Source organism: Hevea brasiliensis, chromosome 5, assembly GCF_030052815.1.
Source record: "Hevea brasiliensis isolate MT/VB/25A 57/8 chromosome 5, ASM3005281v1, whole genome shotgun sequence".
In the NCBI taxonomy this organism is placed as follows: Eukaryota; Viridiplantae; Streptophyta; class Magnoliopsida; order Malpighiales; family Euphorbiaceae; genus Hevea; species Hevea brasiliensis.
The window spans coordinates 8355727-8416674 of record NC_079497.1 but is presented as its reverse complement, the minus strand read 5'-3'; the positions used below and the strand labels follow the sequence as shown (position 1 = coordinate 8416674).

At 38.2% G+C, this 60948-nt stretch overlaps 2 protein-coding genes and 1 non-coding gene across 3 annotated transcripts; 1 reads left to right on the top strand and 2 right to left on the bottom strand.

Annotated features, from left to right (window-relative positions):
• Nucleotides 1-2909: 2909 nt before the first annotated feature.
• LOC110659754 (acyl-CoA-binding domain-containing protein 4) lies at nt 2910-11534 on the bottom strand. The gene is made up of 18 exons (XM_021817792.2): nt 11251-11534; nt 10499-10569; nt 9927-9990; nt 9762-9833; nt 9348-9542; nt 9108-9185; nt 8673-8783; nt 8449-8515; nt 8312-8373; nt 7718-7857; nt 7110-7236; nt 6917-7031; nt 5750-5838; nt 5132-5215; nt 4861-5049; nt 4593-4748; nt 4337-4396; nt 2910-3387 (listed from the first exon to the last, which is right to left on the bottom strand). The coding sequence occupies exons 1-18, from the start codon at nt 11407-11409 to the stop codon at nt 3199-3201; spliced, it is 2028 nt and encodes a 675-aa protein (XP_021673484.2). The 5' UTR covers nt 11410-11534; the 3' UTR covers nt 2910-3198.
• Nucleotides 11535-17057: 5523 nt separating this feature from the next.
• Nucleotides 17058-34749, bottom strand: LOC131180061 (uncharacterized mitochondrial protein AtMg00810-like). The gene is made up of 2 exons (XM_058147661.1): nt 34572-34749; nt 17058-17809 (listed from the first exon to the last, which is right to left on the bottom strand). The coding sequence occupies exons 1-2, from the start codon at nt 34747-34749 to the stop codon at nt 17058-17060; spliced, it is 930 nt and encodes a 309-aa protein (XP_058003644.1).
• A 12900-nt stretch (nt 34750-47649) lies between these two features.
• Nucleotides 47650-47756, top strand: LOC131180409 (small nucleolar RNA R71). Its single transcript, XR_009149184.1, has one exon. It is a non-coding gene; the product is annotated as a small nucleolar RNA R71 (small nucleolar RNA).
• The last annotated feature ends 13192 nt before the right edge of the window (nt 47757-60948 follow it).

Below are 60948 nucleotides of genomic sequence, written 5' to 3'. Positions count from 1 at the left end.
ATGGTCATTTAAGTGGACCATGGTCAGGCTATTCAGATTTGACCATTACCACACCCAACTCCATTCCAATTTCAATCATGCAATCACACTCCATTTCACACTAATTGACTAATTTAAGCATCAATTAGGTCAAATTGCATCAATTCCCCAAATTCTCAATTTTCCCCCCAATTTCCCATTATGATCAATCCCTACTCAATTCACTATACTAATCACTTCTACCTATTTAGTTAAGCTTAATTATATACTTAATTCCATTCAATTCACTTCAATCACCCTTCCCCCATGGCTGGCCAAAATTCATGGAACTCCATCCATGCAAGATTTTTCAAATTTCTTAATGTAAACTCATCCACATGAATTCAACCTCAAGCACTTATATTAAAGAAAGAGATTTGATTAACTTGCCTTTTTCTTGAATTTCCTAAGCTCCAATTTCTTCAAGTTTTCCTTCAAATTCTTGTTCTAATCTTCTTACCAAGCTTGAATTACAAGATTTATTTAGGAAATTTGTGGGATTTATGGGGTTAATTCAAGCTTTGAAAGCTTGAAAATTTATGGCCATGGAGGAATTTAGAGAGAGAGAAAAGAGAGAGGAGAGGGATGGCATGGATGGAAAAGAAGAAGTAATTTTTATTTTCTTTTAATTTTGACTTTATTTATGCATAATTATCTTAAATTTTCTAATATTATAAATTATAATATTAATTGCATAAGAAGTGATGTCATAAAAGAATTAACATTTGAAAATTTCTTTTCTTTCTCTACACACCTCTTCACATTTTAATTCTTTTTCACAAATTTAATTTCTTATATTTTATTGGACATTTAAGCCCAGAATCACCTCTAAGGAGAATTGACCAAATTGCCCCTTACCGGTCTGATCTGATTTACCATTAGCATTAAATTACTTCATGAATCCTGATTCAATTATTTGACCTTGTTCTCAATTTTTTTCTGTGGTTCTCTCATTTTCACTAGCTTCCCAATTATTCCTAGGCCTACGGTGTCATAATGTCCCATACGAAATAAGGGTTACGGCTGACCTTGTAGTCACTTCCTGGTTCGGTCACCCATCGTTGTGGCCTTGGCTCATTTAACCCTTTATACTTTATTTTTCTTATTTCAATTTCACCTTCATATATTGGCTATTAAATTTTATTCAGTGCTTTTCTAGATGATATAGACATACGTCTAGACATCCCGATTATCCGAACAGACACTGGTCATCGAAATAGTGAAATGTATTGACCTAATAAACATAGGGGTGTTACAAATACTATTAAAATTTAATTAAAGATAACTTCATAAATATTAAAATTTTAATTTGAAATAATTAAAGTTTAACTGAATTATTTAGATAAACTTAATCAAAATTTTAAATTACAGTAATTCGGTTTGATAATTCAATAGAAATTAAATAAATGCTCACTCCTAACTTTTTTTTTTCCTTCTTTTTTTTAATCATTGTAAACCATTCATTTATTAAAGAAAAAAGTTAAAATATTAAGACCCCAGACCCAAGGCCCCTCAGTCAAAACCTTAACAGCTCTATTATGTATAGGGATGACAACGAGTAAGATATTCAAGAAAATTATCTTAAAATTTTCAAAATCAGAACTCGTTTCAAATCAGATTAAAATTTATTCTTAACCTGAATTTATCTCAAATCGATTATTATTATCCGAAAAAAGACTCAAACTCATTTAATTTTATATATTTTAATTAATACTCTACCTAAAAAATTATTTTAATTTATAATTTATATTTTAAAAATTTAATAATTCTATAAAATATTTAAATTTTATTTTATATAAAATAATATTTATAAATATTATTATAAAAATATATATTTTATATTTAATTAAATATTTATATAAATAAATTTAAATAATAAATATTTAATATTTAAAATTTAAACTCATCTTAATTATATATTACCTAAATTTATCTTATTAAAATTTAACCAAATCAGTGCTTACAAAAAATACGACCCGATGTTATCCTTAGCTACGAAGTCTAAACAAAGGAAGCCGAAGACCTCACTCTATTAATCAGAACAAGCCATGCAAAAAGAAAAGAGGCCAAAAGTCAAACATCCAGAAACCTAGCACAAGCCCGACTTCCAGAGCCGTCTTCCCCACCCAACACGTATGGACAGAGCAAAACCCCCGACGCCTTAGAGAAGAGCGCTGGCTAGCAAAGAGCGAAACATAGATCACGCGGCACTGCTGGGATCTCGACCACACATAAACCACGTGCAGCCACCCAACTTGAAGAACAGGGAACCCAAAGCATGAAATTACAGAGAACCCAAAGAATGAAATTACATTCCCATGCAACATTTTTAGGTATAGCACTTGTTAACTTTACTGTGAATCAACTTTTATATCAAGCTATTTCTCTCTCAAGAAAAAAAAAAAAAAAAAACTATTTATATGAAACTACAGGCAATAGTTTTCAACTCTTTTAAGTGCAATGATTCACTCTCAAACAAAGGCAAAACAGTTTTATAATTCACGCAGAAAATGCTTTAACTAAAATCATTATTTCAATTTTTTATATGTGCATAATTAGTTGTGATTGACTCAAGCTCAAACTCCTTGAAGCTTCGAAAATAATTATAATATCATTAAACTAAAACTCATTTATACAAAAATGATTTCTATAAACAACTACAAGCGTGATTGAGAATTTACCGTCACGAAAAAACCCTTTTCTCGTAAAGATGAAATCAACCTAAATCAGAAATAATTCTTTTTTTTTTTTTTTTTGGCAGCAAAATCAGAAATAATTCTCTCCCTAAGAAAGCCTACATTAGCATTAGATCAGAAAATTTTGACATAACATCTATACTTCCATGCCCATAACAAAGTAATTCTCCCAATTCGTCAAATTTGAATAGCGAATAAAGAAAACCTATACTTAATTCAAATAATATATTATCTTCAAATACAAACTCTTTGAAAATTGGAGTCGCAAAAAATATTGCTGCAATGGCCATATGAACTACATAAACTAACAGTACATATTTTCCTGCAAAACCCCCCATGGGGGTTCATTCTGGCCAACAAAAGCTTGATATCTTTATTCTCATCACAGAAAGAAATGGGCTAAGTAAAAGAAAAATATTTGGTAGAAAAATTGATTAATGAGAACCAATCTAACGATCGCTACTTAAAAAGGCTTTGACAAAATTTAGGCTTCATCTTCTCTTTGGCCACCGGGGGTTCCAGCAAGCCAACCCCACATGCCACCAGAGGCCTGCCCATGTTTTGCATTTAAGGCGGCTTGTTCGGAAGCTGCCTTTTGCCGCTGAAGGAGTTCTAGTTCTTTTTGTAATGTCTCCATTGTTTGAAGCTTTTGTCTTTGTTCTGCCACATCAACCTGTCCATTCAAGGAGCAATTAGCATGTAGAGATTCAATCTAACATGCAACAAGAAGGGCAACAATTTTAAAGCTGGTCCTATTTTAAACAACAGCAAGTAAATGAAAATCATTCTAAATGGATCATCATGAGGCAGCCTCAAACTACAAAGATATCTAAGAAAGTTGCTAGAGGTTCTCAGTTAACTGAATTCACTCTTTATTACAAGAAAGAAGGCCTTCCATTCCTTATAAACACATCAACAATTCAGTGGGATATTTTTTCCATTATGAAAAAAGGGAGGGCCGACACTTTTATTTTCTTATTGTTGTAATTTACATGGTGATTCTTTATGTTGGTCTCATTTATTGAGATTCATAGGAAATTAGGTAACATAACAATACTTCGAGTGAATAGTTATTATAAAAGGTTATTCTTCCTAGAAGTGCTGAACTTACTCGTCTATTCTTATTTAGTCCTATCACAAGAAATAGATTTTAAGGGTGACTCAATGCACGAAACATCTCATAGTTGCGAGCTCTGGAGAGAGTTGACGTACACAGCCTTACCCTTGCTTTGCAAAGAGGCTGTTTCCGTGGCTTGAGCCCATGACCTCTAAGTCACAAATAAAGTAACTTTATCATTACACCAAAGCCACCCTCAACAAATGGAATTTACCAAGACTAAAAATGGGCCTTCTCTTTCCAATTCCCTTTGCTATAAAAGAATATTTTTCAACATTTATGACTTGTCTCCAAACAAGAGAAAAAAAAAAAAGAAAAAAGAAAAAACACACACACACACACATAAAGTTATTCATAGACATTCATGATATGTTTCCAAGGTGACTGAGTTCTTGAATTATGGGCTACAAACCATACAAGACAAAAGGTAGCATTGTCAAATAGTTGCCCATAATCAAACTGCAGGAAGTAAGAAAAGAGAATGTGCTTAATAGCTAGGACATACCTCTAATTTGAAACATCTAGACTGCTCAGCTGCAAGCTGACCACGCACAGATTGGAGTTCCTAAAATGCCAAGAAAACAGAATTTGGTCATTTAAAAAGTTGCTCCAGGGTAAGAGAAAGAACCTCTTATGTGCCATGATCCACAGAATTTTTAATTAGTGAAAAGCAGATGCTAGATAATTGAATTGTAAGTACAAGGCACAGAAGAAGAGCTTTAGGAACTACTAACTAATCAAAATATGTCTGGTGATTTTACCTTGTAAAGATCAGTGTTACGATTCTCAGCTTCAACTAATTCTTGCTTTAATTGGACAGTTTGCAATTTCTCCTTGCTAAGAGAGGATTCCAGTTCTTCTTTTTCTGCCTTTAAAGTTGCTATAAGATGTTCACTGGATACTTCACTCTTAGATTTCTGAAGTGAATCCAAAATTTTAAGTACAGAGGAAGTGGATGATGATACACATGATAGAAGTGTTAATTTGTCAGCAGTGAAAAAAAAGAACACATTTTTCAATTTGGCATACCATGGGCTCTGGATCAACATTATCCATAACAATTTCTCTTATTTTGCCTTCTTGGCCTGCTTCAAACTCCGATTCCAAATCTCTGGTAGCATTTGTAACATTATGCACAGCAGAAACACTATCAGGCACTGAAGTCTCCACAATCTTTGATTGCAAGGTAGACTTGTGGCTGGGTTTAATAACATTCACCTAACAGAAACATTAAAATCAGAAAGAGGAAAAGTGTGAGGAGAAAGGAGCTATACTAAAAGAAGTTAAAATCACAGCTAACCTCATTGCTGTAACGCCCATTGTATCCCCCAAATGATACAAGAATATCCTCACCATTGTAGGAACTCACAGCCAAACTCAACCCCTGTAATAAAAGACAGTCAGATTGATTCCACTACTCCAATTCCTGGGAGTGAAAAACAATTTAACAGTTGGAAAAGGCTAGCTACCATTCTATTTGCCATCAGTTTCCTACATTTCACCTTAATGAACCTTCAAATAATTCATCACAAAATTGATAGGAGCAAAAATTTCTTAGGGAAAATAACATGAAATACTAGTATTGACAAGTAATGGCGGACTATACTCAAATTAGCATAGGCAAATGAAAACTGAAGAATGCTTCTGAATTACATTGCAGCATTTCCATTTATACTAAATTCAAGCAAATATAATTTGACTATTGCCAATAATGAATAGCTGAGAATTTAGCACAGCATGAAATAAAGTTCAATTCGGGTTTGATATCCTTCACAAAAAAGCTTAGATATTCAAGATGCAAGATTAAACTCAAGCATTCATGCACACTTTCATCTATCCCACAATTGACATGCAACTGAATAGTGTACAAATTTCCAGTACTACAGCAAGCAAATAGTATAGCCTTCTCATAAAATACCTCACTGGCAATGGGAACGCGCCCTTTAACAGAAGTTACAACAGACCAAACAAGTGTTGACATGTTGAGGACAACAGTTTCAGAGACCCCTGTAAAATGTTAACCAAAAGAAATGTAGAACACTTTAATGATATTATATAGTTTTGATCATTGAAACACAAAAGTATAAAACCAGGACCAATACCCATTTTATTCTGCTACATGTTTTCACCAATAACTATTAAAATGCCCAGAAATATGAAGCTTCTTCTGAAAAATCACTCAGATATCATCCTTGGAGCCATGGAACTGAAAATATTACTGTTGGACACAACCAGAACATGTAAACTGACGTGCTGACACAAGGGCGATAGGAATAAAATCAGTTTAGTTTTCAGTTAAGAAATGGCCTTGCCCCTTTGCCATATAAAACCTTTTTTTTTTTTTTTGAAACAGAAGCAAATATACCATTCTTTCCCAAGCTGCTGACACTCTCCTTCTCCTCAAATGACCCTTTGAGCTGCTGCTTTTAATTTATTTAACCCACTTTAAAATGATTCCATAAAGAATATTGATCATGATCCTCGTAGATGTCCTTTTTGGTGGTCATAATGTTAGAGTTCTATCCTCTACTCTATTTCACGCTAGTTAGTTAAGTTAATTGTCAACAAATAATATAAATCATGGATCAAGGTCTTTATTATATGTATTTATGCTTATTAGTTAGTTGGATCTCTTAATTTTAGTTGATTCTATTAATATCTATCAGTTTTCTAACAAATAGGCCATTACCATAACCATTACATTATGGCTGCGAAAGCCCCATTTCTGTTACACAATCGTGACTGTTGTTGTGGCCATGACCAAGATTTAAATCCATGGTCTCAAAAGGTTTTGTAAACACAAGATCCACAAATTAGGCTAATTTTGGAAATACATTCCAAGAAATTGTGTTAATTCAGTGAGCACCACTAGATCATTTATAGAAAAATTAGTTCAACAGTCAACACTGTGACCAACACAGGTTTGAGTTGGGTTAGGATCAGCATTTAGCAATTCTCAAGAAGATATTCTTCAAGTGAATTACTGTTTCTTTTCTAGTTTTTTGTTTTTCATTTTTCTTTTTCTTAGTAAACATGCCAAGCATTAAAAAAATGCAGTTAAATGCTTAAGATAGAATATTCATACCACTCTTGTTGTTGCCACCACCAACAATAAACCAATTCTCCCCAACTGTCACACCTGCATGTCCAGCCCGTGGACTTGGTATTTCCCCTTGTTGTGTTGGTCTTGTCCATTCCATCTGGAAAGCCATTACATGACAGGTATTAATAACAATCCTATGACACAAGAACAAGAACATTGAGATAATTTATCTTACAGCTTGTAAATCCAGCACATGCAGATCACTGAAACAAGTAGCATGTGAACCACCGCCAAAAATAAGAAGGTAGCGCTCTGCATGAACTGCAGCAGCATGATCAGACCTTGGAGAAGGAGGCACGCCACTACAAAATAATAGGAGGAAAAATTAATCTCTAAAGTGTTATTCAACAACACCTATTGAAAATCACTATCGTTCAACATAAATTCACATGATCTATTTACAATCAAATCTTAAGAATCAGGCTTGAATTTGAAATATGAGATATGATGCAGTACAACAATGAAATCATATTTGGTTGTGACTTCTGAGTTCATTCAAAATGAATCCTACTTATGTGGAGACATGGAACTTGAATCGACATGGTACAAGAAATTTACAGGACCACCACCCAGCAGAAGAATCCAAACATCTCCTATTATCATAAAAAGGGTGAAACAGTGCACTGAGCATCCCACACTTGTGGTCTCTAATTCATGACATACTAGCTACCTGCCTATCAAAAGACTCCATAAAACCTTAATCATTCCTCAACCATAAAAAACAAGAAGGTATTAAACGGAAAAAACAGAGGCTAGCATCCAAAAACGCCAGAATCATCTTACACAGCATCAATTTCATCCCAAGTCATAGTTTCTAGGTCAAGAATATGCAAATCATTCAACAGAGATCTCTTTCCATCTTGTCCGCCAAAAATCACTAAGCTTGTCCCAACAAGTGTAACAGATTGACCCCCCCGTGAGACCTGCAATGCAATAAAAGCAATAATTCCTATATTTTTTTCATAAGCAATCAATATCATAAAGAATCTTTCGGAGTCCAAGTATTCCTGTGTCACTCAAAATTATGTTTTTACAATTCTAATACAAAATTTCATTTCAAGTTTCACCATTTCCAAATGTTTGACCACCTTCAGCTCAAAATCTTGCCACAAAATCTACGAAGTTAGCAAAATAATAATTATAAATTTGGTTTTTCAGTTTCTTTAGCGTCACAAAAACATCAGAAAACCAGAAGCAGCCATCTCAGAATCAAAGGTTAAGAGCACAGGGTACACCAGTATGGTAACTTATTTCCTTCATTCTGATTTGTAGAAGATGTTTTAGTTAATATAGTGAGAAGAAGATATAGCAGAGAAAGAAACATGTTTCAGTTAATTTCCTCCATTTTGGCTTGTCAAAGGTGTTTAAGTGATGTACCGGTGCTTTCCCATACGTCTTCAAGGTCAACCAAATACGTGTTTGTGGATCAAATGCCTTCACTGTCATGGAAATGGAATAAAGCATTAGACTGGTTGGAAATCACAGCAAAACAAATTAATAATCCTTTATTGTACCTTGAATGCTTTCAGAATGATCTTTAGTATGTCCAGCAATTGATAGAAGCTTATTCTCCCAAGCTATCTGTGAAAACAGAAAAGAAATTATCATATTACATCACTTGATTGGCATAATCCAATATCAGGACAATGCTCGCTTTCAGTGCAAAAGCTACATATATTTGTGAGGATCATGCTACCACAAGTTCACAGTAAAACAAAATATTCAGTTACATACTAACCAAGGAATGACCAGCACAGGAAGTTACTGTAGCTAGAGATTTTGATTCATCTGACTCAGCCCCAGCCTTAGCATCAACCTTAGACCAAGTCCAGCTTCTCAAATCCAGAACCTGCATTGTTGCTCCAAAATTTGAGATAAGTTCTTTAAGAAGTAATGTTGATACATAAAGAAAAAACTTTTCAACAGTAAACAGCTTAGCAAAAAAAAAATGTAATGCTTAAAAGAGACTGGAGTATAAAATATATTGCTTAGAAAATTCCAACATCAGTTCAATAAACAGAAAAAGAATTCCAGAAGCAGTTAAAATTCTGCAGGATTCCATTTAAATTCAACAAGTTAGTATTTGAAGCTTAATCCCACATACAGCAATAAAACTCCAGTCTGTGAGGCAGCCCACAAGCATACATGCATAAGTGAAAGATAACATGCTTACATGAAGATCATTAAGATAACGACCATTGTGGTTTCCTCCATATATATACATCTTATCTTGAATAACTGCTGCTCCATGCTGACAAGTGCCAAACATGAAAAGACTTTGTTCAGAGGAGAGGATGGATGGTAACAAAGTGGGAACAGAAATAATAATAATAATAATAAGAAGAAGAAGAAGAAGAAGAAGACCCAGACCAGTTCAAATTTTAAAAAGACAAAAGTGATAATCACGCTATACCTCATATCGGGCTTTTGGGCGTTGGCCAGATATTGGAGGGGCAATCCATTGATCATAAACAATGACTGAACCAAAGCCTTCCGAGACAACATCTTTATCCTGAGGTTCTATAACACTCCCATTCTCACTGGAAATAGTCTTTGTCTCTGGGGAAGAGTTTCCATTCTCGACAACATGCTCAACTTTTGGGTTATGCTATGGCAAGCAAAATTTGAAAATATCTATGAGCATAAGGTCATTGAAATTCTCAACATATATTCACAGATATATATTTCAATATTCTTCACATTCTATCAAGTAGCACAAATATCAATCAAGAAAAACATTTGGAAGAAAAGAATGAAGATGGTAAAAATTGTGCACCACCAAAAGAAATGAAGATAAACCACACTAAATAATTCCCACTGTACTCACATTCGTTTGGATGTCTAAAACAGGCTCAGAAACAAAGTTAGATGCTCTAGAATACCAACCTGGGTCTTCTTCCTACCCAAGAAGAAAAGAATAATGACAATAATAATTAGACCATATTCCAAGTAATTCATGAAAACATGAACCTAAAAATCCAGTGCTATGAACCTCCAATATCTTCACAAAGAGACGCATTGCTTCAGTGGGAGGCATGTTGGCAAGCCCATTCCAGCTGCATAAACATTAACACTTTTAGAAAAGCACTGTCAACAAGGTAGAGAAAGACTTAGGAAAATCAAAAAAAAATGTACACCATAGTCATAAAATGCTTGTGATGCACTACCTAAATCATTGTGTAACTTATCACTTCAGAAATTTATAAAGAACTCAGACTATGCTACTCGCCTACTACAAGCACACACAAATGCAAATCAATTTGTACAACTGCCATTCTCCACAACATTACCCAAATCTCTGCTATAAATATTTATCATCTTTTCACATATTACTTTATCCTAACAATTTTTGTTTCCATTTCCTTCAAATTATTTGTGCCAAGTTTCCAGAACATGCATTCCGTAACTGACGTTCTATAAGGAGTTACAGACCACTCATTCACATGGACAAAACAACTGAGAAATCATTGAGGTATATGGCTAAGAAAGATATGTGTGTGCATGTCTAACCTATGAAATGTGATTAAGCACAAAATATAAATACATATGCATAAGCACACACACCTCTTCCATTTGCTTTGTTCTACAGCATTCCAAGTGCTGGGTTTTGGTGTATTACAAGGTCCCACAGTTGCCTGCAACACATGTAATTAGCACGATTAGTTTTCGTAAAAATCCTCAAGAAGAAACAATCCCTGATTGAGGTCTCCAGATCTGGCAACCCATTCAAAAAACTAACTACCATCTCCATGCACGCAAACCGATCAGCAAGCAAATACCAAAACAACAATGCAAAAAAATTATCAACTTAATCCAACCAGTGTTTATTTAATTGGAAAAAAAAGACAGGAAATAACAACAAAACCATATAATTCATTTGAATTAGCCTCAATACATCAAGAATCGTGTTCCAGTCTAGGAATAAGCACTCTCAATATCCCATTGTCATTCCCTAATATTAGATCCACTCAACGTCCGCGCTCAAACAGTCTCAGAACAAGCAGCAATTCCCAACATAGATGAGTAGACGATAACCAAAGCAAAGAACTGAACAAACAATTGCACTAAAACAATAAACCTGTAGCAAATGACTCAAAGCACCTTCATGGATTTGAAATATCAAATTCTTCGCTAATTTTGCAATAAAGCACCTAAATTATCAAAATCTCAGCTCAAAATTATCAGGAATAACGAAACAAGAGCACCATTGCATAGAGAAAAAGGATTCAATAAAGCGAAATCACGAAGCACAGAAAGTCATTGGATCGGCGAAAGTAAAACAATACTGAAAAATTCAGGACCGAGGAGTAGGGCACCTGCTGGTACAAAGCATAGAGGAGCAAGGCAGTGTCGTTTTGGAACTTAGAGGAGACGCTGTTGGCTGAGTTAGGGGATCCGTCAAATCCAGCGTATGCGGCAGCTGCATAGAATCGGTCCGGGTACGCGAGGCCAGAGCTTGCCCTCGCCATGGCCATTTCCTCTTCCCTCCCTTTCTCTCTATATGCTTTCTTAAGATTTGATTTGTAAGTTTTTTAGTGCGGTTTATGCGTTCGTTCGAAACGCAATGAGTTGTAAAAACTAATGGCACGTCCGAAACGAAATCAGCTTTGCGTTTGCGACTATGATATAATATTATAATGGCACGTTTGGCTTGCGTTTGCGACTATGATATAATTTTACTATAATGGCACGTTTGGCGCTGTTCGTCTGAATTGGTGTAATTGGATTTTGGAATGCGATCTGTTTGTTTTTGTAAAAATCTGATAACTGGAAGTGGATCTCCATCCAATACATTGCGTGCTCCTAATTTTTATACTATTTCTTATACTTGTATTATAGCATTCAAAAAAATTTAGCACTTATCATTGTGCAATCTTCACGTGTAAGGTAAAAAAAAATTATTCATACTAATAAATCATATTTTACAGTTGAAAATTATAATTTTATAAGAATTTAATTTAGTTATTTTTATTAATTTTTATATTTATAATAAAAATTTTAATTTTTTTAATTATAAAAAAATAATTTATTAAAAATATAAAATTCATGCATGATTGTATAATATTTTTTTAGATTATTTTCTTGTAAATGATTATTTTAAAGGAATAACATTATGTTTGAAAATGCAACGGAGGAGGAAGGAAAATAATAGAAAGAGAATATTTTTATTTTTTATTATTTATTTTCTCTCTTTTTATTTGGAATATGAGAAAAATAGTAAAGGAAAGGAAAATAAAATTTATTTTCTCATGTTTGATGTCACGACCTAACCTATGGGCCGGACCAGCACTAGGACCTGGGCCAGCCTAAAGCCCCCGAGGCCCGTAGTAAGCCTAACTATTCCTTAACCCAACTCTAAGGCCCATTTGGGCCCAATTTCAAGAAAACAACCGGACATAGTCTGGCCATAAAATAGACCTTTCAACGGGGAGTTTTTGACTCACCCGACCTGTAAACACAATAAATACTCAATTAGGGAGCTCAGCTTACCCTCCACATACTCATATCATCATAAAAATAAATGAAAGCTCAGCTCCCTCATCCAGTCCATCAAACATGCATGTGATAATAATTTTACATATCCAAAATAAGAATTCACATTACAGACTTAATTTAAATAAATATTTCTAACATACGCGGAAATTTTAAGAGTTAACAGGTTTACACAAAAATAAATAAACGATCTACGAGAGAGAAAAGCAGGTTAACCTCCAAAAATATCCTCCTGTGGCCTGGAAAAATATTGAACAGGGTGAGCGTTCGACTCAGAGAGTAAAATCAATTTTAACCATAATCTCTATAACTATCTAAAGCTAATGCATCCTGTAGAGTGAAATGCAACATCAGCAACAAATTCACATCATAACAGCAAAAAGGTAATTTGGAGCACTCACACACCCAGTAATATCAATAATAATATATGAGAGCTGATCCCCTATACAGCTCTCTTAAATCCAACCTGTGCCAGCAAAGAACTCAAGCCAGATTTTCGCTTAATAAACCAAATCGGGGTCCCAGCGAAGAACTCAAGCCGTGTCTACCCGTCTTATCCATAGTCCACACCACATCACACGCACGTCAACGCACGCACACTGCTCCAAATTACCACAACAACATCCATGGCACTTTAACAGTTATGAATGCAACATAAATCGTGCCTAGAGTTTAACTACATAGATATATACATATAAGTGATGCATGGGCATGCTTGAACATATAATAATATCGAAATTACAATTAAAATTAATATTTTACTCACAGACTTGACAGCAATCACTGTGGCGGCTGGGCGGAGGAAGAAGGCTGTCCCGGCTCACCTGACAATTACATTATAATTATTTAATACAATTGACTCAATACAAATCAAAAAAAGACCAAATACGTCCTAAGTCGTGCCGAAAATCCTGCAGAGTCTCCCCTATACCTAGGACCTACCCAACCTGAAAAAAGGGTTCAAAACGCATTTCTATATTCACAATCCATATATCCACAACTCAATCACATCACACAGCCCCTCCTGGGCCCATCAAATCAGTCATCCATCACAATATGTAAAATATCAATTTAGTCCTTATAATTGATTATTTTTGCAAAAACTACACAAATAAGCTCTAAAAATTCCAAAACTTTGCCCCGCGGTCCTTAGCAATATTACTAGGCTATTGCAAAAAGAACCATAATTTTTTGAACTACAACGAATATTTTATGGATTTTTAATCCTATTTAAGCACTAGAAAATTACGAAAAAGCAAGGTTCAAGTTTACCTTTGCCGATTCCGACTCCAGGGACGCTCTCGGGACATCTGACAATGGTGGGGTAGCCAAAACCTCGATTCAATTCGGAGACTTTTTCTGGTAGCCGGTCTGTCTGGCTGGAAATTCACAGACCCGGACAACTGTCGAATTTCCACGAATTAAAGATACCTACACGAAGCCCACAACACGGGGGTTAGTACATAAATTTTACGGAATTTTCTAAGCTCATTAAATGCTCAGAAAAACACTGCGAAGTTCCGTGGGACCTACCGAAAAACGGTGTCGGAAAAATTTGAAATTTATATCGTCGCGAAACTCTCAACGAGTGGAGCGCTCTGGTACTCTCGGTTTTCTTGTGGGATTCACGGTTTACGAGAAATCTAGCCCAAAAGTCAAAATGGGCTAAAACTTCCCGAGCAAAAATTGGACAAACCGCTAGATGGATTTCGGTGTTCTTGGTGTCTATGGAAAGCTCTGGACGAGTAGATGAATTTAGACATAAGACCCAATCCGATTGGTGGCCGGATCGGCCGGGAAGATGAAGCGGTGCGCTTGCGCGTCGCGTCGCTTCGGGCGTCTTTTTCCGGTGTTCCAGGCGGCGGCAAGCGAGCTGGGGCGGCTGGGGACGGGCGCTGGCGGGCAGGGGTGGCAGGGGAGGCTGCGGCGGGCTGGGGTGGCAGCGGAGGCGGCGGCCCGGCAAGGGGAGGAGGGAGGAGAGAGAAAACGGGAGAGAAGGAGAGGGAGGTCGGGACGCGCGCCAGGAGGAAGAAAAAAGGAAGAAGCCGGTCCGATTCGATCCGGTTCGATTCGGTCCGTTCAATTCAGAATACAAAATTTTAAATTTTTACTCTGCCTTGGGACTGAAAACGAGGTCCAAAAATTCCGAAAAAAATTCCAGAAAACTCATAAAAATTCGAAGACTCCAAATATATTTTTAGTTTTGCCACGTGGTCTTTAAATTAATTTTTAAAAATAATCAAAGTTTATATTTTCGAGAAATCAAATCCGATTTCGAAAATCTAAAAAATTTCAAATAATTTCCTAAAATTTAAATAAAATTAAAACATCAATATTTGCCCAAAAATAATAAATTTAAAAATTAGGGGTGTTACATTTGAAAAGAGATAAAAGAAAATAAAGTAATACTTTTTCTTTTAAATTATTATTTTACTCTTAAATTTTTAAATTATTTAAAAAGTTAAAATAAAAAAAAATAAAGATATATATATAATCTCATCAATTAAAGTATAAATTTTCCCTTTAGTTATTTTATTTTCTCTCTAATTTGAAGAGAAAATAACAAGAATAAAATATTCTTTATTTTCCCTTCATTTCTAAACAATAGAAAATGACAACTCCAATTTATTTTTTCTTATTTATTTTTCTATACCCTCCCTTTTCCCTACATCTAAACAAAATGTAAAGAAACCCATTAAATTCTTTTAATAGATAAAGTGAGTGTATAGATAGGTTGATAATACATCTGACAAGAACATTATACCTTTTCACATAAAAATGTAATATTGAATGTGTCATATTTTTCACATTTTTTTTTTGCTAAATACATAGTTGACTCATAAACTTTATAAAAAAAAAAATCTACATTAAACTTTCAAACTATTCCATCTCACACTTTAATTTATTAAAAAATAAACTAAGTGAACTTTACATTATTTCTAACAGATAGCACGTTGTATAATTGAGCTAACGTGTCAAAATGACCTTTGCATGGATAATTGCTCAATTATTACCTTAAATGTGTATTTTTTTTTTTTAAAAAAAAATTACTTAGGATAAACCCCACTTCCCATTTTCCCTTTGCCGTCACTCCTCTCTCCCGCACCATACACCTCCTCCCACCAAGACGCACAAACCAATAATTCCAAGTGAGGCAATGAGCTCTAACAACTCTAGAGCACCTGTAATGGTGACGAATGACGAGTAGTAGCAAAGACAAATGTGAAGAGAGAGTAGTAACTATTAAACCACATGAGTAAAGAAGTAGTCAGTGGCGCCAATATTACTTAGAACTTCATGCCATGTGTATTTCATACTCATTCTCTTAAGGAAGCAGTTACTAAACTTCTGTATTATTTATGTATCTATGTTGAACTGTTGCTCATTCAGTTAATGAGAATTCCATTTTTCCTTAAAGTTTCTACATGGCATCAAAGCATTTCTTTTCTCTCTGAAAATTTTCCTTTCTTTTCTTGAGAAATTCTTGTTTTTATGGCTGCTAATCAAGCTGCAAATCAGTCTAATGATCCAGCTGCAAATCCTTCAAGTCCATACTTTCCGCATCCAAATGAAAATCATGCTTTAGTCTTGGTTTCACCTGTTTTCACAGGGTCAAACTATCATTAATGCGTATAACTCTTATTTCCAAGAATAAATTGAAATTTGTTGATGGTAATTTGAGAGCTCCTCCTCAAGTCACCGATCCCCTATATTCTATTTAGGAGCGTTACAATACCATGGTGCTTTCTTAAATAATTCGTTCTCTCTTAGTCTATCACACAAAGCCTGCGGTGGATAGACAAAGCAATTAATGTGTGGAATGATTTGGAGGAAAGATTCTCTCAAGGAAATGTTTTGCGGATCTCAGATCTACTGGAAGAGATTTATGCTTTGAAGCAAAGAGAAAAGTCGGTTAACTAATTATTTTACAAAATTAAAGATTTTATGAGATGAGCTATTGAATTTTATGCCAATTCCGTCTTGTTCTTGCAAAATGCAATATTCTTGTGGTGTTTTAACAAAAATGAAAGATTACTTGGTGCATGATTATGTGATTCGTTTTCTTAAGGGTCTTAATGATTATTTGGAAAACCATATTGATTGTTCCCAATATCAGTTAGGCGCAATTACGATGGTAGTTGACTCTCCTTCTTCCTAGCTTGCTACGTATGGACTCTAATGGTTACTAGAATAGATGAGAGAGAAAGGAGTTTTTAGTTGAAATGAGAAGAAAAAGTTTTTTTTCTTATATTTTGAATCAATGTGTACAATTAGTATATATGGTATACAAAAGAGCTACAATTTAGGAGACTAATTAGCTCCAAATCAGGGAAAAGAATATATCAGTCCTAAAATAAGAAACTAAGAATATATCACAGCTGTACAATCTCTAGGTACAAGGAGATTTATAGGATAGATTTGTGAAAGAAAATCTTAACACTCTCCCTCAAATTGGTGCATAGATATCATACATACTCAACTTGCCAAGACATTTGGAGAACACTTGATTTGAGACTGCTTTAATAAGGATATCAACCAATTGATCCTCATATTGAATCTTTGGTAACTGCACAACTTTCCCATCTAATTTTTCCTTAATGAAGAATTTGTCTACCTCCACATGTTTTGTTTAATCATGTTGAACCGGATTATGGGCAATATCACATGTAGCTTTATTATCACAATACAATTGAATTGGTTGTTCAGATGGATAACCCAAATCTTCCAAAAGGAATCTCAGCCATAACGCTTCACAAAGTCTAAGTGCCATACCTCTAAATTCAGCTTCTGCGCTTGAGCGGGCAACAACGTTTTCTTTCTTACTCCTCCATGTAACAAGATTACCACCCACAAATGTAAAGTAACCATACGTCAAGCGCCGATCATCTCTTGCTCTAGCCCAATAAGCATCTGTGTACACATCTATGCCTTGATAATCTGTATTCTTAGTGAACAATATTCCTTTTCCAGGAGCAGACTTAAAACATCTCAAGATGCGCATAATAGCATTCATATGTTGTTCTCCAGGATTATGCATAAACTGACTAACGCCACTTAATGCATATGTAAGATCTGGTCTTGTGTGTGCTAAGTACATAAGCCTTCCTACAAGCCTTTGATATCTCCCTTTGTCAACTGGTACCTGATCTGATTCAATACCTAACTTCAAGCCTTCCTCCACTGGTGTATCAGCTAGTTTGCACGCTGACATGCTAGTCTCTTGTAGTAAATCTAATGCATACTTTCTTTGAGAGAGAAAAATTCCCTTTTTTGATCTAGATACCTCAATCTCGATAAAATATTTTAATGAACCAAGGTCTTTCATTTCGAATTCTCTAAACAAGTACTCTTGCAGTGCTTTTCTTTCCTCTGGATCATTCCCTATTGAAGGAGTGGAAGTGTGAATAAAGGGCATTAGAACCTTGAATTTCAAAAATTATTTCTAAGGTTACATGCATCATACCAAGTGTCTTATGATCCTAATCAATTTCCAATGCCCAATTGCATACTAAAACACATTTTTGCATGCATTAAAATTTTATTTGCCATTAAAGATTATGAATTAATATTTAATTCAATTAAACCCTAACTAAAAGAGAAATTTTTAGGTACTAACCTCTTGATGCACAATTGAAGCCTTTTAGGATGTTCTTAGGACCCCAAATGTTGTCCCTCTAGTTTGTCCACCACAAGCACACACCAAAGATGCAATGGCAGCCCCTAGGTTGGTTCTCAAGCCTTGTCAACCAATTTTGAGATGGAGTTTATGCTTTGTGAAGGTTGTATGAATGTATTGGGTGTTAGAAACACTTTCTAATAATTTTAATTCAACAGAAAATCATAGTTTTTCCCTTGAATCAATTGAGAAATTGAAGAGAAGAGGAGAGGGAGAGATAAAGTTGTCGTCCAACTTGAGAGAAAAGAGAGAGGAGTGTATTTTTTCTTTGTAACTTTTTTTACATGCTTAAGTTAAACCCTAACCTACTCCTTTGCCACATATCATCACAAGATCCCATCTTGTTATTATTTGATTTAATCCTATGAAGTTAAGTGTCAAGTTCCATTTAAATCATGACATATGGTCTTCCATCATAGGAAGAAAAGTGGCAAGATCATATGGTGCCATGTGTCACCATCTCATGGTGCCACATGTCACCATGTGAAAAGACCAATTTGCCCTTACTTTTTATGTAACACCCCTATTTGTATAGCCTGGTATATTTTACTGTTCCAGTGACCGGGGTCGGTCCGGACAAGTAAGGGGATTAGAACCACACTTAAGACAACTAGATAAGCCATAAACACAAATAATTAGTAATTGTTAATTAGTTAAGTATAAATAAGAAAAACAGAACATAAGAAGTTAAATGAGCCGAGAGTCACAGCGATGGGTGACCTTCTCGGGAATGACTGCGAAGTCGATTGAAACTCAAATTTCGAACCGTAAAATGTGACACTGCTGTCCTTAGGACCATTATGAACACAGTGGAAAAGAGAAAATCACAGAAAAAGGTTGTTAAGCCAGTCAAATAATTAGGTCAGGGAGCCGGAAGAAATATTGAATTATTTGTAAACCGGGTTGAACCGGCGAGGGGCAATTTAGTCAATTGACCCCGAGAGCTAACTCCTGACCTAACTGTCAAATAAAATCAGAGAAAAGAAAATTTTGGAATCGAGAATTAAATTAAAGAACTAATAGAAAAAGAAATTAAAAAAAAGAAAGAAAAAAAAAAGAAAAAGTAAAAAGTGATGACATCATGAATGACCTCATACAAAGAAAGAAAAAAAAAGAAAAAGTAAAAAGTGATGACATCATGAATGACCTCATACATGATGCAATAAATAGATAATTAATAAATTTAATTAATTTGAATTTTTGGTCTTCCATAAGACAAAAGACATAAAAAAAAGAGAGAAAAGAAAATAAGGATTAATGACATCATAAAGCTATAATTAAAATTTAGGAAATTATGGATAAATACAATACAAAAGGGACCAATTAAAATTAAAGGATAAAAAAAAAAGTAAAAACTCAAATTTTTTCTTCTTCACCCGTCACTCTCTCTCTCCCATTTCTCTCTCTCATTTTCTCTTCATTTCCACCATTTTTGAACTAAGAAAACTTGCTTTTCTCTAGTTTCTTCCCATAAATTTCTTAAACTCCAACACAAAATCACACTCTTAGATCTAGATACATCACTTGGGAGTAAAAAGGAGAAGAAAAACTTGAAGAAAAGAAAAGGAAAAAGGGAGTGAAATTGAAGAATTGGAATTCAAGTGAAGGTAAGTAATTTACTTTGAAATTTTAGTTTTGATACACATGTATTAAGTTAATTTAACTTAGATTTTAATCTAAAAATCAAAGGAAACAATTGTTGGGGGACTTTTAGTGAATTTCAGCCAGCCAAGGATGTATGAGAATATGATGTATTTTTAATGAATTAAATGTGTTAGGAAGCTTGTATGAAAGTGGTAGTAAGATTGAAATGCTTAAATGTGATAAAATGCAACAATTAGTGTGAGTTAGGGTTTTGGACATTAGGGTTTAGAGACAAAAATGTGAGAAACTTGTAAATAGTGTCTTTGACCTAATTTGAAGTGAGAAATGGTCATTTGTGACCAAATGAAGTGTGTTGGAATGGTTAGAGTTGAAATCAAATTCGGACTCAATGTGGTCATGCTACAAGTCTACTTTGAAGGACCAAAAATAAAATTTTACAAGTCCAATTGGTATGAGACCAATTGGGAATGAAAATAGACACTAAATGACACAATTTTCATTTAGGAAGCATGCCCAAAAAGTGACCAAAACCTAGTGAACAAATTGACTCAATTCTGAAAATCTCAGTCTGTCCCTGTACAAACTGACCAAATGAACAGTGTTTGTTCATTTGGCCATAACTTGAGCTAGGCAGGTCAAAATGACCTGAAATTTTACCAGTGGTTAGATGAGATATAGACCTAAAACTTTCATGAAGAATACAAACCCAAATTATGCCATTAACCAAGTCGTTTGGCCACCCAAAGTTGGTGACCCAAAACTGCCAGAACCAAAAATTGTCCAGAATTCTGGGTTGTGTCTAATCCGGTAGCCATGGTTCAAATGGCTATAACTTGAGCTACAAAACTCCAATTGGAGGTCAAAAAGGAGAATAAACTTAAGATAATAGGGAACATTTCCTATGAAGAAAGTTTTGCCAAATTCTAACAGTAAAGTGACCAATGAAACAGTGCAACTTAGGACACAAAAACTGAAAAATTTCAAATTTGCCTAAAAGACTTAGAATTTGAGAAAATGACCAAAACTAACAAGTTTGGTAATCAAAATATGGTATGTGGGTGAAGTTGAAGTTCCCATACCTATTAAGCCTTAGAAAGTCAACAAATTGACTTGAATAGTATCATGAATAGTAACTCCAAAATAAAAATTTCTAAGAATGCTAATTTAAGCATATTTGGGCTAGAATTAAGTATTTATGAATTAATTATTAGATTTACTGTGAAATAAGGTACTGAAACACTATAAATTTTGTGTTTCATCTGAAAAAGACCTGGAAGGCCTAGAGGCGATTAAGTCCAGGTTTGTGCACAATAACTTTAAATTATTGTTTTCCCACTGAAAACTTGATTTGTATGCATTGTGTTAATTATGGGTTTTGAGAACTATGGTGTTGTCACTTGTTAATGGAAATTTGATTTTGAAAATTGATTGTGTTTATGCACAAAAAATTTTAAATTATAGTTTTCATAATGGAAATTGATTTGTTATACATTGTGAATGTGTTTGTTCATTATGAATTTCGAGAATGTTGTGTTGCCTACTTTGTAAATGAAAAGTTTAGAGTGAAATATGATTTGTGAATTGTATAAAATATTTGAATAATTTGATTTAAATTATTTTTGGTTCACACTTGGCATGACAATATTAATATGTTCCTCCTCCACTTGTGGGGTGAGTATGATATTTGATCAGTTTCCTCCCTCTCGGCTTCGATCGAGGGTGAGTGTGGATGAGTACTCATTAGCTAGCTAGCCACCTCTCTCATTGATTTCGATTAGTGGGGGTGTTTGCCTTGTCGTGATGTACACATGATGTCGCAAGGTGTTTTGCGGTCGCTTGAACGAACCCTCACCGAAGTGGAAAAGAATGAGGAGTCGCCACTTTAGTTTTGAGGGAAACTAAAGAAAACCATTTGTGAAAATAAATTGAAATGAAACCACTTCAAGACAGAGATTCTAGGTTCGGGGTCCGTAAACGGGTGGGGAAGGTGTTAGGCACCCCACCTCGCCCCTTAATTAGGGTAAGTAGATTTAACTTCGCGTTCTTTGTAAATTGGTTAGGAGGGCTTGAATGAAAATGTTAATCCTTTTGACAGAAGGAATATTTGATTCTTCACTAATTCGGATTACCCAGATACATAAGTAAATGAGACAATCTTAGTGAGTTACTGTTGCATGTTAGTTTTGTTTGAAGGGCTATTTTATTAGAATTCAATTTTTGAGATTGGATAAGAACTCTTCTCCGATTTCTTTTGAATATTTACTTAAATTTTAAGTTGAGAACCGGATAAGAACTCTCTTCCGATCCCTTTGAATATTTATTAAAATTTTTAAGCTTGAGAACCGGATAAGAACTCTCTTCCGATCTTCTTAAAATATTTGTTAAAATTTTTGGATTGAGGACCGGATAAGAACTCTCCTCCGATCTCCTTTAAAATATTTGTTAAAATTTTGGATTGAGAATCGGATAAGAACTCTCCTCCGATCTCCTTTAAAATATTTGTTAAAATTTTGGATTGAGAATCGGATAAGAATTTTTTTTGATCTCTCTAAATTTTACCTATCGAGAGGACCTAAGGCTAAGGGTTCTGACGTCTAAAGGTGTCAGGGGATCTGCGCAAGACTTCTTTAGCTTATTGGTACCTTAGGACTGGGCAATGGATGCCAAACCGAATCCTCCGACCTTCCTATATGGTCACCTCACTAGCATTTTTTGGTAGCCGATCTATTCCATTTAATTATCCAAGGTTTGGTTTTACTCTGTCTTATGACGTCTTGCCCTATGGCCTATTGAGTTATTCTAGTGACTCGGCTTTACCATTTTCCTGGCTTATTATTCGGACCTTTCATTATTTCGAAGGGGCTTTTAAGTTGCCATTATCTACATCTCATCCAACCACTTATGTATCGCTCAGAACTAGATGACTTACGCTCAAAAATAATAAAAATTAACAAAAGTATCGACACGGAAATAAACTAGAGCACAACCTTTCTCTGTATCTTTCTAGCGTGATATGAACTTAAAGAAAATAACATGCATAAAGAAAGAAGAATGGAAATGCGTAAGACAATAACTAAACTTAATAAAATGGCAACATGAATACTGACCTGTAAGGAGTCGATTCTAGTGAACTAACCGAGAATCACAAAACGCAATAAGATTGCAAGTTGATAGCCGGGAGACTAAGGTTCGCCTTGGAACAAAGTGCTTCACTAAATGCAATCGAGTCAGAATTATACCCGAGTTTAAATGAGATTGAGCATGGACGATGGAAGTGAAAGTAAAAATAACAAGGAACTGAAAAACGTGAACGCTACGGGATAATGAACGAGCTGAAAATGGAGAGTTTCAGCGTTCAAAATCTTTTAAGAAAACACTTCAGAAAACTGGTTCCAAAAGTTCTTCTTATGAAAGCAGAGTAACGATCTGAATTAAATTTCAGAGTTCTTCCGCTATAGTAACTTCCTCCTTTTTCTTCTTCGTCCCTTGAACAGTTTTTCATGCAGGTATTTATAGAGACCAGGTGCTTCCCGCGAAGGGTCAGGATCTATCTTGAGGGAGATGGAGGGTCAAGGTTTCAAAGGACATGATCGGATGCTTGAGAATTAAAGAGAATTAAAATGAACGGCTGAGATCCTCTCCAGAATATTTGTCCTTTTCTTTTTCTAATCTGACGGTCCCAAACTTTGCTGACCTGGGCGATCCAAGGACTGGGAATGAAAGGCGCTGGCCTTGTCGTCTTCCTCTTTGATCCAAGGGCTCCTAGCTCGTCCTTACAAGTGGGATCAACGGTGGTGATTGAGATGTACAGGACTGTCATGACATACTCTGGCACCTGTCAGCATTGCGGGCGATTCTCAGGCGTGCAGTGGAGATCTTTTCTGCAACGCTTTAACTACCTCGGCTCTGATTCTGGCGACAGTTATTGGGATTTGTCTTATTCTCTTTGCCTTCCGATCTCTCCTCTTTTCTGATCCTCTTAACACGCTCATTTTTCGATCTTTCATACTGGTCTCCCATCTTCCGATCTCTATTATTCCAATCCTTCCCTTAATCAGGCCCGGTCCGATCAAAGCATTAATTCCCCTCGATTCCCGAAGTGTTCGCTTCGTTTTCTGCTTAGCAATAAATGCCCGATTTTCCCCTATATATACCCCTGACAGAAGAGACTTTCCTTATTTGATTTTCCTCTCTTCCTTCTTACTTTCCTGTTCTAACTGCTCCGGCAGTAGTTCCGGCCATGATTGTGGCTGTTGATCCCTTTCCGATAAACCTCTTTATTCCCCGACTGAAAATTTACGATCCCGGTGATCGAATAATCGTGATAACCTTATCTGATGATGGTGAGAGAACTGGACCAATTAACCGATCTGGATCGCGGACCTCGATCGTGCCGATCTCGAGTCGTTCGACCGGTATAATCGGCGAACCGATTTCGACCGAGAAAACTGCTAATGTTCCGCCGACCCTTGGCGGTTGCTCTTCCAAGTTTATTCGGCTTCTCACCACATTGGGTGTTTCGACAGCGGCTTTCCTCCACATTGGGTGTTCCGACAGCGGCTTGGTTCTGGTCGATGACACCCTTTGGATCAGTCATAATCTAGGCTTTGACATAGGCCCTTTAGATAGGATGTTCCGCTGATCTTTAGAGATCGACCTTTTGATGTAATCAGATCTTTAATGTAATCCGATCTTAAGATCGCCCAAATGATGTAATCTGACTTTTTAGAAATGTAATCCGATCTCTTGAGATCGCCCAAATGATGTGATCCGATCTTTTGGAAATAAAATTTTATTTTGACAAGTATCATTCTAATGTTATTGCTTCCGATCTCTAAAGTGTTTGTTCGATCTGGTTCCCAACTGAACAGCCTTTATCCGATCCATACTTCCAAACATCATTTTTAATTAGCCGATCCCTAACTACCCGGTCCCTCCTTATGGAATTTTGGAATATTCGTGAGGCGTGTCAGAATAGCTGGCGAGTCCCGTTAACCGATGCAGTGCCTGGAACATCGTGAGCATTAAATGCTCGAACGAGTATAAATAGGGGTGGGGTTAGCCAGTTGCTCCCGTATGTCATTTTCAGTTTCTCGCTCACAACTTCAAAATTCTCTCGTTTTCTCAAGTTCTTCCGACGCCGATCAGATTTCGGTAAGGGCTTTGATCTTTCTTTTAGTTTAAGTTCTTTATTTCCTTTGAAAATGATCGGCGCCGAGGGTCAGAGAGCGGCAAGGCCCCCTTCCGTTCAGGTCTCGTGGTCATCCGATGAGGTAGAGGTGGTCGGACCAGGCGTTGACTGAACTCGCTAGGGCCTGCCCGATTCGAGGGCACGCGACATCTTCAAGGCATGTACATTCTTCAGGGAGGGAAAGTCTTCCTATGGACGAGCTACCGTCGATCCTTCAGGAAACCGACCTACAATCGTTTAGCCAAGAATACAACATTCGGCCTGATTCGTACGAGCTAATTAAGTGCCACGGCGATCTTCGTGCCGATCACTTCTTCTAAGAGAATGATATGATCATGGTCTACGAAGAACAATTAAAAGCTGGTCTGCGGTTCCCTCTAGACGATTTCTTCAAGGAGGTCTTAAAATTTCACCAAGTGTGCATCGCCCAAGTTCACTCGAACTCGTGGCGGATCCTGGTGGCTTTCAGGGGGCTCTGCCTTGCCAAGGGACTCCATCCTACAGCTAAAGTATTTGCCGAAATACATAAGCTGACCCACCAAAAGGATGACGAGTACTGGTTCTTCCAGGCGAAGCCTCGTTGCGGGCTCTTTACCTATATGCCTTCCTCCCTGAAGAATTGGAAGAATCGCTTCTTTATTCTGAGGAGCAAAATTCCGAACGGCTTCGAGGGCTTCCCTCGAAGCTGGCTACATTTGGGCCCTTCTCATCCGAAGCATCTCGCCCTGAATAGGGAAGAGGGAGCCATGGTGATGGAATTGAAAGATCAAGCGGCTAGGGAGAAGTTTTCTTGTTTGGATGCAGTGACAGCCGAACTGCATCATTGGACGATGCAGCTGATCACCAGCGAAGATCGCGGGCTCCAATTCTCTGACTTCGGCCTGGGTATTTTCTGTAATCTCTGATCTTAGGCCTTAGCGATCTCACTGACCTATTCTCTGTGCAGGTATGGCAAGCGGCGAAGCTTCTAAGGAGAATCGGAAGTGAAAGAGGGAGATCTCCCGGAAGGTGCGGGAGATGAAGCGATCCGAGCTACTTCAAACGCCCGGTCATGAGCCTAGGGAAATACAAGAAGGCTCGTCTCAACTTTCGGGGCAGCCGATCCCCGAGGTAGAAGTGATCCGATCTCCTCCTCGTTAAGAAGAGCCGCCTCCACCTCCTCCAGTTACTTCGGGCGCGGAAGGGGGTCCTTCCCAACAACAGGCGATGCCCCTTTCTCGTGGTGCTCAAGTACTGCTCAATTCACTAGAGAAGAGTCGAACGGTCCGAGAGAATCCAGGCTTTGCTAAAGTGCTGGCGTCCTCTATATTCCTTCGAGAAGATCGGGATAGGCTGTCTCCGGATAGCCTTGATGATATCTTGACCAGATCTATGAGCTTGAACGTTGAGTGTTTGGTGAATCAGCACATGATTCGGGAGAAGGCGCATCGGTTGGGTAAAGAGGTCGAGAGGATAGGTCATGAAGCAGCTTCCCTCCGATCCCAACTATCATCCGCTCGGGACTACATATCTGAACTTGAGGGGCGATCGAAGTATTATGAGGACAAGCTGGTCGAGCAAGCTCATGTTCTGGCTGAGCAGGATCATGCTCTTAAAGAAGTACAAGCGCTCTGGGCCGATGAAGCTGCTCAACTTGCTCACCTTGCTGAGGAGCTCAAGGCGAAAGAGGAAGAGATGGTGACTAGAGTGGCCGGCGCTTATGTGAATGCCCACAGAGATCTCCTGGCTGAGCTCAAGAAGCGTTACCCTGAGGAGGACTTCTCCTGGATGGCCAACCTGGCTCCCGAGGATGAAGGTGAGGAGAGTGAAGAGGAGGCTGAGGGTGAGAGGGGAGACGGACAAAATGTAGATCAGGCTGGGGGTGATCCTCCAGCTGAATAACTTGTACAAATTCTTGAAATGAAATGAAATGGAATGCCTCTTTTGTTCTATGAATGGTTGTGATCGGAAAATTTCTAAATTATTTGAACACTTGATTGTCTGAGTATGTTGAAATAACTCAAAGTGATTATTAACCTAAGTGTGAGAGATCGGAAAACACAATGAGCATGAGATCGGTAGGGAACCAACGCTAAACGGGACTTGATTAAAATTGGAAATTTGGCTTAAACATTTAAGATCGGAATCATCGTTAAACCGGAACGGAACCTTTGATTATTCTTAAACTTTTGAAAGGGAGATCGGCAATAAAACTGGTAACAAAGATCTAGTGTCAGTTCAATTTCTTTTATGAAAAGAGATCAGGAATATACTTGACTGGTCAGGAGATTCGACAATGGGTTTGAGGGATCGGTAAGTGACTTAATAGACCGGTAAGGTTTTGACTGATGTGAGGACTTAGCATTGATTCAATTCCTTCTGAGGAGAGATCGGAAATGTGGTTATCTAGCAAAGAGAGATCGGAAATGTGCTTGGTTGGCAAAGGGAGACTTAGTGCTGGGGAAGTTTATTGATTCTGGGGATCGGTTTCAAAGTTTATTGATTCTGGGGATCGGCCAAAATATGGTGTCGACAGCTGCCCCTCTTTACATAATTTCTATTAAAGGAAAAATTTTCCCGTGTAGGAATTATGTAAAGATTCAGACCCATATTTTGGACGATTAGGTGTTCAAAGTTAGGGAACTAAAGCATACCTAAGTTAGTGACCTAGAAATCGGCAACAGAAGTTAAATCAAAATCAACTTGGATCAAGGAACCAGAGGTTGATAACAGGAAATGTAAATTGCAGGAAATTAAAATCAACTTAGATCAAGGAACCAGAGGTTGATAACAGGAAATGTAAATTGCATGAAATTAAAATCAACTTAGATCAAGGAACCAGAGGTTGATAACATGAAATGTAAATTGCAGGAAATTAAAATCAACTTAGATCAAGGAACCAGAGGTTGATAACAGGAAATGTAAAGGCATGAAATTGAAATCAACTTAGATCAAGGAACAAGATGTTGATAATAGGAAATGTAAAGGCATGAAATTAAAATCAACTTAGATCAAGGAACCAGAGGTTGATAACAGGAAATGTAGAGGCATGAAATTAAAATCAACTTAGATCAAGGAACCAGAGGTTGATAACAGGAAATGTAAAGGCATGAAATTAAAATCAACTTAGATCAAGGAACTAGAGGTTGATAACAGGAAATGTAAATTGCAGGAAATTAAAATCAACTTAGATCAAGGAACCAGAGGTTGATAACAGGAAATGTAAATTGCATGAAATTAAAATCAACTTAGATCAAGGAACCAGAGGTTGATAATAGGAAATGTAAATTGCAGGAAATTAAAATCAACTTAGATCAAGGAACCAAAGGTTGATAACAGGAAATGTAAAGGCATGAAATTAAAATCAACTTAGATCAAGGAACCAGAGGTTGATAACAGGAAATGTAAATTGCACTTACAAAGCAAGCCTAATCCGGACACAAGAAGTTCTTCCCCAATGAAGTGTACTTAACAAAATCCCGAAGGCCAATGGTGAATGGAGGACGAGTTGCAAGACTTGACCTATGACCTCATTTCTTCAAATGCCCCATTTCTGTTTTTTGACTTTCTCCCGAAAAGCGCCCTTGCGGGTTTTCACTTCCCCTTCGACTAGAAGCGTCCTTCCGGGTTTTCACCTCTAGTCTTTTTTTTTTTTTTTTTTTTTGCTCGCTCTTTCAGGACGCCCTTTCGGGTTTTCATCCTTCACTCATTTTACAGAAAGCGCCCCTTCGGAGTTTTCGCCTTCTTTCACACATTTTGCTAGGAGCGCCCTTTAGGGTTTTCACTCCTACCCCTTTTTTTTTTTTCTAGGTCATTCCCTGCAAATCTCATAGTAAAGTACGTGAGGTTATCAATTATCAAATCTTAATCTTATGGCAAAAATTTTAACAGATTAATAGCGCATTAAATAACGAGATTGCAGAAAGATAATATTAAAGGGTGAGTATAAAGGGAAGATAAAAACATAGGAAACGAAGTATGACTTTATTATAGCTTTAATAAAAACAAAAGATAGAATTTCAAAGGAAAAGGGTACAAGGATAGATCTCACATATTCCTTGTGGCTGGCTTTGAAATCCCTTAACTGCCATTATTTCAAGTTCTCTGAAGCCTCATGCCGTGACGGTTTCCTCTCCATCCTCGGTTTCGTGCCCCATTCCTTATTTCTCCATTTTGGTTCTTGGGACGCCCTTTCGGGTTTTCACCCCTAACCACCCCTTCTCTTTTTTTTTTTTGCTCTTTCAGGACGCCCTTTCGGGTTTTCATCCTTCACTCATTTTATAGAAAGCGCCCCTTCGGGGTTTTCGCCTCCTTTCATACATTTTGCTAGGAGCGCCCTTTCGGGTTTTCACTTCCTACCCTTTTTTTAGGAATAGTATCTCTTGACGGTGTCAGCATTCACAAGTCTTGGAAATTCTTCACCATCCATGGGGGTCAAGATCAAGGCTCCTCCAGAAAATGCCTTTTTAACCACATAGGGTCCCTCGTAGGTTGGTGACCATTTGCCCCGGGGATCGTTTTGATTCGGCGATTACTTTCTTGTAATCAGTCCCGGGTTGGAATTCGCGTGGGCGAACGCTTTTGTCAAATGCCCTAGCCATTCTCCTCTGGTATAATTGCCCATGACATGCTACTGTTAACCTTTTCTCATCCAGCAAGTTTAACTGATCCAACCTTGACTGGATCCATTCTGACTCATCAATCCCTGATTCCTTCAGAATCCTTAGGGAAGGAATTTCAACCTTAATAGGTAATACTGCTTCCATCGTGTAAACCAGTGAGTATGGAGTTGCCCCGGTTGAGGTTCTTATAGAAGTCCGGTATGCGTTAAGAGCGTAGGGAAGCATATTATGCCAATCCTTATATGTGACTGTCATTTTCCGAATTATCCTCTTTAGATTTTTGTTTGCGGCTTCCACAGCTCCATTCATCTGGGGACGGTATGGGGAGGAATTGAGATGTCGGATTTTGTATTGATCACACAATCTCTGAATCTTTGGACCATTCAGATTCTTAGCGTTGTCAGTGACGATTTCAATGGGGAGACCATGCCGGCAGATGATATTGTTTCTGAGGAATTTGAGAAACGTGTTCTGTGTAATATGAGCGTATGACGTGGCTTCGACCCATTTAGAAAAGTAGTCGATTGCTACCAGGATAAACCTGTGCCCATTGGATGCCTTAGGGTTGATGGGACCAATCACATCGATGCCCCACATTGCGAAAGGCCACGGTGAGACGAGGTTGAACAACTTGTGAGGTGGCACATTTATTGGATCCGCATAAATCTGACACTTATGGCACTTTCGGAAATACTCGATGCAATCCTTTTCCATTGTAGCCCAAAAATACCCACGTCGCATGATTTGCTTAGCCATCATGTGCCTATTGGCATGGGTTGCACAATTTCCCTCATGAGTCTCAAAAAGGATTCTCTTCGCCTCTTTTGCATCCACACATCTCAACAATTCGCCGTTGGAGCTCCTCTTGTATAGGGTCTCTCCACTGGGGAAGTATCCCAATGCTAATCTCCGAATCATCCTCTTTTCATTTTTGCTTGCCCCCGAAGGAAATTCTCTGGTTCTGCAGTAGACCAGGATATCGTGATACCAAGGTTTACCATCGGGTTCTCCTTCAATCATGAAGCAATAAGCTGGTTCATTCCTTGCCTTAATCTTCAATATCTGAGTCATCTGCCTTTCTTCGATTTGAGCCATAACAGCTAGAGTAGCTAAGGCATCAGCAAATTGATTCTTGTCTCTACTAAGATGAGTGAAAGAGATTTCTTCGAATTTCTTAATCAGCTCCAGTAAGTACTTCTGATAAGGGATCAGCTTCGGATCCTTAGTTTGCCATTCTCCCTTGACTTGATAAATAATCAGGGCTGAGTCTCCATATACCTCAAACTTCCTGATTTTCATTTCGATGGCAGCCTGTAGACCCATCACACAAGCTTCGTATTCCGTGACGTTGTTGGTGCAGTCAAATCTCAACTTGACAGCTATCGGAAAGTGTTTTCCATCCGGGGATATCAATACAGCTCCAACCCCATTACCGGACAAATTGACAGCTCCGTCGAAATACATTTCCCATACATCGGTTGGCCCCTCTTCTTCGTAGTCTACTTCATTAATATGCTCATCAGGGAACTCAAAATCCAGAGCTTCATAATCCTGGATAGGATTTTCTGCTAGGAGGTCAGCGATCACGCTACCTTTCACCACCTTCCGGGTCATATAGACTATGTCATATTGGGAGAGTATGACCTGCCACTTGGCTATCCTGCCTGGCACGAATGGGCTTTCGAATACATATTTGATAGGATCTATCCTGGAGATGAGCCATGTCTTGTGATTCAACATGTAGTGTTTGAGGCGATTTGCTGTCCAAGCTAACGCGCAGCAAGTCTTTTCTAAGAAAGAGTACCTTGACTCACAATCATTGAACTTTTTTCTTAGATAATAGATAGCCTTCTCCTTTCGGCCAGTATCATCATGTTGTCCCAAAACACATCCCATCGAGTTCTGTTGGACTGCCATATACAGGATCAGAGGCCTCCCCGCCACGGGTGGAACCAATACTGGTGGGCTTGACAGATACCGCTTGATTGTCTCGAAAGCCTCTTGACAAACTGAATCCCATTGAGTGGTGTTGTTCTTTCGGAGCAGTCTAAAAATAGGCTCGGCCTTAGCGGTGAGATTGGAAATAAATCTCGATATGTAGTTCAACTTTCCCAGAAAACTGCGCACCTCCCTTTCTGTTTTCGGGGATGGCATCTCTTGAATAGCTCGGACTTTGTCTGGATCAACCTCTATTCCCTTCTCGCTCACTATGAATCCCAACAATTTTCCTGACCTAGCTCCGAATATGCATTTGGCAGGGTTCAGTTTCAACTGATATTTCCTGAGTCTCTCAAATACTTTCCTCATCACCTGCACGTGGCTTTCTTCTCCTCTAGACTTGATGATCATATCATCCACATACACTTCCACCTCTTTATGCATCATATCGTGGAATAATGTGACCATAGCGCGTTGATAGGTGGCGCCAGCATTTTTCAACCCAAAAGGCATGACCCGATAACAAAATACTCCCCACTGGGTGATAAAAGCGATTTTTTCTTTGTCTTCCTCATCCATTGGGATTTGATTGTACCCAGATGCCCCATCAATGCATGAACACCTGCCCAATCCCACAGCATTGTCTACTAACACATCAATGTGAGGGAGAGGGAAATCATCTTTTAAACTTGCTTTATTAAGATCCCTGTAATCAACGCACACCCGAACTCTCCCATCCTTCTTCATTACCGAGACCACATTAGCTACCCATTGGGGATATTTGACTACTTCCAGGAACCCAGCATCATACTGTTTCTTGACTTCATCCTGAACTTTGAGCAGTGTGTCAGGATTCATTCTTCTTAGTTTCTGTTTCACCGGGATTGTCCCCGGAATAAGGGGAATTTTGTGTGCCACTATCTGGGGGTCCAAGCCAACCATATCATCATAGCTCCAGGAAAATACGTCCAGGAATTCTCTAAGCAAACTGATCATATCTCCCAATTCTTCACTCTCCACTACCTTAAGTTCCCTTTTTACTTCTTCAGTGCCTAAGTTTATGGTGCGTGTTTTGTCTCCGCAAGGCACTAGGGAGGGTTCATCCTTTTCATTGCTTTTTTCTGTAAGATCTTCCTCAGATTCTCTTGAAGTAATGGCAGTTATGGGGATTTCAAAATTAACCAGAGGAATTTCTGAGTCTATTGAATTATTAGGTGTTAATTGACGAATGGTCCTGAATGAATGAAAATAGAACATATTATAAGGATGGAATTCAAAAGGAAAGAAAGAGAGAATTGGATTTAAAATGCGCTATTAATTCATTAATATTTATGCCATAAGAAAAAGGTCCATTTACACTTGCCACCATGGACAAAATGATCAAGTGTAGATAACCAAAGGTACTTTACTCGAAATTGAGTACAGGGATGTCCTTTGCTGTCCAGTTGTCCAGCTCTTGCCCCTCAGCTATTGGCGAGACCAGAGCCTCATACAAGAAATCCAGGTGGATGACATCAATGGATGGTTCATCAAGTGATTCTTCCACGTCTGCCGGATTTTCAATGACCGGTTTAGTGAAGATCTCCGTGATTCTAGGGACCACCTTCCCTTTCCCCATTTTCTGGTCAAACCTTTGATCCCGAAGCATTTTCCTCATCTAGAATCGCCCATCCATAAGGGCATCTTCCTCATAACCCAAACCGTGGCGGCCTATCTTCTGGATAGCCGGTATGGGTTCAATGATTCCCTGTAATGTGGCGCCTAGGCCTTTGCCTTCTTCGTACCCACTCCTCGACATTATCTTGGCTACCATATCCATAGCCCCTTCATTTCTGGTTTCTTGTAACTCAAGGGCCTGGAAGGAGCTTTCCAACAACTCCTTGGCTGTTTCCACATAAGGGAGTGATTGTGGCTTGGTGACCAAAATGGCTTCTTCTCCTCTTACAGTGATGATTTTGCCGTCCATAATGTATTTTATCTTTTGGTGCAGAGTTGAGGGAACGGCGTTCGCAGAATGGATCCAAGGCCTCCCCAGCAACATAGTGTAGGCTGGCTCAATATTCATCACTTGGAATGTGACATTGAAGGTGCATGCGCCAATTTGGAGTGGTAAGTCAATATCTCCCAACACTTCTCTTCTGGTACCGTCAAAGGCTCTTACCACCATAGCACTTTGACGTATGTCTGATTGGTCAACTGGCAACCTAGCCAAGGTAGCACTAGGGAGTACATTGAGAGCTGATCCGTTATCAATAAGTACCTTGGCTACTATACAACCCTTACATTTCATTGTTACATGCAGAGCTTTAGTGTGCCTTAAACCCGCTGGGTCTATCTCGTCTTCCGAGAAAGTAACAAAACTGGATGCCTGGATTTGTCCTACTATCTTCTCAAACTGCCCTGGAGTGATGTCGGGGTTTACAAAGGCCTGATCCAGGATTCTCTACAAGGCTTGTCGGTGCACTTCTGAGCTCAAGATCAGCGATAACAGTGAAATTCGGGCAGGTGTCTTTCTCAACTGCTCCACCACATCATACTCACTTTATTTCATTATTTGGAGCAGCAGCTCCTCCTCTTCTTTATGTCCGGTAGGCTCTACTTCCTCTGTCTTCTCAACCTCCTCTTCTGTATTCTTCAGTGACTTTCCCATCTTTACTTTCTCTTTTCTTCGTTCCCGTAACACCTCCCACTTCGAGTTATGAACTCGACTTCTTGTTCAAGCGAGGAGGATTTTGTGGCGAACGGTGAAAGATTAACACAGGGAGTAATCGGTGGTAGGTCCAGCATAAGTCATTTTAAAATGTTCATGAGGAGTAAAACATGGTTTTGGTGGTGCCGGAGGTGAGGCAAGATTAGGAGCTGATGTACTGCTTGACGCTCCTTGAGTGAAAACTTGAAAATTATAGTTCCAAGGGACAGCGTGAGTATTGGTGATAGGGAGCTGAGGCGGAGTTCGAATAACCGTTATTGGCGGTGAGGCTACTGGGGGTGAGAAGGTGATTCTGGGTTTAGGGGTAGAAGCATTCCGGCTGTATCTAGTTGTGTTCACTCCCCCTTCCGTCTTCGACCTTGTCTGGCATCTCAGAACTTTGAGGAATAACAAGTTCTGAACCTCTTGCTTGAATCCCTCACAGTCCTGTAGCTCATGATCAGTTGCCCCTCCATGGTAAGGACACCCCGTATCCTCTACTGACCTTGATACCTGAGGGCAAAGGTAGCCTTCCTTCCTTGCTACGGCAAAAATTTCCTCAAAGTGAGGAATCAGCTCGTCTACCTCCGGTGTCGACCTTTCTCTATCAGGCTCTATCATATTTATACCATTGCCCGCATTATGGTTGGGCAATGGGTTTGAGGTAACATTGGGGAGGGAACCATTTCCCTCAATTTTCAGCCACCCGTTCCGGATTAAAGCGTGCACTCTCCCCCTGAGTGCTCCGCAGTTGTCAGTTGAATGCCCTTGTGCCCCTCCATGATACTCACAACGGGCAGTGGCATCATACCACCTGGGATATGGAGGCTGAATTGGGTCTAGGGGAATTGGTGCAATCTGGTTTATACCGACAAGGTATCAGTATATTTCACTGAGCGGGAGGGGAAGAGGTGGATCAGGGTTTCTTGGGGGTCTTGGGTTGTTTTGTGGTGGCCTCGGTTGAGCAGGAGGAGGAGGTGGTCTAGGTTGGTAATTTGTAGGTGGGGGATACTGTGGGCGCGGGTGTGGATAATTCAGGAAATGAGGCGGAATGTTTGCGATGGTTTGGCCATGAGGGGAAGGATATGGCCGGTAGTTATTTTGGGGAAGTGGGGAGTAATTATTCTGCCGGGTGATGGAATGCACATCACCCTCCTTTTTCTTGCCAAAATTGGCAGTCTTCTTTGCAGGGTTCTCAGCCAACTCCTGCAGTCGTCCCATTCTTAAGTTGGCCTCTATTCTTTCACCGGCCTGGATGATGTCAGAGAAGCTGTTGGAAGTGTTTCCAATCATCAAGTTGAAGTAAGGAGCCTTCAAAGTCTCGATGAATAGAGAACATAGCTCATTATCGGTCCAGGGGTGTATACACGCCTTTTCTCTCCATCTCTGGGCATACTCCTTGAAGCTTTCCTGTCTTTGCACTGAGTTCGGAGGTCCCTCCTTGTGGGGCCACATCGCAATTAAATTTGTCTTGTTTGAAAGCATCGCCAAATCTTTCGAGGCGCTTGATTTGCTCTTGTCCAGCCAATGCACCACCTCAGGGCTGCCCCGGAGAGGCTCTCATGAAAGAAGTGGACTAGCAGTCTGTCATCATCTATCAGAGCGGACATCTTGGCGATATAGGTGGCCAAGTGAATGCGAGTGCAATTCAGTGTACTTGTCGAAATCAGGGACCTTGAACTTGGGCGGCACCACCACATCAGGAACCAATCTAAGCGATGTCACATCGACTGAACCATACATATTCAGTCCTTCGATCACTCTTAATCTCTCTTCTAGAGCAAATAGTTTCTCATTTTCTCTCGTCTTATTTGCTCCTCCCACTGCATGAAATGCTCCCCCCAGTTGGGAGATGAGGAGTGGAGTGAACTGGAGGGATTAGAATTGAAGGGTATGGGTCGGTGTTTGAAACGGTTGGGTAATGAGAGTAAGGTAGGTCATTATTCATGGTAGCCGGATTGACAGTGATTGTCGGGTCCGGAATAGGTGACTGAAAGGTAAAAGAAGTTGAAGCTTGGTGAGGATCCATTGTTGTAGGAGGTGGTGGAGGAGGTAGTGGTAGGCTAGGCTCTGCTGTGGGTTTATTCTGGGATATTTCCCTCATTAGTCTCATAAGTTCTGAGACCTAATCCTTCAATTCGGAAACCTGCCCTTGTAGGTTCTGTACTTGTTCCTGATCTTCCATTATCTTCTTTGTTCGAGATCTTGTTAAGTACACTCGCTTGGGTTGAACCGTGTGCTTGGTCAGACTTACCTTGTTTGGAGCAATGTTGATTTTCTGTAAGGAGTAAAAAAAGATTTTTAATGAATTTCGAATTTTGTAAAAAACTAAAAGTCCTGGTCCTGACGAAGGATACAGTGGCATTTGGGAGCCAGAATGAAATCTGCGAAAGGATGATTGCATCCACTTTATCATGGCATCGTTCGATAGTCTGACTGTGAATGACTGGATTGAATGCACATTTATGATACCTGTCCATATAGCGCATTCAATTTTTCACATAACCCTAGCGAGGGAGTTCCTACGGGAGTCATATTATTCATTCACAAATTTACTAAACAATGGTCCAAAAATCATTTCATTAACTGAATAATTTGTACACCGTATTCTTTACATCGGCCTAGGCTCTGGGAGATTCTTTATAAGGAGATGACATTTTCTGATATACTCATATAACCTTTTGATATGGTGTTGTCCGCAAGTGCACGGGCCACAGTAGTTTAGTTTTAAAAAATGATATCGATCCCACAGGGAATTGTGTTTAAATTGGAAATAAAAGTATAAGCTAATTAGAGTGATAAAATTTAAAGATGTAAAATGAAACTTGGAATTAAAATTGGTATTTAAGGAATTAATGCTAAATCAAACAATTAATAATTAATTAAACTAGATTACCAAACTTTAAATTGAAATTGCTATTTATGAGATTTGGAGGATTTAAATCTAAATTCAATGAAAATTAAAGTGATTCTAGAGATTGGATTTTTCAATATTGTTTGCATGTGGTTTATCCCTAATTTAGCCAAACACATGAGAATTGCAATTTTGAGGGAAATCAATTCTTAAATTTTTTGAAACCTTTTTCAAGCATCTCAAAGTTGGTTTTCATTAAATCAAACAATGTTTTCACGGTATTTCAAACCTAACAAAAACCCATTTAAAGCTCTAATTGATTTTTGGAAAGTTCCCCTTAATCCTCTTAGCTTATCTCTAATACCAAGAAAATAAAGTTTATTGCAAGATTATCTATCCCTAATATTCACTTTTCAGTCCATCTATTAAGGATTAAAGCTTAACTTAATGAGGGCCCATTCATCAAGCAAGGCAACAAGCTCACAAGCAATAAATCAAAATGTAACAAATCCCATTTAAATGGCTAAATCAGTTCAAAACCACAATACAAATCAATATTTACAAACCCATCTCTAGAATCTCAATCAACTACTCACTATTCATAGTTTTAAGACAAACCCAAATGTATAAATGAAGAAATAATGGAAATGTAAGCTAAGGGGTAGAAAAACCCAGAAAAATGCAGAAGGATTTGCTGCAGAAAAGTGCAGAAACGTGATCCTTGCTGCTGCTGGAAAAATGCAGAACGTGCTCCCTCCTTCTCTCTTTCTAATCTTGCCAAAAATGCCTCCCTTGCTCTCTATGGAAAGAAAATGATAAAATGAGACTTTATATAGGTGAGGGGACTGCCCTAGAATGGGTAAAAGGGGGAAGGTTCCAGAGAAAGTGAGGTAAAAAAGCTGGAGTAACGGAAATGCCACGTCAACCATTTCCAGTAAAAATGACATAAGCCGAGTCAGTTGTGTCGTTGGTTGTGTCGCGGGTTGTGTAGCTCTCGGCGTGAATATCAAAACGATCGAGACAACTTGCGACATAAGCTAATTCGGTTGTGCTGCAGGTTGTGTCGCTCTCGGCCATTTTTTACTCAACTTCAAAATTTTTGCAATTCGACTTTAATATCCTCCAAATGGCTACTCTGATCAAAATACATCAAATTTCTTCAAATTTACCCTACAAAACAAATAAATTCCAAAAATTAAACTAAAAAAAGTGAAAATTGCAAAATTGACTAAATATATACTAATATCTATATAATAATGGCTATGAACAAGGGTAAATTATGTGCAAAAATTACACCTAAATGATGATCTAAAATGCATGCATCAAGTTCCCCCATACTCAAACTCTTGCTTGTCTTCAAGCAAAATTTCATTACAACTCATTTGGAAGGGAATAGAATCAGTCTTTGAAAACTCAAAAATCACTAATCCAAACCACCAACTTACCTCTAGCCACCAACATTCCAAATTCCCACCAGCAAAAGCACAAAGAATGAAGCAAGCACTCTCAACAATTACAGAATAGCTAAGAATTAACCAATCAACCCAAGCAACAAATACCAACCAGCTACAAGAGTCAATTGTGCAAACCTAAATGAAATAGATAGCCAATGTGTCTCAAATAGATGGTGAGTAATGTATGGAAGATTATATTGCCAAACTCATATGCAAGCATAAAAGATCTAACTCTACTAATATAACAAGCATTTTTCAAAGAATCATTAGGTCTTTTTAAGGGTTGTAATGGGGTCTAATAGGGTAAAATTGTGGTTAACAAAGAAAGGGAATAAGGTAAACAAAATATGAGAATAATATTAATCATGAAACTCAAAGTGCATCCATTTTTTTTTTATAAAGAGGAAAGAAATTCACAATGAATCTCAAGTGCTATCACAATAAAGGGACTACTTTTATAATATTTTTTTTATCAACTTTTCACAATTACTCTAGCACTATTCAAGATGTTTCAATCCTCCAAGTTTTTTTTTTATATAATTATTTATTTTATTTTTTTATGCACTTAATTGCTAAAATATTATTCTCATAATAGGTGGTAGTGTTTAGGTTTAATGGCTAGGTAAATGATTTGGGTTCCAAAGAAATTAGGGAATTAAGGTTCAAGGGGGGTTTGCAAGGGTTGAAATGAAATTAAGGGAGGTTAAGGCTAAATGTGAGGTTTAAAATATGAAGGAATGCCTAAATCATCTTCTTATCAAATGCAAGTTAAAAATTTCGCTTTGAAAGATCTAAGATGCTTGTTCTAGGAATGGTGAGACGACAAGGACCATTTTCTTCCTTAAAGGCTTATCCAGACACTCAAAACTCAAAATAACTAATCAGAATCTGCATACCTAGATGAATGTATTAATTTTCAGCTATTAAGTAAGAGAAAGAATAATGCTTAAGACTTTGTACACAGCTGGAACTTTCATTCCACTAACCATCTAAAGGCAAGTTGAATTGCTTGAATAAGTGGCTTATGGAATTCAAAGACTGGTTTAAAAATTCAAAAATTTTAAATGAATGAATAAAATGCATGAGTGTATAAATGTATAGTCAACCTATATGCAACTAAGTATGCATAACTAAGTATATGAAGCTATATGCAGTGTATATACGTGAATATGTACAAGTATGAAGTAATGAATGAGTATGTCACTATATGCAAATGAAAAAGGAAAAAAATAATTTTTGCAAAAAATTTACCCTCTCCCCCATACTCAGAATGAACATTGTCCTCAATGTTAAAAGAGTGCAAGGAATGGGATAATTTGGCTATATGTGCATAGAGAATTATTACCCTGTTGCATAAGCGATAGCACAACTTGTGTTGAAAGTGACACAAGCTGAGATAAGAAGTGTTACCTCATTGAAGTGCAGCCAATTTAATTAGATAAAATTTGGACAGCTGCTGCACTCATTGCAAAAGAAACAGTGCGATGGAATCCATTAAATCAATTAAACTCAAAAAGTTGAAATAGGAAGTTAAGCTCAAAAATGTAACCATCAAGTGTAAATCCGAAGTAGCACATAAAAGCAAGTGAGCAATGTACTAGAAACATAAAAGAAAATTGTATTTTATGAGGAACTAAAAAAAAAAAACAACACAAGCAAAATATTAACTAAACAAGTTCAAAATACTAATTAATTAAGCAACGAAATTAAAGACATGAAATGTAAATGGAGAATAAAAGCTGGTCAGTCAGGTATGAGAAGTCCTTTGCCCTTGCCATCTTGTGGAGGTGGTGGTGCTTGTGGTGGTTGCTGTGGAGAGATGATGCTCAAAACCAGTGCCTGGTTTGTTTCGATCTTCTCCAGCTTAGCTCGCATGACTTTCAACTCGTCTTGCATTTCAGCACTTCTATCCAAATATATGTTAGCTAAATCTCGTAGTGTTTGAAAAGAGACATTCGTCATTTGCCGAAAAGAATAGATTTCATCACTGAGATTCTCCATGAATGTCAAAAGAGTTGCTATGGATGGTCCAGAAGCTGTTGATGAAGCAGGTTGAGCAGCTGGTGGAGCTCGGCTTGCAGGTTGTGTAAAAGGCTGCTCAAATGGTCGCTCAGATGCTGAGGAGGAGCTAATTGCAGTGGGAGAACCAGGTGGTGGTTCTGTTAGTGCAGGAATCTCATACAGCTTGGTAGCCTCATTTTTGATACAAAATTTTTGGTTGGCCAAATGAGGTCCATCCAAAAATAACAAACCCGTTGGAAGAGCAGGACACTTGTGCATTTGAGGATTAAAGCCAAAATAATGGGCAATGGGTGTGACCAATCCTCCAAAGACAATGTTACCAGTACCCCTAGTGGTCTGGCGGATCACATGGCGGCAGAAATAATAACCAGGGGAAGCTTTTTTGCCAGTTTTTGCACACCACAAAAAGAATAGATCATACTGTGACATTGTGCCAACACTAGATCCTCTGCCTAAAATTGTATTTGCAATTAGTCGCTGAAGCAATCTCAAGGCATGATTCTCAATCTTGGAGGCCTTACTGTGTCCCGGTTTGAAGGTACCTGCTGAAGGTGCAATTCGCTCCCAAAATTCATACGCATTATAGTCCCATTGGCTAGTAGGTATTTTGAACAGACCATCAGATGGAAAGCCAAATATATGGTGAAAATTATCCATAGACAGCACCCTATCTTGACCAAGGCATCTAAATTTGATTGTCAAGTCATTATCCAATGCAATTTTATGCTCATTAGTGGACAGGGAGGCCATAAATTCCTGCACTAAAATGGGGTAAACCAGTTCCTGTTTATGTGCAAATCGCACCCAACCTAAAGCATCTAACAGAGTCTGCATTTCATCATATATCTTCAAGGATTTAAGTGTAGACACATCCAAATACCGAGTTTGAACCATTTGTCAGGCTACAACTCTTGCCTTATTTTTCTTCATGTCGGCAGTAAGTAATATCCAGTGTGTAGCAGTAGGCAAAGAGGAGGGGAATGCAAGGTTACCTTTAGATGTACCGGGGCGCTTAACCGCCGACTTCGGGATGCCTCGTCGGACAGCAGGTGCGGCAGGCATTGGAGGCGGGATTGGAGGTTGTTGTGTGGCCGGTTCGGGTCGCTTCCTCTTGACGCCGCCCATTGATTTGTGTCGTTTAATGCTTTTCACCTTTTTCTTCTTGAATGTGGCGATCGGAGCGTCACCAAAATGGGCCAGCGATGGGTCGGCGTGCATGGGCGGGGTGCCTTGGGGCTGCGGCGGCTGGGAGGAGTGGGGAGGTGAGTTTTCGAAGGATAATGGGGAGTCGGACATGGCGAAATGGAGGGTCTTGATCGGAGAAAGAGAAATATGGGAAGAATGATGGGTGGTGGAGGCGACGGTGAAGATGAAGGTTACGGCGGGAGGCGAGGGTTGTGTCGGGGGTGATGTCGAGAGGAAGAAGGATTTAGTGGGTTATCGGGTTAGGGGCTTTAGGTATGGGTTGTGGGTTTTGGGTTTTAGTTGGTTGGGTTTTAGGTTTAGTTTCGGGCTTGGGCTTATGGGGTACGGTTTTTAGGACTTTGGGTTCGCTGCTGGCCCATTCTGGTGAAGGAAGATTTTATCCTGCAAAACAAACAAACGACATAAGTTAGAACATAAGGATAGGGGGGTTGTGTCGCAGGTTGTGCAATAATCTGCCAAAAGGGTGCCCAGCGAATACAAGCGACGATACAAGCAAACCCGGTTATGTCGCAGGTTGTGCAACAATCTGCCCAAAAGTGTGTCCAGCGAACACAAGCGACGACACAAGCGAACCCGGTTATGTCGCAGGTTGTGCAATCTGCTGCCCAAATTTGACAGATTTAGAGAGTGCCTAAAAAAGTAAAACAAATTAGATTTCAAATGATTAAACCTTCATAACATGAATTCTAATTGTTCAACTTGTAATGTTCATCAAATACTCATACAAAATAATTTTTCAAAGCACAAATTCACACATCCACATTCAAATAATTTTCTTGTTAAACCAAGATGACAAGGTTTGGGAAAAATTTTCTCTTAAAGTTAACAAAAAGGGCAATGAATCCAGCAATATGCACCAGCAAATACGCAACACTAGAAAGATGAAAATGGTAAGTAAACAAATTTAAAACTAAAAATTTAAAGCTAAAAATTTAAAGCTAGACTAAAACAAGAAAATTTTTTTATGCTCATTTGCTTGCAATGCATTGTATCCCATCTGCACAAGAAAATTATAACAATGTTAAACTCTGAATAAGGAGTATAGAAAAACTTAAAAACAAATATATATATATGAAAGAAATAAAGAGTCAATGAAAAATTGGGAGTTATGCACAAAAATGCTAAGTTAAGGTCTTTAGCTTGACCATACCCACTCAAGAATTTATGGAGAATGAGAGAGATAGCAAGTTGCTATCTTCTCAATTGGTTCACCAACTGAATAGTGCCTCAATCTTTGTCCATTTACCTTGAAATTACCCGATTTTTCACCAAAAATTTCCACAGCACCATGAGGGAAAACTTTCACAATTTTAAATGGACCGGACCACCTTGATTTTAATTTTCCTAGAAAAAATTTCAACCTTGAATTGAATAAGAGAACCAAATCTCCTTCTTTAAAGTCCTTTTTCTTGATATGCTTATCATGCCATTTTTTAGTTCTTTCTTTATAGATCCTAGCATTTTCATAAGCATCAAGTCTCAATTCTTCTAATTCATCAAGTTGCAAAAGTCTTCTGTGTCCAGCAGCTTGTAAATCAAAATTGATTGCTCTAATGGCCCAATAAGCTTTGTGTTCTAACTCTACGGGCAAATGGCATGATTTCCTAAAAACTAACCTATAAGGTGTAGTTCCTATGGGGGTTTTAAATGCTGTTCTATATGCCCAAAGAGTGTCATCTAATTTAAGGGACCAATCTTTTCTGGACTTATTGACAGTTTTCTCCAAGATTTGCTTGATTTCTCTATTTGTGATTTCTACTTGGCCATTGGTTTGAGGGTGATATGGTGTGGCAATCCTATGCTTTACCCCATATTTTCTCATCAATTTTTCAAATTGGTGGTTGCAAAAATGGCTACCACCATCACTGATTATGGCACGTGGGGCACCAAACCTGGTCAAAACAAATTTTTTCAGAAATTTCACCACAACTTTTGCATCATTGGTAGGTGTAGCAATAGCTTCTACCCATTTAGATACATAGTGCACCCCTACCAAGATATATTTATTTCCATAAGAAGATGGAAATGGCCCCATGAAATCAATTCCCCACACATCAAATAATTCAACTTCTAATATGGACTGTTGGGGCATCTCATCTCTCTTGGAAATGTTGCCTACCCTTTGGCACCTATCACACTTGCTTACAAAATCTCTCACATGTTTAAACATTTTAGGCCAATAGAAACCTGATGTCAAGACCTTTTCAACAGTTTTTGAGACACTAAAATGACCACCATATTCAAAGGAATGACAATGGTAAATAACATCATGTATTTCTTCCTCTGGTATACATCTTCTAATTATTCCATCATTACATCTTCTAAACAAAAGAGGTTCTTCCCAAGAATAAAATTTAACATCATGCAAGAATCTTTTCTTTTGCTGCCAAGATAAATCAGGTGGCAAGACGCCACAAGACAAGAAATTCACAATATCAGCAAACCATGGAAGTGCAGAATTCAACACATACAACTGCTCATTCATGAAAAATTCATCAATTGGCACAATTTCATTATCTTTATTTTCAGTTTTTATCCTAGAAAGGTGATCAACCACCACATTTTCAACACCCTTTTTATCTCTTATTTCCAAATAAATTCTTGAAGTAATAAAATCCATCTAATCAACCTAGATTTAGCTTCTTTCTTGCTCATTAAATACCTTATTACTGCATGATCAGTGAAAACTATTACCTTTGAGTTGACCAAATAAGAACGAAACTTATTGAGTGCAAATACTACCGCAAGGAACTCCTTTTCAGTTGTGGCATAATTAACTTGAGCTTCATCAAGGGTTCGGCTTGCATAGTAAATGGCATAAGGTTTTCTATCTTTTATTTGGCCAGGGCGGCTCAACAGCAAACTCGCTTGCATCACACATAATTTCGAATGGCAAAGTCCAATCCGGGGGTTGCATGATAAGAGCTGTTGTTAATGCCGTCTTTAACCTGCAAAAAGCAACCATACAATCTTGATTAAAATCAAATTTAACATCATGATTCAAAAGATTTGTTAAGGGTTTAGCAAGTTTAGAAAAATCCTGAATAAATCGCCGGTAAAACCCGGCATGTCCAAGAAAACTCCGCACTCCTTTGACAGTAGTTGGAGGTGGCATTTTTTCAATAATTTCTATTTTAGCTCTATCCACTTCAATTCCCCTATTTGAGATTAAATGCCCTAAAACAATCCCCTCTTGGACCATAAAGTGGCATTTCTCCCAATTCAACACCAAATCATTATCAGCACACCTCTGCAAGATTTTAAACAAATTAGTCAAGCATGAATCAAAATTAGTGCCATATACTGAAAAGTCATCCATGAAGACCTCCATAATTTCTTCAATAAAATCAGAAAAAATGGCCATCATGCACCTTTGAAATGTGCCAGGCGCATTACACAATCCGAATGGCATCCTTCGATAGGCAAAGGTGCCATAGGGACAGGTAAAGGTAGTTTTTTCTTGATCATCAGGATGGATTGGAATTTGAAAGAAACCAGAATATCCATCTAAGTAACAAAAGAATGAATGCTTGGCTAATCTTTCTAACATTTGATCCATAAAAGGAAGGGGAAAATGGTCTTTTCTTGTAGCATTGTTCAACTTCCTATAGTCTATGCACATTCTCCAACATACTTGATTCTAGTGGGTATCAATTCATTATTCTCATTTTTAACAACTGTCACCCCACCTTTTTTTGGTACAACATGCACAGGACTAACCCACTCACTGTCAGAAATAGGGTAAATAATTCCAGCAGCTAGTAATTTTAGGATTTCCTTTTTCACAACATCCTTCATTGTAGGATTCAATCTTCTTTGGTGTTCAATGGAAGGTTTACTATTTGGCTCAAGGAAAATCCTATGCATACAAACTGTTGGACTAATTCCCTTTATATCATCAATTGCATAACCCAAAACTCTTCTATATTCTCTCAAAACTCTCAACAATTTTTCATTCTCAATATCAGTCAATGATGCATTAATTATAACGGGATATGTTTCATTCGGTCCAAGAAAAGCATACCTGAGGTTGGAAGGAAGAGGTTTAAGATCTACCTTTGGGGCATCCTCTACCTTTAATGATGGTGGTTTAATCTCCAAATTTTGCACTTCTTCAAGTTGAAAAATTGTGGCTTCAGGATGTGGTGGAGAACTCTCCAAGTGTTGTGCAAAAGCAGCTATGTGGTGATTATCATCATCAATGCTCCCACCATGGACTAAGCAATTTTCAAGAGGGTCTTGTGGATAGCTTTTTCTGAAATGCTCTTGAACAATCTCATCAATAATATCTACCCGCAAACAAGACTCAACTTCTTCATGTTTCCTTTTCATGGCAGGATTGATATTGAATATCATTTGATCATCTCCCACTCTAAGTGTCAATTTCTCACCCTTTACATCAATTAATGCACCAGCTGTTGCCAAAAAGGGTCTTCCCAATAAGATAGGAACTTTTGTGTTTTCTTCCATATCTAGAATGACAAAGTCCACCGGAATGTAGAATTTCTCAACCTTGATAGGCACATTTTGAAGAATGCCTTCTGGATACTTAATTGAACGGTCAGCCAATGAAAGATACATGTTTGTGGGCTTCAAATCTCCCATATTCAACTTCTCATATATTGAAAGAGGCATTAGGTTGACACTAGCTCCAAGGTCACATAAGGCATTTGCCACACAATTATCACCAATATGACAAGGAATGGAAAACACACCCGGATCTTTGAGTTTGGGAGGTAACTTACGAATTATAGCCCGCATTGCTCTCCCAAGTTGATGGTGTCATAATCTTCTAGTCTTCTCTTGTTGGAAAGAATCTCCTTCAAAAACTTGGCATAACTTGGCATTTGGGATAGTGCCTCAGTGAATGGCACATTGATATACAACTTCTTTAGCACTTCAAGGAATTTGCCAAATTGTTTGTCTAGTTTATGCTTGATGAATCTTTGAGGGTAGGGAAGGGTGGGCTTGTAAGGTTCAGGTGGGATGTATGGTTTCTCTCCTTCATCTTGCTCACTTTTGCTTTCTTTTTCTTTTTCATTTTTCTTGCTCTCAATTGAATTTTCTTCTTTTGTGCTCTCTTTTTCTTCTCTCTTGTTTTCACTCTCTTGACCAACTTTCTTACCACTTCTCAAGGTCACAACCTTACATTGTTCATGAGGGTTTTGTGGTTGGCTAGGTAGTTTCCCATAGGTTTTGCTTCCCGATGAGCTTGCTTGTTGAGCCAATTAAGTTTCCAACATGCGGTTGTGGACTTGTAATTGATCCATGGTTTGTCTCATGTGTTGCATTTCTTCCTCCAATTTGCTATTCATCTTACTTTGTTCAGCAAAAAATTTCTCCATCATGCTTTCCAAGGTTGGCTTCGGTTCATGAGGTGGAAGGGATTGTTGTGCTCTTGCTTGATATCCCGGTGGTGGCTGCCTTGTGGGCTGAAATTGAGGCTGAAATTGAGGCCTATTTTGCTGCATATACTGCTGGTTATGAGCATAATTTGAGCTTTGGCCTTGTTGAGCAAAAGTTGCTTGTGGTCTCCATGTTGAGTTGTTCACATTAGAGTAAGCATTTCCCATAGGTTTCTGTTGATAACCTCCTACATAAGCAGCTTGTTCTTGCAAATAATCATCACCATAAGAAGAGTAATCAACTCCACAACTTTGGGTTCCATCTGTGAAGGCAACTTGTTGCATAGTTGTAGGAGTTGAGTTTGTTGCCTTTGTGCAAAAATCACTAAGAAGTTGAGTCAACTGGTCAAATCTTGCATTCATGTAGCTAACTGAGTCAAGTTCATAAATCCCAGCCTTCTTTGGCTCAAGTGCTCTAGGATTTCCCCACAAATGGGTATTATGAGCAATCTTCTCTAATAGATCATAGCATTCTTCACTTGTCATTCTCATGAAGTCTCCTCCTTCTTGTGAATCAATTGTGTTTCTTATGGCTGGAGTAACTCTGGTGTAGAAATTCTGAACAATCATCCATTTCGGTATTTCATGATGAGGACATTGCCTTTCAAGCTCCTTAAATCTCATCCAAGATTCATACAAAGTTTCATCATCTCTTGGTTTAAAAGCTACCATCAAATTCCTCAAATGAGTGGTCTTCCCAGGTGGGAAAAATTGAGATAGAAAAGCTTGAGATAGCTGCTCCCAAGTAGCTATAATAGCTTGTGGAAGTGAGTCATACCACTCCAATGCTGAATCTCGAAGAGAGAATGGAAATAAGGTGAGCCGAATAACTTCATCTAAAACTCCACGCTGCCTTTGTGTACCACATATCATCAAAAATTTCTTCAAATGAGAATGAGGATTTTCAAGTGGACTACCTCCAAATTGTGAATTCTGAACCATTTGAATGAGACCAGTCTTTAACTCAAATTGATTAGCTCCAATGATAGGTCTGTTATCTCTTACATCTGCACATCTAGGAAAAGCATAATCCAACATGGATCTTCTTTGAGGATCATTTTGATTAACCACTTCATTTTGCCCGTTTTGCTCATTTCCTCCATTGTTTCCACCAATAGCTCTATTTTGATTCTCCATATTTTTAATTGTCTCCTCTTGCTCAAATCTTTGTTGTTCTTCTTTTTCTGCTTCCTTTCTTCTCTTGTACTCCTTTTTGTTAGCTCGGCAGAATTTTTCAATTTCTGGGTTGAACAACAATTCAGTGTCACTTGTGCTTTTCGATCGTCTCATAAACAAGAAAAGTACCTGAAAAACACAAGGAACAGTAGTGAAAATAAAAGAAAATAAAAATTCTAATCAGCTTAAAACAATTAAAATCCAATTTAAAAACAAACAATTCCCCGGCGACGGCGCCAAAAACTTGATACGGTGTTGTCCGCAAGTGCACGGGCCACAGTAGTTTAGTTTTAAAAAATGATATCGATCCCACAGGGAATTGTGTTTAAATTGGAAATAAAAGTATAAGCTAATTAGAATGATAAAATTTAAAGATGTAAAATGAAACTTGGAATTAAAATTGGTATTTAAGGAATTAATGCTAAATCAAACAATTAACAATTAATTAAACTAGATTACCAAAATTTAAATTGAAATTGCTATTTATGAGATTTGGAGGATTTAAATCTAAATTCAATGAAAATTAAAGTGATTCTAGAGATTGGATTTTTCAATATTGTTTGCATGTGGTTTATCCCTAATTTAGCCAAACACATGAGAATTGCAATTTTGAGGGAAATCAATTCTTAAATTTTTTGAAACCTTTTTCAAGCATCTCAAAGTTGGTTTTCATTAAATCAAACCCTGTTTTCACGGTATTTCAAACCTAACAAAAACCCATTTAAAGCTCTAATTGATTTTTGGAAAGTTCCCCTTAATCCTCTTAGCTTATCTCTAACACCAAGAAAATAAAGTTTATTGCAAGATTATCTATCCCTAATATTCACTTTTCAGTCCATCTATTAAGGATTAAAGCTTAACTTAATGAGGGCCCATTCATCAAGCAAGGCAACAAGCTCACAAGCAATAAATCAAAATGTAACAAATCCCATTTAAATGGCTAAATCAGTTCAAAACCACAATACAAATCAATATTTACAAACCCATCTCTAGAATCTCAATCAACTACTCACTATTCATAGTTTTAAGACAAACCCAAATGTATAAATGAAGAAATAATGGAAATGTAAGCTAAGGGGTAGAAAAACCCAGAAAAATGCAGAAGGATCTGCTGCAGAAAAGTGCAGAAACGTGATCCTTGCTGCTGTTGGAAAAATGCAGAACGTGCTCCCTCCTTCTATCTTTCTAATCTTGCCAAAAATGCCTCCCTTGCTCTCTATGGAAAGAAAATGATAAAATGAGACTTTATATAGGTGAGGGGACTGCCCTAGAATGGGTAAAAGGGGGAAGGTTCCAGAGAAAGTGAGGTAAAAGTCGAGATGCGAAATGCCACGTCAACCATTTCCAGTAAAAATGACATAAGCCGAGTCAGTTGTGTCGTTGGTTGTGTTGCGGGTTGTGTAGCTCTCGGCGTGAATATCTGACGATCAACACAACTTGCGACATAAGCTAATTCGGTTGTGCTGCAGGTTGTGTCGCTCTCGGCCATTTTTTACTCAACTTCAAAATTTTTGCAATTCGACTTTAATATCCTCCAAATGGCTACTCTGATCAAAATACATCAAATTTCTCCAAATTTACCCTACAAAATAAATAAATTCCAAAAATTAAACTAAGTGAAAATTGCAAAATTGACTAAATATATACTAATATCTATAATAATGGCTATGAACAAGGGTAAATTATGTGCAAAAATTACACCTAAATGATGATCTAAAATGCATGCATCACCTTTCTTCTTGCTTGGCAGGGTCGAATGCTTTCAGAGCATATTCGGATTCAGGTAATAGTTCTTGTTTTCCCTGTGCTATCGTTCTCTCCAGCTGGTCAACATTCTTTTTCAGTTCTTGATAGAGAGCAGCTTGTCTTTCTTTCTCTTTCCTTTCCTTAGCACACTCTTTCAAGATATCGTTGATGAGTAGTGCCTGTTCTTTCAATTCGAGCTTCTTCTTTTTGTTTTCTTGTTTATACTCTTCAACGAGTATTTCTTGGTATTTCATTTTTTCCTGAAGCTTACTATTCTGTACTTCTACTTCTTTTACCACAGCTTGGAGAGAGTCTTTTTCCTTTTCCCACCGTACCTCTTGCTCTTCGAACCCCATCTTTTCGGCCTTTGCCTCTTCCCTGAGTCTTCTCACCTTTCTTTTAAGGTTCTGCCGTTGGTCCTCCAACTGTTTTATTTGTTCTTGCAGTTGTGAGTTTTCGGTATTTGCCTTTTGTAGTGAGTCAGCCAGACGATTATCAGCTTCTACTACTAGAATGCTTCGGCGAGGGTCATTGTCTTCGAATTTCGCAGTTGAGTGTTCTCGGTCCCTATCAGCCCTCCATTCAAGATAATCGCGTGTGGCACTTGGACCTTTAGGCGACATTTCCATCAGAGAGATGTTTTCCCAAGATCTGCGAGCCATTTTCAACCCTTCCTCTTCCTTGAGCTCATGGTAGAAATGACCTTGGTGGTATTCCTCAATGTTGATTCTGGACTGTGTTGAGCCAAACTGCCTCATTACCAATGCCTGAGTGTAACTTGTGTATCCGGTTACTCCGATTAGGGATACCGACTGATTACCTCCCGTGTTGATCAAAACGGATTGGCCTGACACTCACAGTTTCCTCCAACAATAATCATGGCTATTGAAACTCAAAATCCGTTCCTGCCACTGCTGTTCATTCTTCGGACTGATTACTAACCGGGTCATCTTCTCGATGGGAGGCTGGTCAAGGTACCAAGTCAATCCCTTTGTCTCCACAGGACACATGTGACTGATAATCCAGAGGTACAACAATTGAGGACAACACTTAATGGATCCTTTGCCCTGTTGTCTGCAGTAGGTAAGGGTTAATAAGGTCTCCGCAAGAATTGCCGGTATCGAATTGACCTCCTGCTTTTCTACTGCCCAGAATACTTCCACCGTGCTACAGGTTATGATTCCCAATGGTCCCGGGAACAAAATCAGGCCATAGATTCCCAATGCGAGTGCCGCTGAAGCTCGATCCCACTGTTTCTCTTGGAGGTATTGATCTAACCACTTCTTGAGATGTGTCCAATACCAACCATGCGTGTTTCCTTTGACAGTTTCTTTTGACTTTACTTCTTCTAGGGGAGTACCCAACATATGTGCCAATCGTTTCCAGGTCTGCCTATGCTCGAAGTGTAGGTAGATCTGATTCTGCGATGAATAAGGAATCCCTAGTAATGCCTGATATTCTTCCATAGTGGGAACTGTATCAATATCATTGAAAGAGAATACCCCGTACTTAGGACTCCAAATCGAAGCATGGCCTTTAATGCCGGGATTTGGACCTTGACTCGCATTAAAGTTGCAATCCTCCCGTACTTCTCCTCAAATCGTGCCTTGACCTGATCGGGAAGCGACCTCCAACCATTAGACAGACCCTCGAGGCTGTTCATTCTAACCTCAATTTTATTCAGATCCAACGAAGGTAGTAAACTAGCATGTGTCTTGGAAACATCATTTTGCGGGGGTACTGGAGTATGAGCTGATTTGGACCAAAGTTTAGCATTCTGAACTTCTTCTGCCGACTGACTCGAGGATGCCATGATAAAAATGATGCCTATCCTTTTTACAGACTTTTGGTTTGGTGATGCCTGCGGAAAAACTCATTAGCAGGATAAATTCAAGTAATCTTGTATTATATTGTTGGCAGAGTGGTACCTACACATTTATCAAAGTAGGAAAATGTGTAGGTTTTCTTAACAATATGATTCAAGATTACCCTTAAAAATAAGAACAAAATAAAATAAACAGAATAGGGTAAGAGTAAGTATGTCCCTTTTGTCCTAGAATAGGGAGACTCCTGATACCGGATGAATGCTACCTAATTGGATAGTTCTATCTTATAAGGTAGCTTACTACGGCTTTCAGCTATCCTGATAGTTTAGCTCATGGTCTAATTTTCTAAAAGCCACAGGTTCCCAAATTGCTCCTACTGTAAACAGTAGAGCCCCATTCTATAACCATGATATTATCAGGAAAATTCCACGGGTATCACAGTGAATAGAACGAGTTTCAATTTGAGCAGAAGCCTTCACGGATACTAACAGGGTAGAACCCACGGGTACCGCTACATGACCCTCCTACTTTCCTAAAAGGGTAAGAAAGCCCGGGTATAGGGCTGAAGTGTGTGAGGACATCGCGTGAGTGTTCAGTGTGTGAAGGGACATCTTTACCTCTTCCCAATTCAGGGGGATTTTATTTTTCCATTTTTCTTCTTTTCTTTTTTTTTTCAAACGAAGAGCACTGTAAGGAGTAAAACAAGCAAAACAAGCGGAACAGTTAGTAGGAATAAACAATAATTAACACATAAAATATTGCCGGGTGAGCCCACCTAACTATAATTTGATCGAAAAATTAAATCTACTTTTGGACCTCTAGACCGGGGTTAAGATAAACTTCCCTAGCGGAGTCGCCAAGCTGTCACAAGGTGTTTTGCGGTCGCCTGAACGAACCCTCACCGAAGTGGAAAAGAATGAGGAGTCGCCACTTTAGTTTTGAGGGAAACTAAAGAAAACCATTTGTGAAGATAAATTGAAATGAAACCACTTCAAGACAGAGATTCTAGGTTCGGGGTCCGTAAAAGGGTGGGGAAGGTGTTAGGCACCCCACCTCGCCCCTTAATTAGGGTAAGTAGATTTAACTTCGCGTTCTTTGTAAATTGGTTAGGAGGGCTTGAATGGAAATGTTAATCCTTTTGACAGAAGGAATATTTGATTCTTCACTAATTCGGATTACCCAGATACATAAGTAAATGAGACAACCTTAGTGAGTTACTGTTGCATGTTAGTTTTGTTTGAAGGGCTATTTTATTAGAATTCAATTTTTGAGATTGGATAAGAACTCTCCTCCGATTTCTTTTGAATATTTACTTAAATTTTAAGTTGAGAACCGGATAAGAACTCTCTTCCAATCCCTTTGAATATTTATTAAAATTTTTAAGCTTGAGAACCGGATAAGAACTCTCTTCCGATCTCCTTAAAATATTTGTTAAAATTTTTGGATTGAGGACCGGATAAGAACTCTCCTCCGATCTCCTTTAAAATATTTGTTAAAATTTTGGATTGAGAATCGGATAAGAACTCTCCTCCGATCTCCTTTAAAATATTTGTTAAAATTTTGGATTGAGAATCGGATAAGAACTCTCCTCCGATCTCTTTTAAAATATTTGTTAAAATTTTGGATTGAGAATCGGATAAAAACTCTTCTCCGATCTCTTTTAAAATATTTGTTAAAATTTTGGATTGAGAATCGGATAAGAATTTTTTTCGATCTCTTTAAATTTTACATATCGAGAGGACCTAAGGCTAAGGGTTCTGACGTCTAAAGGTGTCAGGGGATCTGCGCAAGACTTCTTTAGCTTATTGGTACCTTAGGACTGGGCAAGGGATGCCAAACCGAATCCTCCGACCTTCCTATATGGTCACCTCACTAGCATTTTTTGGTAGCCGATCTATTCCATTTAATTATCCAAGGTTTGGTTTTACTCTGTCTTATGACGTCTTGCCCTATGGCCTATTGAGTTATTCTAGTGACTCGGCTTTACCATTTTCCTGGCTTATTATTCGGACCTTTCATTATTTCGAAGGGGCTTTTAAGTTGCCATTATCTACATCTCATCCAACCACTTATGTATCGCTCGGAACTAGATGACTTACGCTCAGAAATAATAAAGATTAACAAAAGTATCGACACGGAAATAAACTAGAGCACAACCTTTCTCTGTATCTTTCTAGCGTGATATGAACTTAAAGAAAATAACATGCATAAAGAAAGAAGAATGGAAATGCGTAAGACAATAACTAAACTTAATAAAATGGCAACATGAATACTGACTTGTAAGGAGTCGATTCTAGTGAACTAACCGAGAATCACAAAACGCAATAAGATTGCAAGTTGATAGCCGGGAGACTAAGGTTCGCCTTGGAACAAAGTGCTTCACTAAATGCAATCGAGTCAGAATTATACCCGAGTTTAAATGAGATTGAGCATGGACGATGGAAGTGAAAATAAAGATAACAAGGAACTGAAAAATGTGAACGCTACGGGATAATGAACGAGCTAAAAATGGAGAGTTTCAGCGTTCAAAATCTTTTAAGAAAACACTTCAGAAAGCTGGCGAGTCCCGCTAACCGATGCAGTGCCTGGAACATCGTGAGCATTAAATGCTCGAATGAGTATAAATAGGGGTGGGGTTAGCCAGTTGCTCCCGTATGTCATTTTCAGTCTCTCGCTCACAACTTCAAAATTCTCTCGTTTTCTCAAGTTCTTCCGACGCCGATCAGATTCCGGTAAGGGCTTTGATCTTTCTTTTAGTTTAAGTTCTTTATTTCCTTTGAAAATGAGCGGCGCCGAGGGTCAGAGAGCGGCAAGCCCCCCTTCCGTTCAGGTCTCGTGGTCATCCGATGAGGTAGAGGTGGTCGGACCGAGCGTTCGGACTGAACCTACTAGGGCCTCTGCCCGATTCGAGAACAGCGACATCTTCAAGGCATGTACATTCTTGAGGAGGAAAGTCTTCCTATGGACGAGCTACCGTCGATCCTTCAGGAAATCGACCTACAATCGTTTAGCCAAGAATACAACATTCGGCCTGATTCGTACGAGCTAATTAAGTGCCACGGCGATCTTCGTGCCGATCACTTCTTCGAAGAGAATGATATGATCATGGTCTATGAAGAACAATTAAAAGCTGGTCTGCGGTTCCCTCTAGACGATTTCTTCAAGGAGGTCTTAAAATTTCACCAAGTGTGCATCGCCCAAGTTCACCCGAACTCGTGGCGGATCCTGGTGGCTTTCAGGGGGCTCTGCCATGCCAAGGGACTCCATCCTACAGCTAAAGTATTTGCCGAACTACATGGTGACCCAGAAAGGACGGCAGTCTTGGTTCTTCCAGGCGAAGCCTCGTTGCGGGCTCTTTACCAATCTTCCTTCCTCCCTGAAGAATTGGAAGAATCGCTTCTTTATTCTGAGGAGCAAAATTCCAAACGGCTTCGAGGGATTCCCTCGAAGCGAGCTACATTTGGGCCCTTCGCATCTGAAGCATCTCGCCCTGAATAGGGAAGAGGGAGCCGTGGTGATGGAATTGAAAGATCAAGCAGCTAGGGAGAAGTTTTCTTGTTTGGATGCAGTGACAGCCGAACTGCATCATTGGACGATGCAGCTGATCACTGGCGAAGATCGCGGGCTCCAACTCTCTGACCTCGGCCTGGGTATTTTTTGTAATCTCTGATCTTAGGCCTTAGCGATCTCACTGACCTATTCTCTGTGCAGGTATGGCAAGCGGCGAAGCTTCTAAGGAGAATCGGAAGCGAAAGAGGGAGATCTCCCGGAAGGTGAGGGAGATGAAGCGATCCGAGCTGCTTCAAACGCCCGGTCATGAGCTTGGGGAAATACAAGAAGGCTCGTCTCAGCCTTCGGGGCAGCCGATCCCCGAGGTAGAAGTGATTCGATCTCCTCATAGTCAAGAAGAGCCGCTTCCACCTCCTCCAGTTACTTCGGGCGCGAAAGGGGGTCCTTCCCAACAACAGGTAAGGCCCCTTTCTCGCGGTGCTCAAGTACTGCTCAATTCACTAGAGAAGAGTCGAACGGTCCGAGAGAATCCGGGCTTTGCTAAAGTGCTGGCGTCCTCTATCTGCCTTCGAGAAGATCGGGATAGGCTGTCTCCAGATAGCCTTGATGATATCTTGACCAGATCTATGAGCTTGAACGTTGAGTGTTTGGTGAATCAGCACATGATCTGGGAGAAGGCGCATCGGCTGGGTAAAGACGTCGAGAGGATAGGTCATGAAGCAGCTTCCCTTCGATCCCAACTATCATCCGCTCGGGACTACATATCTGAACTTGAGGGGCGATCGAAGTATTATGAGGACAAGCTGGTCGAGCAAGCTCATGTTCTGGCTGAGCGGGATTATGCTCTTAAAGAAGTACAAGCGCTCCGGGCCGATGAAGCTGCTCACCTTGCTGAGGAGCTCAAGGCGAAAGAGGAAGAGATGGTGACTGGAGTGGCCGGCGCTTATGTGAATGCCCACAGAGATCTCTGGTGAGCTCGAAGCGTTACCACGAGGAGGATTTCTCTGGATGGCCAACGACTCCAGGGATGAAGGTGAGGAGAGTGAAGAGGAGGCTGAGGGTGAGAGGGGAGACGCACAAAATGTAGATCAGGCTGGGGGTGATCCTCCAGCTGAATAACTTGTACAAATTCTTGAAATGAAATGAAATGGAATGCCTCTTTTGTTCTATGAATGGTTGTGATCGAAAAATTTCTAAATTATTTGAACACTTGATTGTCTTAGTATGTTGAAATAACTGAAAGTGATTATTAACCTAAGTGTGAGAGATCGGAAAACACAATGAGCATGAGATCGGTAGGGAACCAACGCTAAACGGGACTTGATTAAAATTGGAAATTTGGCTTGAACATTTAAGATCAGAATCATCGTTAAACCGGAACGTAACCTTTGATTATTCTTAAACTTTTGAAAGGGAGATCGGCAATAAAACTGGTAACAAAGATCTAGTGTCAGTTCAATTTCTTTTGTGAAAAGAGATCAGGAATATACTTGACTGGTCAGGAGATTCGACAATGGGTTTGAGGGATCGGTAAGTGACTTATTAGACCGGTAAGGTTTTGACTGATGTGAGGACTTAGCATTGATTCAATTCCTTGTGAGGAGAGATCGGAAATGTGGTTATCTAGCAAAGAGAGATCGGAAATGTGGTTGGTTGGCAAAGGGAGACTTAGTGCTGGGGAAGTTTATTGATTCTGGGGATCGGTTTCAAAGTTTATTGATTCTGGGGATCGTCCAAAATATGGTGTCGACACACGACATGTTCGGAAATTTTGTGTCAAGTCCTAAGTTGTGTTATTGTTTGTAACACTATGTTTATTAAATTGTTTAATCAAGTTGTGCTCTATATTAAGCTTTCAAAATTATGATTTATTATAAATGTGATTTGAGAAAAAAAAATTATGAAATGCGATTATGAGATTTTTGAATGAGGATTTGTTCATAAATATTTTATATTATGCATTTTATGCTTTATTGTACACCACTGAGTATTTATATACTCAGCAATAGCTTTAACTTGCTATCGCAGATAGAGAAAAGGACATAGCAGCAGAACGAGCTGTTACAGTTAGAGAATAGCACAATTGAAGAATTTTTGTATGGGTATTTGTCTATACCCTGGTAGTTTAGTTTGATGTAAATATGATAATATGCATATGTATCTCTGTAATTTGAGCAGTTGTACAGATAAAATTATAATAATATTATTTTTGAGATTTTGCATCTGTAAATTAACTTATGATTGTAAATTAATAATTTAAAATACAATGTGCATGAGTTATGAAATGTTTTGAGATATTAGTTCTTGATTTGAAATTTGAATTTTGAATTGAAGTGTTGCTATTGCTGTTGATTTGAAGTTTTGTGGTTGCAAATGGAGTTGTGATTGAGAAATATATTGGGAGTGTTTCTATTTTTAGGTTTTGAAGAACTGTTTTCTCAAAATATAGACGGCACTTTGCCGAAATTTTTGTAAAAATTGCGGAGATTTTAAATATCTAAAAATTTAATTTATGTTTGGACTTTAAATAAAGGTTTTTAAAATATGAAAAAAAAAAAATTTTACCCACCAATTCCAAATGAACAAAAATTATTTTAAAATCCCTTATAGTATATTTAATGGGTTACCGGTAGGTGAAATACGGTAATTCATTAGGTGTACTACAGGAACAAGCTGCATCTTACGAGGAGTAGGGTGTGACATTTTAATTTGAGTTCTCAATCCAAAATTATAATTTCTCCTCTTTAAATCAATTTATATCAAATATAAATTAATTAATTAATTAATCTCTATTAATTAATTTCTCATAATTAAATTCATATTTAATCAAATTAAATATAAATTTAATTTATACTATACATCCAATAACCTAGATTTGGTTTCAAGTTATGCTAGAGACTTTGCAATTTTATTGCAAACCAAACGTTTTTAATTAATTAATTAAACTCTTTAATTAATCAATTAAATCACATTTTAAATGGTGATTAGCTTGTGTAGATGTGTGATTTACTAGGCCCATTACTTATTGGCAATGAGAAATGATATTAACTCTTAATATCATTAGAACTCTTTCTTACCGTAAATAATTTCTCTAAATTATTTCAGACATCTCATAGACCATGGTTGATACCTAGCATAGTATACCGTGGCCACCCAATCAGTAATAAAGAATACCTTAAATGAACCTTTAATCATATGTTACAATGCACTAGAATCTCTCCATTATAAAATCTCAATTTGAGCTGGAGTCATGATTAATGTCAAACCCCATTTGCTATGAACATTATGTTCTCTTTTAATTCTCATTCTTGATTAATTAGATTTTCTTGTCAGAAACTATTTTCTGATTAAATCTGTCTGTCCTGGCTAGGAACTTAAAACAGTAAGAACAATTAAATGAACATAGGATTTTATCCCTATTTACTTAGGGTAACGGATTCCATCTTAATCAACACCTATCTCTATATATAACTAGTAGGAGCTAACACATGCCCATATACCCATACACAGTACAAGTATAAAAGCAATATCAAACTCAAACCACCTATATACAAGATAACTATGTTATCTTAGGTCTAAAGATTATATGCACCGATATGATACATGACAATGCATTGACAAAAGTAAACTCCATGTGCTTGTTATAAGCATCACTGGTTCGACCTACTTATCATGTATAAGTGCCTATCTTGTTTGTTATGTGGTATGAGACTCACCACTCTATCTTATTTATATCTCATATAAATACCTTGGAAACAAACATGATTACAATCTTTTTGGATAAGTCATGTCCTTTGTGAAGTATTCTCCTTTGTGAAGTATTCTCGATTGTGAACTAATTTATGATACTTTGTGCTAGAAATACTGTCATTCATATTCTTAACAACTTAAGAATAGAATTTCTAACAAAATATCAATAGACTTTTTCTATTACACATAAATATATTATGTAAATGAAAAAGTGAAATTGTCTTTTTATTAATAAAATATGTACAAGATACATACAAAATGATATGCTCTAGGACATACTACTAACACTTGTAACCACCATGTCATCCACATAAACAATGAGTGCAGTGATTTTCCCTTGTTGTTTCTTTAAAAATGATGTGTGATCTAAATTGCTTTGACGGTATCCAAATGCTATCATTGACTTTGTGAATCTTCCAAACCATGCTCGTGGAGGCTGCCTCAACCCATACAATGATTTCTTCAATCTGCACACCTTTTGACTATATCTTTTTGGCACCATAATTCCTAGCGGAAGCTCCATGTAAACTTCCTCAGATAATTCTCCATATAGAAATGCATTCTTCACATCAAATTGTTGTAATGGCCAATCCAGTTTTGCAGCTAAAGACAACAACACCCGAACAGTTTTAATTTTAGCCACTGATGTAAATGTCTCCGTGTAATCGATCCCATAGGCCTGGGTATACCCTTTTGCCACCAATCTTGCTTTGAATCGTTCCATTGTGCCATCTGCTTTATACTTTATAGTGTAAATCCATCGACACCCTACTGGCTTCTTCCCTGTTGGACAATCAACCAGGTCCCAAGTTTCATTTTTTTGCAAAGAGTTCATTTCCTCATTCATAGCTGCTTTCCACCTTGAATCAGCTAAGGCTTCCTTCACACTGTTAGGAATAGCTACAGTAGATAATTGATTTACAAATGACTGATTTGATTCTGATAGAGTGTGGTTAGACACATAATGACTCATGGGGTATTTAACTTTACTAGAAAGCTCAGGTTCATATGTAGGTTTAGGGATACCTCTAGTAAGATGCTCTGGTAGTTGCTTCTTTGGTGGTTCATGATGTTCTTGACTAGGAGCATCCTTAGTAAACAATTGGTGTGGTATGTTGGTGAGTAACTCAGGCTCTTCAATTAATGGACTTACATCTGTTACTTCAATTTCTCCTTCGACTTCCAAGTGTTCATCACCTGCTTCAATTTCTCCTTTGGCTTCCAAGTGTTCATCATGACCTAAAGATGCTCCACTGTCATCACTTTGTCCAAAATTTGTCCAAAATCACCATTTTCTTCATTTATCTTATAATCACACTCTATAAGATCATAATCTAGAGTCTTACTTTCCTTAGGATACTCCCCCTGAAATTTAGACGCAGAGGAAAAATACATTGAGTCTTCATGGAAAACCACATCCATTGTTCTAAACATTCATTGAGTTGGGGGATGATAACACCTATAACCTTTTTGATGCATAGCATAACCAAGAAAAACACACCGTAGAGGTCGTGGGTCCAACTTACTGTGTTGATGCTTATGAAGATGCACAAACACTACACATCCAAAGACATGAGGAAGTAAATTTGGGAAAGGAGGGGCAATCACAACATCAGTAAATGCTTGAATGGTGTCTGAAAGTCAATGGAGTGTATTGATTGAATATGCTACAAAAGAAAGTGCTTTACCCCAATAGGATAATGGCATATGAGCTTCAATCAACAATGCACGAACAACCTCTAATAGATGGCAATTTTTTCGCTATGCAACTCCGTTTTGTTGGGGTGTATTTGGACAAGTTGTTTAATTAATAATTCTCTATGCTTCAAAATATTATTGAAGTTCTGAGTTTTGATATTCTCCTCCATTAT

Excerpts from the sequence above, each read along its gene's own strand:
- LOC110659754 (XM_021817792.2), bottom strand. The coding sequence starts at position 11,409 with ATGGCCATGGCGAGGGCAAGCTCTGGCCTCGCGTACCCGGACCGATTC. Across the intron at positions 9,186-9,347 it reads GCCCAAAAGCCCGATATGAG|CATGGAGCAGCAGTTATTCA; the intron begins GTATAGCGTGAT and ends GGCACTTGTCAG. Across the intron at positions 5,839-6,916 it reads TGGTGGCAACAACAAGAGTG|GGGTCTCTGAAACTGTTGTC; the intron begins GTATGAATATTC and ends AACATTTTACAG.
- LOC131180061 (XM_058147661.1), bottom strand. The coding sequence starts at position 34,749 with ATGATAGAGCCTGATAGAGAAAGGTCGACACCGGAGGTAGACGAGCTG. Across the intron at positions 17,810-34,571 it reads TGATCATGAGCTACAGGACT|GGAATGATCCAGAGGAAAGA; the intron begins GTGAGGGATTCA and ends CTCCTTCAATAG.